The 71707-nt window shown below is 46.6% G+C and overlaps 1 protein-coding gene across 9 annotated transcripts; it reads right to left on the bottom strand.

Annotated features, from left to right (window-relative positions):
* Positions 1–23069: 23069 nt before the first annotated feature.
* On the bottom strand, positions 23070–64681 carry AZIN2 (antizyme inhibitor 2). 9 transcript variants are annotated; one of them, XM_025390977.1, is made up of 12 exons: positions 64500–64681; positions 64286–64406; positions 63962–64174; positions 63450–63626; positions 61669–61842; positions 53564–53736; positions 52296–52430; positions 51007–51172; positions 48417–48579; positions 47113–47225; positions 25489–25703; positions 23070–23555 (listed from the first exon to the last, which is right to left on the bottom strand). In XM_025390977.1, exons 4-12 carry the CDS (start codon positions 63552–63554, stop codon positions 23417–23419), a joined length of 1383 nt encoding a protein of 460 aa, XP_025246762.1. In that variant the 5' UTR covers positions 63555–63626; positions 63962–64174; positions 64286–64406; positions 64500–64681; the 3' UTR covers positions 23070–23416. The 9 variants fall into 9 exon arrangements, with proteins under 9 accessions (XP_025246762.1, XP_025246770.1, XP_025246778.1 ...); XM_025390985.1 differs by lacking the exon at positions 63962–64174 and adding an exon at positions 62658–62783; XM_025390993.1 differs by lacking the exon at positions 63962–64174 and adding an exon at positions 62658–62689.
* Between the last annotated feature and the right edge of the window lie 7026 nt (positions 64682–71707).

Here is a 71707-nt window from a genome sequence, read left to right as displayed (position 1 = left end):
GGGACTGTTTTCCCACATGGAAGATGAGGATAATAACACCGATTTCACATGATTTATTGGTAAGCTATAAAGTGCAGTGCACTTAAGGAGGCCCTACCCTATGCCCCCAGCTGCCTCCCAGAGTCAGTGGCTGGAGCTGTGTGGGTTTCCTGAACCTCTGGACTGACTCTGACCTAAGTAGTCTTTCTCCTTATGGTCTATGATGGGTAAGGGACCGCCTAGGCCAGGACAGTCCTGAGGTCTATCCCACCTGTGACTGATGGGGAAGCATCCTGGCTGGGAGTTAGGACAGGCTCTGCCTGTGGACACATGGGCTGTGCACACTTAAGTGGAAAAGACTGTCGACTAAAGAAGAAGTATCAAGCTTTTAAAGAATTCAGGTTCACTTTACTTAGAAGTCTTACTGAGTACTATAGATAGGCCTAGAGCCCAGCAGCGGCCCTTTAGAGAGGTTCTATCAGTCAGCCTCAGGAGAGTATTTTAGCCCACTGCTTATATACAGGTGGTGGAGGTTTAGTACATGCAAAATCACATCTCGTTTGCTCAGAAGTAACATTAAAGCAGAGTCACATCAACGTTTGCATGTAAGAGTGTGTCTGGGCTATAGATTACAGAGGCATAATCATGAAAACCATCAGACGCTATCTTCTGTACAGGAAAAGGCAAGGACTAGGTTCAATTATCTTTTAAGGAATATAGTGACTCAGGCAAGAGACGTAGGGGGCCATGCCCACTACTCTGTCTTGTCTCCAAAGCATCCCTCCAGAGAGCTGTACATGGTCACAGAGTCAGAGGCTTGTGAAATTATGCTGGCAAGCAGAAATGAGGGAAGCAGCTTCTTCCATTTGCTGCTGTGTCTCCCAGGCCACTGGGCGCTCTCTGCAGTGTGCAGGGAGCCCAGCACCCCTGGGAGCCCTGGACTGGTGTTGGCTTTCTGTTATTTACACCCTAAGACATCCTCGGCTTCCTCACCTGCAGAATCAGGGAGGTTAGACTGCAGACCACAGGTGGATCTTCATCTACAGCCTGGAGCTGGGGCGAGGGGAAAGGGAACCACCTCAGTCATTGACTTGCCTGGGTTTCTAGGAAGAGGGATGAGAACAAGGATGGGGGAGGGGCTGTTGGCACGGGTGGGTGGAGGGGTCTCTGACTGGCTGATGGAGAGCAGCCCAGTTGACAGGGAAGTGACTGGGGTGATTCTGAAACTAGAGTATCCCAAGCCCTCCCCCATCCTCTCAGATCCCTGTGACTGCCCTCAAACCATGCCCTCTCATTTTGGCTCAGTGGATCTGTCTTTGCTCAGCCTTCTCCCTCTGGGGTCGGAGCACCCGCTCCATGGCGCATTCCACCTTCCCCCCACTCAGCCTCAGCAGCAGCTCCAAGAAATGCTGGCCACTTCCCAGGCTTTACTCACAGTTTCCAAGTGTCTGGAAGTAACTCTAGAGGCCTAATTTACATCAGCTGGGGACTCCTGGAAATGAGGGTGTCTCCAAGAGATATATTTGATACACATCCAGAGAATTCCTGAATGAAAGAATCTGGGGTTGTCAGGCTGATATCATGAACCCCACATTTAACACATTAAGAGAGGAGACCAAGGCCAGGCTTGGGAAGGAAGGAGGGATCAACAAAGGCCTTACCCAGGACAGATAAAAACGGTAGAATGGCAGTAACCCCATTCAGCGTCCCCATTTGTAGTCAGCAAGCAAAGTACTGGTACCTTTCACACCTTATCTAACCATCGAGACATGCCCCTGAGGCTGGTATCATTATCTCAGTGTCTGAGCAGGGAAACATCACTTCCCAGAGGACCCACAGCCAGTACTCAGCAGAGCTGGAAATCAGACCAGGTCCATCCAAAGCTAAAGCCAGAAGTCCCTTTACTGAACCTCTCTGGAAATGTTTCTCAACTCTGACGATGGCTTCAGTGACGGGCAGCAGCCACCAGGACTGTGATCCCCCTGGGATTTAAAGTGGGAGGTTAAACCAGGCTCCACGCCACCGTGGAATTGTGCAATTGTAAGTCAAGTCTCAATTGTAAGCCAAGCTTCATGTGTCTCCCAGGGTCAGGAGTGGAGTTAGAAAGGCTCCATGGGACCCTGAGCAAGTCTCTCTCCTTCCCTGGACCTCAGTTTCCCCATCTGTATTGGGGAAGGGTTAGGTATCTATTCTAGTTGATTAATTGCCAGGGCCTGAGCTTTGATGGTCCAGGATTCTGTAAGTCTCATGTGAGGTCCCACGGCTTGCACTGCTCAGCATCTAACAAGGCCATTAGCTCTGGCTCCTTCTCTCTGGGGTGGCAGCAGGAACAGAAAATAACAGAGATAAGTTCTCTTGGCAGCACAGAACTTGGCTCAGGGGCTCTGGGGATGGGGCCTTCCCTCCTGCCAGGGAGGCCATCTCGAGAGGCTGACTGCTGACACCTGGGCAGCACTCTCTGTCTCCTCCCCTCCTGCCTGGGTCCCAGCTCTGTTCACCACCCCCAAGCACAGCACCACAAGGTCAACTGCAAAGGTCCCGTATCACAGGCTTAATTACAGAGGGCTAGGAGGGAGGTGGGAGGTGGGAGAGGAAGGTAGAGTACTAACCAAGGTGCTGAATTATCACTGCCCATCAGGACACGGTTATTTCCCCTTACTCTGGGACACCGAAGATTCTACACAATCTTCCTGTAATCCTGAACCACAAAAGGGAGGCACAGCCTCCAAAAAAAGTAGGAGAGGGGAGGAGGGGGAAGTACTTTTATTTTGAAATGTGTTCATTTTCCTTTGTTTTTATTTTATATCTTAATGAAAAGAATGTATTTTTAACACTAAATTCAAAATAGCAGTTTTCTCTTTTTTTAAGTTCCAGGATACATGTGCAGGACGTGCAGGTTTGTTACATAGGTAAATGTGTGCTATGGCGGTTTGCTGCACCTATCAACCTATCAGAACAAACAGTTTTCTATCTGCTTCCAAAATTTCCACAGTTCTATCATATTTCTATTACAAAATGCTCCCTCCCCCTTGAAATTAGATGAAGTGGGGGAAGGGTTGACACTGCGGACCAGAGACCCAGGGACTTCCTACCCTGATGTCATGACAAGGACTGGGGAAGGGCTTTCAGGAAGCTGGCATCAGAGGCACAAAACCTCAGGTCCTGGTGAGCTTCCCAAAACTGTGGGACTAGATGTGATCAAATCTGAATGCTGGAAGGGTCTGAGTGATCCTCCAGTCCAACCTGAAGCCCAGAGAAGGTTAGTTTCTAGCTCCATATCACACAGCATACGGCAGAGCTGAGATCAGAACTCAGGTGTCCTGGTTCCCAGTCAGCACACAGGGGAGGGAGATTAACCAGCTGAGAGGGCCCGAGCCCAGGCAAAGAAAAGGAACACAGGCCAGGCTGGAAGGGGCAGGGCCAGGGCTTAGGAGGGAGGTGCTCAGAGATGAAGGCCCCACATCTAAGAAGGTCTGTGGGGGTACAAGAGTGCCTATCAGAATTGGGGACTGCAGCTCCTCCAAGAGGAGAAGGAGGGAGCAAAAGGGTGATCAAATCAGGAAGTCCTCCCTGGGGTGAGCATGCCAGTCAGTATCACGGGCCCCAGCATGGCTGAGGAGAGACCCCTTATCTCAACCCTGCCATGTACAGAGAAGAAAACTGGGACATACATGCAAAGCCTGCAGGGCACAGTCAGGGCCAGATCCAGGTCTCCTGACTCCCAGCCATCAACTCTTTTCATGCAAACTTCAGTCTCCCTCTTGGCCAGATCCAGGTCTCCTGACTCCCAGCCATCAACTCTTTTCATGCAAACTTCAGTCTCCCTCTTGTGGATTCTGGTGCCTCCTCCTACCCCCTGGGAACCTGGAACCTAAGCAGAAGGAGAAGGAGAGAGGAGGGTTCCAACAACCCCAGGCACCAGGAGCTGGGTGCTTTCCTCTGTCATCCTCTCCAAGGAGAAGAGACAGCTGGCCTGGACCTCCAGGGCAGAGCCACTTCATACCTGCCCACACCTGGTCCTCCCTTGCTGGCAACAGAGTTCAGAGCTAGCACCAGCCACAGCAAGGACAAAGCCCAGCCCAGGTAGCTGCTGGAGCTGCAGGGAGTCCCAGGTAAGTGAGAGCATTGGGACTGATGGTCCAAGGGGGTTCACTGATTTCATGGCACTAGAGAAAGCCCTGGGATATATCAAGTGGTTTGAATGTTTTTACATCTTTTTCCCCAGAAAAGGGGCTCTTGTCCCCTCACTCCCTGCAGGCTGAGCCCGTGTGCCTGCTTCCTCTGCTTACCGCATACCCCAGGCCAAAGGCCCTCCCTGACCAAGCTGCCAGATCTGCCAACCGGAAGCGAGGTCCTGGGGCCCAGCAGCTCTGTTCTTGTCATTGGGAGAAGGGAGAAGCAGACCCAAGAGGTCACCAACAAAAGCAGACAGGCTGGAGGTGTGTGCCTCTCACCAGGATGGGGCTGTGGGTTGAGACCTGGGTAAACCCCAGCTCTGTCTCTGACTCACTGATGACCCTGGACAGCTCCTTCATCGCCACCTTAAGCATCCCTGTTCCTCATCGGCTCAACAAGAGGGACAAGGCAAAAGTTCTAGCCTGAGGCAGCTTCCTGGAGTTTGTCCAGTGGTACCCCTCTCACCCCCCTTTCCTCTTAGGGACCCCCCTCTGCCACACTCTGGAAAGTCCTTCCCCACTTCTTTCATTCCTCCATCAAAATTTACCCTCCTGTGTTCCTCAGCATAACTGGCTTACTGTTTAAGATGTCTCCCTGGTACGACCTATGCACATTTATAATAGGAACCCTCCCAGCAGAAGAGTAGCTGATGGTGGGATCTCAGACACTCTGACAAGCAGCAGGGGAAAGATTATGGGGAGGACAGAAAGAGATAGGGGACTTCCTATGACACCATATGGCAGCACTACGGCAGCTGCTGGTGGCTCCTGTCTTTCCAGCTGATCTGTCCCACTCCTGCCCCAGTCCTCAGCACTCAGCCCTCCCCACCAGCAGCCCAATACAGGCTAATGGCCATGCACCACAGCCTTTCTGTTTGCAGGGGCTTCCTCTGCAGGAGGAAAACAACCTATGCATATAATGTTAGATAAGCATATTTTTGGCCTTAATGAATCTGCTTTTGGAATCCTCTTCCCCCTGCCTAATGTCCTCCTTTTCCTTACTGTTGAAATCTTACTCATCCTTCATGTCCCACTCAAGGCGGGCTGTGTCAGTCATTCAGGTCCAGGAGATTCACTGATCCTGGGCTTTCCAAGAAGGACTCTGGGTCTCCCACCACCACCAGGCATGAGCATCTCGAAGTGGGGATCCTGTCCTATGGTTCTGCATGCTGAGTGCAGAGAGAATGCCAGAAAATGTTTTCTGGTTGAAACTGCCTAATGTCAAGCTGTAATTGTGAAACTACCCCAACTCCAAGATGGGAGGGAACTTACAGACCAGAGATAACCCCTCCCTGATGATGCTGAGCCCCCAGAGCGACCCTCACTGACCACCCCCTACACCTAGATTTTGTGCAGGGAGAGGCAGGGAAAAGAGGCAGAGACTAGGAAAGTTATTTGTTTGCTTTTTAAACAAATTATAATATAACTTGTGCTCATTTTAAAAATTTAAAATAAACAGAGTAGAAAGTAGAAATTCTCCTCATTCTCCTTCCCCAGTCCCAGAAGTCAGCAGTTATTAACAGTCAGTGCGAGTCCTGCAGGCATTTTTGCTTACATATAAACAAATTCATTTTCTTTTACAAAAAATATGATCATCCTTCACATACTGTTCATCTTTCTATGTATTCTGTGGTGTTAAGTAGAAACCCATCCCTTTCCCCTGCTACCTCCCTGGACCCCAGGCTCCTCAGGCTCCTACAAATGAAATTGTTGGTCAAAAGATTTTCTCATTTAAAATGTGTTGCTGGCTGGGCGCGGTGGCTCAAGCCTGTAATCCCAGCACTTTGGGAGGCCGAGACGGGCGGATCACGAGGTCAGGAGATCGAGACCATCCTGGCTAACACGGTGAAACCCCGTCTCTACTAAAAAATACAAAAAAAAAAAACTAGCCGGGCGAAGTGGCGGGCGCCTGTAGTCCCAGCTACTTGGGAGGCTGAGGCAGGAGAATGGCGTAAATCCGGGAGGCGGAGCTTGCAGTGAGCTGAGATCCGGCCACTGCACTCCAGCCTGGGCGACAGAGCGAGACTCCATCTCAAAATAAATAAATAAATAAATAAAATTAAATAAAATAAAATAAAATAAAATAAAATAAAATGTGTTGCTTTCCTGGGTCGTTTTATTCTCTTGTAACATGCTCATTATAGAAAAGTTGGAAAATACAGTCAAGACACAAAGTAAAAAAAATCATCCATCAGCCACTGTCCAGAGATAACTGCTGCTAGCATTTTGATAAGGTTTACTTTTTTTTTTTTTTAATTGAGACAGGGTCTCACTCTGTCACCCAGATTGGAGTGCAGTGGCACGATCACAGTGCCTCAGCCTCCCAAGTAGCTAGGACTATTATTGGGCATGCTAATTTTAAAACAAATTTTGCACAGACAGGGTCTCGCTATGTTGCCCGGGCTCATCTTGAACTCCTGGTCTCAAGCCACCTCCCCACTTGGCTTCTCAAAGTGTTGGGATTACAGGCATGAACCACTGCACTTAGCCCAGCCTTTTTTCTATGTGAGCATATTCTACATAAATCAAAACACTTTACCTATTGTTCCATAACCTGTTTTTTTCCACTTAATAAAAGATTGTTATTCCATGTTAGTCTACAGCATCAGTTTAGTATGCTGTGTGAACTCAGGGTCCCTTAGAAGCCCACTTTTCCTGACCCCCATTCTGAGTAGGGAACCCACCGTAGCAGATGACCAGAATGCTCTTGCTCCAGGGTGTAACCTGCTGGCTCCCTTTCAGGAATAAAATGCCCTGAGAAGTCTTTGAGCACCTGCCTCCTCCACCTCCCCTGAGCTGAAATCCCAGCACCCCACACCCCACTGATGGTTATGCAGTCCCCCTGCAACTTCTCCAGCACCGCCCATTGGTGCAGTAAGTAGAAGCCCGCCCCTTTCCCCCGCCACCTCCCTGGACCCTGGGCTCCTCAGCTCTGCTGCCAACCCAAGACCCAGAGTGGGGAGGATGGAGGTGGGGGCCTGGGTGGTCCTGACTGTGAGGCAAGGGAAGGCCTCTGGACTCAAGCTGGGCAAGGGACAGTGCCACTTGCCCTTGTTCCGTGGCCAGCTTTCCCTCAGAATGATGGGACTGAGGAAGGGACAGGGGCAGGCAAGATACCAGAGGTGGGCCAAGGAGGGTGCTGAGCCACTTGAAAGTTTTCTGGTTCCCAAAGCAAATACCTAGCTTCCCAGCCCAAGCCCATACTCTGCCCAGGGAATTTACTAGCCAAATAGTGTGGTTAAGTGTGGTGTTGGGCAAGATCCCCACTCTGGGGATCTCAGTCTTCTTGCCAATTATAAAAGGGGAAATATAGCCAGGTGGTTTCTAAGGCACCTTCCCAGCTCTGAAACTCTAAAACCCAATTGGAATCCATGTTTTCAAATGCTCTGTTTTCTCTCAAAGTGCCTGTACACCTTATGATTAGATGAATCCAATTATAGACCAGGTCTGGTTTGAAATATCATTAACATAATAATTATTATGGGCTGTCGTCTCATTTAATCCTCACGACAAGCCTAAGAGGAGATGCCATTTTTATCCCCTTTTTACTGAAGAGAACACAAGGTCCAGAGAGTTAGGATGACTTTCCACTTATGTGGCAGAGCTCAGATTTGAACCCAGGGCTGTGTGACTCCCAAACCCGTGCTCCTTATTATCCTCTAGTCCCCATACTACCCTGCGATGGGTGTAGGGATCATTCTTCCCTTGCTACAGTTGAGGAAACTGAGGCCAGAGAGAGGAGATGTTTTCCTCAGGGTCACACAGCAAGTTCATGGCACAGCTGTGTGAAGCCTGGCTCTGTGCCTCCCTGCCAACCGTCACTCCCCCACTCCCACCAAACCAAGCACAAGCACTGGCTGATTTCTTTTTTTTTTTTTTTTTTTTTTTTTTTTTTGAGACCGAGTCTTGCTCTGTTGCCCAGGCTGGAGTGTAGTGACATGATCTCAGCTCACTGCAACCTCTGCCTCCTGGGTTCAAGCAATTATCCTGCCTCAGCCTCCTAAGCAACTGGGACTACAAGTGTGCACCACCATGCCCAGCTAATTTTTGTATTTGTAGTAAAGACAGGGTTTCACCATATTGGCCAGGCTGGTCTCGAACTCCTGACCTTGTGATCCACCTGCCTTGGCCTCCCAAAGTGTTGGGATTACAGGCGTGAGCCACTGTGCCCGACCTGGCTGACTTTCATAGACAGATGCTGGGGAACCAGAAACAGCCCCTGGGGCCAGGCGCAGTGGCTCTGGCCTGTAATCCCAGCACTTTGGGAGGCCGAAGCAGGCGGATCACTTGGGGCCAGGAGTTCAAGACCAACCTGCCCAACATGGTGAAACCTTGTCTCTACTAAAAATACAAAAAATTAGCTGGGTGTGGTGGCATGCACCTGTAGTCCCAGCTACTCGGTAGGCTGAGGCATGAGAATTGCTTGAGCCTGGGAGGCAGAGATTGCAGTGAGCCAAGATCGTGCCACTGCGCTCCAGCCTGGGTGACAGAGCGAGGCACTGTCTCAAAAAAGAAAGGAAGGAAGGGAGGGAGGGAGGGAGGGAGAGATTGGCACCTGGGCTGGAGTCAAATGCCCAGAACTGAACAGGGATAGGGGCAGCCAGAAAGAGAAGGCTGTGTTTGTTCAGCCTAGCTCAGGTCCACCTTCCCCAGCTCAGTCCAGACAAGTATTGGTTTTGGGCAAGTCCCAAAGAAAGAAACACATTACCTGCAGGGTGGGGAGGAAGGGCTGGGCCTGGGGAGCCTCACTGTGCTCTTCACTCCTTCGTTCAGTCGCTTACCCAGCAATTCCTACAGCTTGCTAGGCACTAAGATAGGCAACAACAGCCGCATCCCAGGTCTATCTCGAAGAACTGATGGTGACCAGGCAAACATAGCACATAGGCTGAGGACTCAGGAGAATAAGAGGGGCTCTCAGGAACTCAGAGAAGAGGTTCCTCCTGGAGGAGGTTCTGCTGAAGCTGAGACGTGCACACCAAGTAAGTGCTGGGCAAAGTGGTCCAGGAAGGAGGAACAGCATGGCTCGTGGTAAGTGTTCACAGCATGCTTGTGGGGAAGCACATGGATAGCATGAAGGCCTGGCAACATGCAGACCTGCGTTCAAATCCTGCCTCTGCCCCTTATAAACATTTTAGCCTCAGAGAAGCCAGCCTCTGCATCACAGTTTCACCAGCTGGTAAGCGGTAGCAGTAGAGGTAGCTTGCCAGGTTGAGTAAGATAAGGCATGTAAAGCATCTGGTGGTATTAGGATCACATTTCTCCCTTTGGGTCCACAAGCAGGTCCCCAGCACTTTCTAAGTGCCAAACACTAGGGGAAGAACAATTGGCCACTTGCTCAAGGTCACTCAATCTTTGCCTCCCAGCCTGCGTTTGCTCTGCACCATGCCTCCTCCATGTCGTGGGAGCCCAATGTTGTGTGGGCCAAGGCTGCTGAGGGCTAGGAGCACAGCCTGCCCTGGGGGAGAAGTCCACTGCCCCTGCCCTGACACCCCATCTCTTTGTCCAGTCGTGGGTGGCTTACAAGCTGCGGTGCCCTGATGCCCCATCCCTTTGGCCAGGTATGGGTGGCTTGCAAGCTGCAGTGATCACCATCCCGGCCCTGCTCTCCTCATCCACTCTGCTGGTTATCAGCTCTATCATATGGAAAACATGCCGCCAGTGGTCCCGGGTCACCTGCCCCAGCCCACCATCCCCAGGAGGGGCCCAGGTAAGCCATTCAAGGTCCACAATGACATGGAAGATCCATTGCTCTTTTACTCTTGATTTTCTTTTGCAAAACATCCAGGAAAGGCCCTATCAGGTCTGTATTGCCCAAAGGGTCTCATTTAAGTGTGACATTAAAAGGAGAAACTCTCCTTCCTCTCTTGAGGCAACAGGGACAATGTGCTTAGCTGGATAAAGCCTTGCAGAGGCCATGAGCACTGTCTTTGGCCTCACAGCCTCTCTTGCCCTTGTCCAGGATCTGTTGGATGTTACTCACCAAGCCCTTGGGTCAAGGAAGGTCCATTCTGCTGCCCTGTAACTGTGACTGTAAGTGACTGTGGGCCAAGGCTGCCCTCAACCCAACACTGTCTCTCTAATGACCCACTGGGCCTGATGGGGCCTCCACAGGGAACCTTACCAAGGAGCACAAAGCCTCCTCCAAGGGGTGCACTCCTGGTTTCACCTCAGCTGAGGTGTGGCTTATCACATTATCCAGGGCTTGCAGCCCTTAGAATTTTCCACTTCTCCTGTCTTAAAACATTCACCCATGCTTTTCTAAAGTATTGGAGTTACAGGAGGTGCCTCTCATGCTGCTAATTTTAAAAGCCCAGAATTCTCACCACTACCCAAGATCTCAAGACATCTAGTCTGACTATGTGTCAACCACAAGGTTCGTGGTTTCTTCCACTCATCCAATGACACTCAAGTGTGTGCCATGTGCCAGGAATGCCAGGTGGTACATTTACAACAAATGAGACCCAGAAATAGTAAGCTAGTGGTTAGAAAAGAACAATGACAAAAGAATATGAGAAGTGCATGCATAGGATACAGGGGTCTGTGGGAGCATAGAGAAGGAGCAACTAACCAGTCAGGAGAGGAAGGTTAGCGGAAACCTCCAAGAAGTGGCATCTGAACTGAGACCAGAAGGATGACTAGGCACTTTCTGGAAGGAAGGAGTGAAAGGACAGTCCAGGCAGAGGGAACAGGAAGTACAGTTTAGGGGTTAAAAAACTATGGCCCACCTCTTGGTTTTGGGAATGAAGTTTCACTGAAACACAGCCATGTCCAATCACTTATGTATTGTCTCTGGCAGCTTTTGCTCTGCAGGGCAAAATGAAGTGGTTGCAAAAGAAAGCCTATGAATTACAAAACGAAAGAAGTATTGACTATCTGGCCTTTGACAGAAAAGGTTTGCTGACCCCTAGAGATTTGAGAGCTCATGCTGCCTTTTAGGGAACATAGTGGCTGGAGGGTAAGGGTGGGAAAAAAGCAGTAGGCAGCTCACAGTGCATTCTTCCCGTAGCCATAGCAGCTGGATCTGGAGTGGATACACCTGATTTAAACTGAGCTGGTCAGAGTCTGTCTTCTCAGAAATTGGAATGTGGGATGTCAAATTCAAAAATGGAGTCCGGTCACATTAACACCTGTGAAGCTCTGCTGCGGAGGCCCCTCAAGCCCGCTCCTTGCCCAGACTGCTCAATCAACCATCCCTTTGATTCAGAAGACGCTTACAATCAATTCCCCTAACTTTTAATTTTCATTTCCCCTCAAAGTTTCTGTTACTTTCAACGAAAAAACCAAAAACCAAAAAAAACCTTTCATTAACTAAAATTAAAGTCACTGAGAGATAAAGCTGGTAGGGAATACAGCTTTAGTCAGTGAGGTCCAACATAAATATAATGTGAGATATATTTAATATATAATTTTAATTTTGAATTTTCTAATAGCCGTATTTTGGCTATTAAATTTTCTAATAGCCAAAATAAGTAAAATATATTATTTAAATTAATTTCACGAATTTAAAAAGAAACATGAAATTAATTTAAATAATATATTTTAATTATTTTATTTATTTTAAACATACAAAATGTTATCCAGTGATAATACTAAAAGCAATACTCAATATTTAAAAATTATTGAAATCATTTACAATCTTTTCTTTTGAACTACATATTTGAAAGCTAGGGTGTATTTTACACTTACAGCACATTCAATTTGGACCAGCCACATTTCAAGTGTCTCATAGCCACAGAAGGCCGGTGGCTATAACAGACAGCACAGATTTAGACCCTCAGAGCCCTGCAGGAGTGGCTAAAAAGTCCTAGCCTCAATCTTACTGTTTCTCTGCAACCAAGTTAGGAACACTATGAAGGCAGGGACTTGTATGTTTACTTGTGTGTCCCCAGTGCCTAGCACAGAGAAAGCACTTAGTAAATATTTGTGGAGAGAATGGCTAGATGAAGAGGAGAATGGCATACCATACACTTTGACAAGTAAATCAAACTAAGGAAAGAGCATTCCCTCCAGCTCTTCCTTGATTCCATTTTTCTGCATTATTTCTTCCCCAGACCACAGTGGCTGTTTTCTTTGACCAGCCTTGAGTCTGCTTTGTTGATCTATCTTGTTGTTGCCAGAAATCTCAAGGAGCCACTTTTAAAACTCATCCCCAGTGACCTGCATGGTGGCAACTCTAGCAAATACCATCCCTCACATTACCAAATACTGGCATTGCTCTCTCCTCTGCCTTCTCCCTCCTTCCCACATCCAACTCCCTTGCCAAATGTCTTCTATTCTTTTTCCAGACATATCTCAAATTCATCTTCTGCTCTTCACCTGCACAGCCACTGCACCATTCAGGTTCTCATTATTAGAGAGATGGGCTACAACCACTACCCCCTCCTAATTTCCCTACTTCTCTGTTTGCTTCTAATCCCTCTGTATTAGTTATCTATTGCTACATAACAAATTACCTTAAAATTAGGTAAAACTTAAAACCACAAATATTAGTTATCTCCCTTTCTGTGGGTCAGGAATCTGGGTATGGCTTAACTGGGTCCTCTGGCTAAGGGCCTCTCACATGGCTGCAATCAGGTATTGGCTGGGGCTGCAGTTGTTCTAAGGCTTGCTTGGGGGAGGATCTACTTTCAAGCTCACTCTCAGCTGTTAGAAGGCCTCAAGTCCTTGCTGGCCATTGATTAGTCATCCACTCTTTGACACATAGACCTATTCACAGGGAAGTTCACAAGATGGCCGCTGTCTTCCCTAAGAGCAAGTGAGCAAGAGAACAAGAGAAGGTGCCCAAAACAGAAGCCACAGGGAGTTTTTTGCAATCAAATCTCAGAAATGACAACCCATCACTTCTAACATATTCTATTCATTAGAATGGAATTAATAAATTCCATCCATACTCAAGGGGAGGAAATTACACCAGGGTGTGAATACTGGGATGTGAAATCATTAAGGACAATTCAGAGACTGCCTATCACATCCTCTTCCTTGCCTCCTAGTATACCATCTAAAGTGCAAAGCTGCAGCCCGGTACAGCAGTTCATACCTGTAATCCCAGCACTTTGGAAGGCCAAGGCAGGTGGATCACCTGAGGTCAGGAGTTTGAGACCAGCCTGACCAACATGGTGAAACCCTGTCTCTACTAAAAATACAAAATTAGCCGGGTGTGATGGCTTACGCCTGTAATCCCAAGTACTCAAGAGGCTGAGGAAGGAGAATCGCTTGAACCCGGGAGGCAGAGGCTGCAGTGAGCTGAGATTGCCCCACTGCACTCCAGCCTGAGCAACAAGAGAGTAACTCCATCTCAAAATAAATAAATAAATAATGTGCAAAGCTGACTTCCTCTCTTCCTTGCTCAGAAATTCTGATGCCTTGCTGATACTTCCAGAACATCACCCTTTATTGTGCAAAAGATCGCCAGAATGGGTAAATAGTAGAAAGGAGAGCTTTATGGGTGTATTAGTTTGCAAACCAGGAGGTGTGGACCAAATGTGTTCTCTCTTCAAGGAAGGAAGGAGCAGGTTGGGTTTTATGCCTCACAGGGTCCATATTACACAACAGAGTCATATATATTCAGCAGATTTTGGGGGAGAGCTATACATATTTATGAGGGGGGTTGAGTGCATGCACAATGGGTAAACATATATGGAACAATCATCTCATGCTCACTTTGGGGCAGAATTTTAGCATTAAAATGAGGTAGAATTTGGCTTTTTATATCAAAAGATGAACCACAGGACACAGTTTGTGTACAGCCTCTATCAGCTGGTGAAACTGGCTTAAGGTCTGCAGTTCTTTATCAGAAAAGAATGTTTGTGGCTGGGCACAGTAGCTCACGCCTGTAATCCCAGCACTTTGGGAGGCCGAGGCAGGTGGATCACGAGGTCAGGAGATCGACACCATCCTAAAACAGTGAAACCTTGTCTCTACTAACAATACAAACAAACAAACAAACAAAAACTAGCCAGGCATGGTGGCGGGCGCCTGCAGTCCCAGCTACTCGGGAGGCTGAAGCAGGGAGAATGGCATGAACCCAGGAGGCGGAGCTTACAGTGAGCCGAGATCGCACCACTGCACTCCAGCCTGGGCGACAGAGTGAGACTCCGTCTCAAAAAAAAATGTTTGTAAGGCCACTCCTCTGTCCAATCAGAGTTGTAGCGGTCTTGGGTTGTAAATCAGAGTTAGGAGGCATATGATGAACCCCCAACCCATAGGTAACTTTTACTTTTGTTTCCTTAATCTTAGAGTCTGTCTTAGTTGATAAGGGGGCTTCTCAGATCACTTCTTCGTAATATGCCCCCAATCTCCATTCCATTTTTACCTTCCATCCTATACTCCAGTTCCCAGAAAGGGCTCTGAATCATCAAACTGCTGTTCTCTTGTACACGCCAGTCCCCTGGTCTGGAATGCTCCCCTCAACTTCCCCAGACTTTTCTACCTGGCCAACTCCTACTCATTCACCAAGACCTGCTGCTTCTGCCATGCCTGTCCTAATCCTGGCCAGCAGTTTTATCTGTCCTTAATCAGACCTCCCTTGGTGCCCTGTGCTTTCCACTAACACAGCACTTACCACATCAAATCACAATTATCTCCACTTGGATATCTGATAAGATCTCAAATTTAACATGTTCGGAAGTTCATTTCTACTGGTTTTTCTATAAGTAGGATTTAGCAGGAGGTAGATCTTGAAGCCATTCATTCTGACTTCTCCCAGAAGCCTTGCCCCTGATCTGAGAGACAAGTTATAGAACCTTACCAACTTCATTAAAATTACAAAATGCCCAGAGAGCAGCCACTTGGTAATAGGGTGCTACCAAATAAATATATGTGATGCTTTAAAGGCAATTAGGATAATCACAGGTTTCCTGTAGACACAGGAAGAGGGTTGGGCGGGTATAGTGATTAAGAAGTCCCCTCAGATTAGGCAGAGACTTTTCCCAACCTGCCTCCACTAGTTGCTATCTGTTCTAGACAAGTTACTTCATATGTAAGCCTCAATTTCCTAATTTGTAAATGAAAATAACTTACCTGGTTACTGTGGTTACCATGTGTCAGGTGCTGTTCCAAGTGCTTTAAATATGTTAAATTTTTTGTTCTTTTGGAGACAGGGTCTCTGTTGCCCAAACTGGAGTGCAGTGCCCCAGTCACGGCTCACTGAAGCCTCGACCTCCCAGACTCAAGCAATGCTCCTCCCACCTCAGCCTCCAGAGTAGCTGGGACCCCAGCTGCTTGCCACCACACCTGGCTAACTTTACTTTTTTTTTTTTTTTTTTTTTGGAGAGGCAGGGAGTCTCACTATTTTACCCAGGCTGGTCTTTAACTCCTGGGCTCAAACAATCCTTCCACCCTCGGCCTCCCAAAGTGCTGGGATTACAGGTGTGAGCTACCATGCCCAGCCTAAATATGTTATTTATCTTTAGAACAATGGTATAAGGTAGGTACTATTATCCCATTTTACAGAGTCAGAAACTGTAGCAGAGAGTAACTTGGGCCAGGATACACAGCTAATAACTGGCAGAACTAGGATTCTAACACAGGCAGTGGAGGGTCAGGGTCATTGTCATAAGACACAATGCACAGGCCTGTGTCGATTAATTGAATAATGCGAGTGAAGGCGAGGGCAGGGCCTGGCAAGCAGTAGGCACGCTTGATTATTTTAAAATGTAAAACTCCTTGACTTAAAGATCAAGAATTATTTCAAAGTCCCTTATATTCTGTGTGAACCCAGCAGGTGTTTTCCCTCACATATGAATGGAGGGTTGAGAAGGACATCAGAGACAAGTCTTAAGTTTCTACAGCCTTTCGGTTCTTTTACCCAGATCCTCCTTTTCAAGTAGAAGAGGAAGTAGCTGATGCGCAAAGGAGTCCACTTCCGGTGTCACGCCGGGCCTTTTTCCAGCTGAGCAGAGACAAGGTCGCCCTCTTCCCACGCCGCCTCCGTCCCGGGTTGACCCCTTTCCCGTGAGAGCCCCGCCCTCGGCGAAGGTTCGGTTTAACATTGGTGGAGGTTGGAAGACGGAGCTGTGCCTCTCCGTTTTTCAACCAATGGACTTCCCTGTTCCTTCTCACTGTTTGGTAAAGTCGTTCCCTCCTCCCAGCCGCCAGAGGGCGAGACATCGCATGGCTCGAAGCCTAGGAGGCTCTTGAATACGGAAGTGACTTTTCGCTACCGGAAGTTCGTGGCCTCAAGGGATGGGGGTGGTGAGATGGGGTTCCGGTGGCTGGAAGCTGAGCAGTCGTGGTTCCGCTAGGCAATCGTTTCCACCTCTGAGGGTTTCATGTGCTCAGATGAGAAAACGGAGGCTTTTGGAGGAAGGAGCTTCTCGTATTTACACAGCGAGAAACTCCTCAGACACGCGCGCTTCCCATACGATTCACCAGGACAAAGGGACGATCCTTGAGGGTATTTGCTCTGCCTGAGGAATCCCTGAGGCAAGTCTCACAGAACTGTGCCCATTCCACAGATGGAGAAAGCGAAACCCAGAGAGGGACATGCAGCATACAGGGACTTGCCACAATAGGGTTACCAGATTTAGCAAATAAAATGCAGGATGCCCAGTTGAAGTTGAATTTCAGGTAAACAACGAGTAATGCTTTAGTATAAGACTATCCCAAATATTGCAATGAGACACGTATGCTAAAAAATTACTCATTGTTTTTCTGAATTCAAATTTATCTGGATGTCCTGTATTTTATCTGATGATCCTACCCCAAGGTCAGCTAACTGAGTGGAAAAGGAGAAAGCGCTACTGGGGGGTCCTACATGCCTCCCTGCCTGGGGCTCACTAGTGTATGGAGCTGGGTTGTTCCCAAGTGTAATCCTGAGGTTATTTTAAAGGCCCACAGCTAATTCCAGTCAATAGTCTTCCCACTGCAGGGTCTAGACCTATTCAGGAACTGACAAGGAGCCACATCCTCCACTCTCATTCAGGGATACCGCACCACCACCACCCAAACTGGTTTATTCAAAAGACACTAAGTATCTACTCTGTGCTAAGCAGTCTTAGGTTCCAGATCGCACTAGAAAGTAGGAGAAACACTCCCTGTCTTTGTGAAATCAACATGATTAGATATGCAAGAGGACAAGTATGTAGAGAGGAAAACTACAGTACGTTGTGATCAGTAGTTCTTTAATAGGGATAAATACAGGATGCATGAAAGCCTAGAGATGGAACCCCTAATCAAGGCACAGGAAGTAAGAGAAAGGAGAGAAACACCCAAGCTGAGGCCTGAAAGATTCATTCCTTCATTCAGTAATTATTTCTTGAACATCTGTATGAACAGCAGTATTCTAGGCACTGTGGACCCAGTGGTGAACAAAATAAACAAACCTTTGCTCTCAGAACTTAATTCTAAGTAAAATGTATAATATGTTAGAGGGTGATCTATGGAGGAAAAAGTAAGGCTGTGAAGGGGATTATAGAATGCTGGGGCGGGAATGGAAATGTTACAGTTTTTTTGTTTGTTTGATTTAAGATGGGGTATCACTATGTTGCCCAGGCTGACCTCAAACTCTTGGGCTCAAGTGATCCTCCTGCCTCAGCCTCCCAACGTGCTGGGATTACAGGCTTGCGCCATCACTCCCAGCCTGAAGTGGGTAGTCAGGAAGGCCTCAATGAGAACATTACATTTGAGCAAAGACCTGAAGGGGTGGGGAAGAGAGATCTATGCAGAGATTTGGGGTTATAAGTGTGTCTGGCATGTTACAAAAAGGAAAGAGGGTGTGATGAACAAGACTCCAATATGATAGTTTTCTAAGGGATTTTCAATGATAAGTTTGACCATATGCTTCTTGCCTTAAATACTGTCTTTAGAACCTAATTCCTGTAAAATATGACTACATAAGTTGGTGGGGGCTACTTTGAACAGGATGTTTAGAAAAGGCCCTCTTGAGATGGCAACATTCAAGCTGAGGCCTTTAAGATGAGAATGAGCCAATGCTGGAGTAGCTAAGGGAACAGCAAAAGCAGACACTTGGAGGCAGGAAAGAAGTCAGTAAATGTGAGAAACTGAAATGTGAGAAAAGAGTGGCATGAGATGAAGTGGGAGAGATGGGCAGTGGTCTCAGGCAAATTAGCTTTTATTGGCATTGCAGTGGGAATCAACTGAAGGACTTTCAGCAGAGGACTGACAATCAGATCATTTTACTGATTGAATTTACCCAGGCTTATCTGTTTATCCGAAGGGTACCAGGAAGAGGGTTTAAAATGGAGCAAAGGGATGAGTGGAACCCCCGTCCTCTTGCCTCCCCTTTGTTCCCCTTACAGCTTGAATGAGATGGCTTGGGCAGGTGGGTTTCCTAGGTGAGGGATGACTCCCACCCAGAGAGCCACCATCTCCCTCTGAGCCGGTGTGAATAGAGTTGACAACTTGTGTCTCTGACCTCCTCAAAGTTTCCTGGCTGGATCCCATTACTGGGTATATACCCAAAGGATTATAAATCATGCTGCTATAAAGACACACGCACACGTATGTTTATTGCGGCACTATTCACAATAGCAAAGACTTGGAACCAACCCAAATGTCCATCAGTGATAGACTGGATTAAGAAAATGTGGCACATATACACCATGGAATACTATGCAGCCATAAAAAAGGATGAGTTCATGTCCTTTGTAGGGACATGGATGAAGCTGGAAACCATCATTCTCAGCAAAATATCACAAGGACAGAAAACCAAACACCGCATGTTCTCACTCATAGGTGGGAACTGAACCATGAGAACACTTGGACACAGGGTGGGGAACACCACACACCAGGGCCTGTCGTGGGGTCAGGGGAGAGGGAAGGGATAGCATTAGGAGATATACCTAATGTAAATGATGAGTTAATGGGTGCAGCACACCAACATGGCACATGTACACATAGGTAACAAACCTGCATGTTGTGCACATGTACCCTAGAACTTAAAGTATAATAAAAATAAATAAATACAAAAGTTTCCTGGCTGTGTCTGCCTTTCAGACTGTGGGCAGAGGTGAAGGAAGCACATGCCACTACCAGCCCTGAAGGTCTCCTTCCTCCACCCCTTTTGAATATACTTTTTTTTTCCTTTTGTTTTTTATTTTGAATACACTTTCAATTAATCTTCCCGAAGATCCTGACGTGCTGCTTCTGCTCCAGAAGCATAGAGGGCTCCCTACTGCCTACAGAATTAAGTTCGGACTTCTGGCTCTGTAATTCAAGGTCCTCTGTGACCACGCTGCACTGTGAGCTCCCTGAGAACTCAGAGGGACTCACCTCTGCATCACCAACATCTACCATGGGCTATAGCCACAGTAAGTGCTCACTAAATGCTCAGGAATTACCATTCAACCTCACTTATTGAGCACCTCATGACGTGCAAAGTTCTGGACTAAGTACTTTATACCCATTTTCTTTTCTTTCTTTTTTTTTTTTAGATGGAGTCTTGCCCTGTCGCCTAGGCCAGAGTGCAGTGGCATGATCTCGGCTCACTGCAACCTCCATCTCCCAGGTTCAAGCAATTCTCCTGTCTCGGCCTCCCAAATAGCTGGGATTACAGGTGCGTGCCACCATGCCCAGCTAATTTTTTGTATCTTTCTTTTTTTTTTTTTTTTTTTTTTTTGAGATGGAGTCTCGCACTGTCATCCAGACTGGAGTGCAGTAGTGTGATCTCAGCTCACTGCAACCTCTGCCTCCCAGTTCAAGTGATCCTCCTGCCTCAGCCTCCCAAGTAGCTGGGATTATAGGCGCCCGCCCACCACCACACCCAGCTAATTTTTTGTATTTTTAGTAGAGACAGGGTTTCGCTATTTTGGCCAGGCTGGTCTCAAACTCCTGACCTCATGATCTGCTCACATTGGCCTCCCAAAGTTCTAGGATTACAGGCGTAAGCCACCACACCCGGCCTTATACCCATTTTCTTATTTAATCTTCACCATAACCTTCTGAGGGAAATATAGTTATCAGCCACATTGTGCAAATGAGTAAACAGATTCAGACAAGTTAAGAGCATGTTTATTCAGACAGATTCAGACATGTTTATTCATTTGCCCATCCGGCATATGCTTTTTGAACACCTACTCCGTTCTAGGTGATAAGGACACAGCAGTGAAAAAATAAATCAGCTTTATTCCAAGAGCCTAGAGCTCACATTCTAGAAGGGCTGACAGTTGCCCTTGTGTTATGGAACACATTATGGAGTTATAGAGTATGTTGAGTGGTGGTAGGTGCTACGAAGAAAAAGAAAACCAGTTAAGAGAAAACAGAGAGACTGGGACATGCTGTTTTCTAAAGGGTGATCCAGAAGGCTTCACCTAAAGAAAACATTGGCACAGAACCTGAATGAAGTGAGTGAGGCCCACAGATAACCCAGGAAGATCATTCTAGAGAGGGGACAGTAAATGCATGCCCAGCAGTGGAGTGCTTGAGGAACAGGGAGGAAGCCAGTGTGGCCAGGACTCAGTGTGTGAGAGGGAAGTGTGGGAGGTGGAGAGCCAGTTGGCCAAGGACTTTAAATTTCATTCTTGGTGACATGGAATCCCAGGAGGTACGGCATCTGGCTGCTAAGTGGAGGATGGACTGTGGAGGGGAAAGGGGAAGAAGGGGCCAGGCTCGAGTATGAGAAGATGGAAGCTCAGGTCTGTTAACTCCTTGAGGGAGAGCATGAGAGAGAGTGAGCACGAGCAGAGGGGGGGCTTCAGGGAGGCACAGGTGGGTTGTAGGGAGGCATTGGGAAGAGAATGTTCCTCAGGTGAGGCTCCGGGGAAGGATGGATCTGTGAGAGGCCAACAGGAACATCTGGCTTCCAAGGCAGCCAGGAGGCATGAGGAGCCACTGCCAGTGGGTTGCTTAGCAGGGAGCTTAGAGGAGGCAGTGCCCATGCAGCCAGGGGGCCGGGAGACCCCTGCTTAGATTCACCTGCACAAGCCTGAAGCCCCTTACCATTCTCCACGTTTCAGGCTTTTTTCTTCTCTTTAGAAAAAGATTGAAACAAGAAATAAAAACAACTGGGAAAAAAATGACTATTAACTATTATCCTCAAGCCACATCAAATTCTGTGCATATCTTTCTTGGAAAAGTAAATTTCACATCCTCGCTGCAAATGGAACAGGAAACACTAGAAAGGCTCCAGTGAGAAATCTGTTCAAACTCCACGATGGCCACTGTCATTTCAAAAGCCACAGAACGTCCCCTCAGTGGACCTGCTCAGAAGAGGGAATCAGCTACACCTGGGTCTCACTGCAGCCAGCCATGAGATCTCCCCAGGATTCCTGTGCTTTTCACAGCAGATACTTGGTTGCAGCAGAAAAACCTATGTCCCTCCCCTGAAAAGAAGTGTGAGTGCTTGGAATCTGAGATGGAAGAAGTCTCAGAAAGAGTCTAATAGACGATTACAGGCATGGGAACACCTGTAAATCATGGCTTTGGTGGATCATGGGGTAGTAGAGTAACCCTTTCTGATTGCCCAGAGTCTCTTGATATCCCAAGCTTTCAGCCTATTTATTGTCAAGATACCAAAAACTAGATCCCTGGAAAGGGAGACACCCCTGCTTTGAGAAAGCACCTTGTTTACTCCAAACCATGCCACATTGCCTCATGAGATGACCTCAAAGCCACGTGCAGTTCCCAGGACTGGCTGAGATACTGAAGCAGGATGGCCAGGCTTACCCAGAGAGAAGGTCAAGTGAAGATAGAAAATCCATCACAATACAATGTCCAGAGTAAGCAAATCCATAGAGATGGAAGGTAGATTTGTGTCATCAGGGACTTGGGAATGGGGAAAATGGAGAGTGACTGCTAATGGGTATGGGATTTCTTTCTAGGGTGATAAATACATTCTAGAATTAATAGTGGTGATGGTTACACAACTCTGAATACACTAAAAACCACTGACTTCTCCACTTTATTTATTTCTTTCTTTATTTGAGATAGAGTCTCGCTCAGTCGCCCAGGCTAGAGTGCAGTGGTATGATCTCGGCTCACTGCAACCTCAGCTCACTGCAACCTTCCCCTCCCTATTAAGCGATTCTCCTGCCACAGCCTCCTGAGTAGCTGGGATTACAGGCACATACCACCACAGCCGGCTAATTTTTGTATTTTTAATAGAGATGGGGTTTTGCCATGTTGGCCAGGCTGGTCTCAAACTCCTGACCTCAGGTGATCACCCACCTCAGCCTCCCAAAGTGCTGGGATTACAAGTGTGAGCCACCGTGCCAAGGCTTCTGCACTTTAAAAGGGTGAATTTGATTGCATGTTAATTATATCTCAAATCTTTTAATTGCAGCAGAAAAATATTTAGATTCCCCTGCAGCCACTGTGCGGGATCTGAACTCCTTTGCTCAACAGCTCACACACCCCAGGTGCATAATTTGGGAACCCGGTGGTGTGAAGAAGCCTTTGTCCTGATAAGCACTGCCAGTCTCAGGGGATGCCAGGGCTGTCGGCACTGGACACAGCAATACTCCGTGGCCAGCCCTGTTCTAACAGGCACTGCCCAAAGAAGCAAAACCGACCACCAGGTGTTTGCTTTACTCTGACTGCCTTGCCAACCTGCAGGGAGAGCAAAGGTGCAGGGTGCACTCAAAACCTCCCGCACACCCATTTCTTGGCTCTGTATCTTCGGTATGAATTTCCACAGCTGTGTTACATACTCCATTGCCCCTACTCTGGGTCAGGCCTTAGGCTGGGTGTTGGGCTAACACAAAGGCCATTCACCAGTTATGAGCTACGTAACTGCCCATCTCAGTCCCTGACAGCAGCCCCTTCTTTATGGCACCAGGACTGGAGGCCCATGAGGTTGAGAGAGATGAGTCAGAGACGGTGAGTGCCAGTGCAGGAGGCGCATGCTGCAGCCAGGGCTCAGGACTGAGGCAGAGGGTGTGGGCTCATCAGTGCGTGGTGGGGAAATCCTGCACCAGGCCTAGCCCAGGCTGCTTTGTGAATCGAATGGCCAGATTCTGCTGCAGTTTTAAAAAACCTAAATATTTATTTATTGCATTATATTTACAACGGTGGAAGGAGACCAGAGGAGACCCCAAGAAAACCCCCACACCTGGCTGACCAGGCCCCTTGCGCTGCAGAGGAGGCAGACACAGCTGGAAGGGACAGGATTTATGTTGCATACTTGAACTACAGCGAGTGTAAGACTGGTCCTATTTACAGGGCAGAAACACTACAGGTGGAGCACGGGGGCGGCAGGGTGGGCACCAGAGTCCTGGTCAAGGGTACCCTTGCCTGCCATCTTCCCCACCTCTCCCAGAGGCATCTCTGAGGCCCCGCTGGGGTTCTCCAGGGGGAACGAGGCCCGCTCACATGATGCTTGCCGGGGTGAAGACAGGGCCCACGCACAGGGTGTCTGTGATCTCCCAGCCGCAGGACAGAGGCTTGCACACACCCTCCGCGTCATCCTCCTGTTCGGCAGCCATCAGCTGCCTTCGCAGCGCTTCCCTAGGGGTGAAAAAGGGGTGCTGCAAGTAGCCAGCATGGGGCTGGCAGGCCCCTGTACCTGGAGACGCAGCCCGATTGGGCAGAGGGCTCTCACCTGAGCCCGAGCTCAGCTGAGGGCAGGGGCAAGGACAGGCTGCTGACCCCTCCCCAACTGCTTCCTACTCCCATGTGGTCCCCACCCCCAACAAGGGAAAGAAATTCACATGTATCGAGCATTTCCTATGTGCCAGACATCATGCCAGGCACTTATATTATCTATTTGTATCTTCCCAAAAACCCCATGAGGGAGGCATTACCATCCCCATTGCATTGATGGTGTAATCAGTCAGTTCCCCAGAGAGAGAAGTGACCTACCTAAGATCACATCCCTAGTAGGTGGTAGAACTAGGACTGAACCCAACTCTCACTCCAAAGCCCACATTCATCATACCCCAGGCTTAGGACTTCAAACACAACAAAATCATATCCCATTCTCTCAAAAAATCCCACAAACTGCTTCTCCTCCTACATACCCATGTTAATAAATGGCTCCACCATCAGAGCTGGAAACAGTTGGCAATCTTGTTCCCACACCCAGTCGAGCCCTGCTGAGCCCAGCTTCTGAACATCCTCTTGTGCCCAGTGGTCTCCATCCCCACAGGTAACACCACTTCAGTCTCCCTGATCAGCTCGTGCCCTCTCCAGACAGTTCTCAGCCAGGGCCCAGACTCATCTTTTCTGAAAGTAAATCCTTGCCCTTGAGCTGCCAGCAGTTTCCTTCTGCTCTCAGGCCCTGCAAGATCCAGCCCTACCCGCCTCTCCCGCCACACTCCCAGCCACACCGGCCCACACACCTGGGCCATCCACTATGGCCATCTTTTGGGCTCTTACACATGTCCTCTCCCTCACCTGGACCCATGCTTGTCTCTCTCCCTGCATCATCAACCCTCACCTAATTCCTCCTTAGCCTTCAGGTCTCAGCTTTGGTGACAGTCCTGAGACTGGACACAGCAGAGGAATTGAATGTGCCTGGGCAAACTGCTCCTGCTTTCTGTAGCCCTCTCCCTACCCCCAAAGAGAGACTTCACCACTGACTAGCCGTGTGACCTCAGAAGAATGACCCCTCTGTGATAACGCTGACCCCCACACAGTTTTGTGTGGGTGAAATAGTCATACGACGCCTAACGTACGACCTCAGTCAGGGTTCACTGGATGTGACTCCCCCATCTTGCATGCCTCTTGCATGCCTCACTGGATCCCAGGACTAGCCTGGTGGGGCAGGCAGGACTACTGTTTTGCCTATTTTGTAGATGGAAAGACCTAGGCTCAGCAAGCAGGCAGACCAAGTCTTTCCTGTGTCACACAGCAGCCACCCAACTGGTCAGCTCTTTCTGCATCTGCCCTTGTCTTCAGTCTGCACAGGAACTAGGGTGGTCTTTCCAAAGTGCAAATCAGACCATGTTATGCCCCTGCTTCAAACTGGTCCATGCCTCCCGCTGCTCTCAAAGCATGTCACTCGGCCTTCAAGCCCTTCCCAGATCTAGCCCTGCCTCCCTCTCCAGTCACAGCCACCCTCCATGACAGCCTTGAATGCACCACACTTGCTTTCTGTTCCTTTCTTCAGGGAAGCCCTACCACCCCCTCCTGTAGTTGACTCCCACTTCCTCAGGGAGGCCCGGGCCTCAGGGAGGCCTCTGTGCTTCCACCGGGCACAGTATTATCACGAGGGCCTGTCTGCTTCTCTGTGTCTCCCTCAGAGCTATGAGCTCCTCTAGGAAAGCCCAGCCTCACTCACGGCCACAGCCAGGTGCCAAGCACAGGCCTCACGTGGGATCAGCAGCCAACAGCTATTTGTCAAATTGGATTACACAGAAGCAGAATCTCAAATCCCAGGTTTCCCTCATTTCTGCCCAGTTCCTCCCCATACCCCCATTTTTCAGCAGGGCCCTCTTACCAGGCCACCCGGGACATGGCATAGGTGATGTGGCAGGCCTGGGTCCCCCCAAAAGGGGAACCCATGCCTACAGTGTAGGCACCCATGTTGTCAAAGACCAGCCAGTCCCCTACATGTAGTTGCGGCAGCCACAGGCCCTCAGCCACGCAGTCACAGCCATCAACCGCCGGGCCCCACAGGCTGCTGCTGTACAGGGGTTGCTCCGTGGATGGTTTCTGTAGGAAGAAGGGATGGCCATGCCAGCTCTCCTGGGCATACAACAGCCTTGCCACTCCCTCCCTCTAAAGCCTTCTACGGCTCCCATAGCCAACAGGATAAAGTCTAGATGGGCCTCCTAACTTAGCATTTAAGGCCCTTCCCACTTCTCTGCATTCGTTGCCTCTTACACTCTGAAGTCACAAATGCCTGGTCTTAAATCCAGGTTCCAGCAGTTGTTAGCTGTGTGACCTTGGGCAAAATGCTTAATCTCTCCATGTCTCGTTTGCTCATTTGTAAAATGGGAATAACAACAGTACTTACCTCATAAGGTTCCTGCAAGGATAAATGAGTTAGTGTATGGAGAGCATGTAGAACAGTGGCCGGCACACGGCGAGGGTGCACAGAAGGTCAGCACAATTGTAACTGTTACTGTTGTGATTGTTGTTGTTACCGTCTCTGCACTTCGGTCTTCACTGGCCTCTTTCCAGATGTCGGTATGTCCACACCTCTACAGCCCTTCCCCGACCCTTAAATCTAGCCTGTCCTCTGAGCCCAGCCCTGGGGCTCCCTTGTCTATGAAGCCCTCCCAGATGTCCTCACTCCATGCCAGGCCCAGCAACAGGAGCCAGCAGTACACTGGTGGGCTAGACTCACCCTCCCTCAGGCCCTCAGTCTAATGAGCAAGATGGACTTCCAACAACAATCACAGGGGGACCTGGCAGAGGTCACGGACCCCATGGAGTAGACACAATTACTCTCATTTCAGAAAAACTGAGGCTCTGAGAGCTTAAATGACTTGCCCAAAGACACAACTACCAATGACATAAGATTTTTTCTTAAATGATTTCCAAATCCAGAAATTTGTAACAGACTGTGGACAACCAAGGTATCAATGCCATTTGCCACAGTGTCGGCAGGGATCCTGCCAGGCAGGTCCTAGAGTCACCGCTAAAATGTGGATGGTGATGACTGTGCCCTCTGAGGGGCCTCTTCTCCCATCACTGCACTTGCTGTGCTCCAGTTACTCCAGTTGCTCTGGGCTCCCCAGGTAAACCCTACTTCCCTTCCCATACCTCCTACCTGCCTCCTTGCTATTCCCTGAGGCCCCAAACCTACAAATTCCTATTTCTCCTTTAGATCCCAGCTAAAATGGCTTCAGGGAAGCCTTTCCTAAAGCTCCATGCTCCCTCAGGCTTTGCTTTCATAGTATTTACCATAACTTATAAATATTTGTGAAATATCTGCTCAGGCCTGTCTTCCCTGAAGACTATAGATTCCATGAGCCCAGGAGACATGTAGGTCTTGTCATCCCCATCTCCTCCATGCCTAGCAGGCTGGCATCCATTAGGTGCTTATTCGAATAATATTTTGTAAATAAATGAATTAAAGAACGTGGAATACATGAGTGATGAGAAAGAAAAAGAGTGAGAAAGGGGAGAAAAAGGATATGAATAGAAGTCATCCAAAGGGCATAGACAGAAGCAACAGAGAAAACCAGCAGAGAAAAAGGAAAGGCATTTCAATACCTTAGTCAGAGCAGGAATGAGGAAAATTGAGAAAGAAAAGTCACAGTTTCCATAAGCAGAAATAATGTTCATATATTTGACAAAAAGTTAATTAATAATCTATTAGTCCCATTAATAAAGAAAAATATGTACATTATGTAAGTTAAGAATGATAGCTATCCAATCTTCAGGAATTCATTCATTCAACAAGTGCTTATTGAGCACCTACTAATTGCCAGGCTGTGATCTAGGAGCTGGAAATGCAGCAGTAAACACACACACAAAATAAACTTCCTGTGGTCATGAAGTTCACATTCTAAGAAGGGGAGACAAAGGAATACTGTATCCTTGTTCATATAACTGAACATTCTTGTTTATAAACTTTTCGTTAATGAATAAAATTAACTTCAATTTCTCTGAATTATTTCCCTTAGCCCCACTCATTGAAAAACGTTAAGCTAATGTTTAAAGATGAGTGGAGGGGATGCTCTATAAATGAATCTACAAGGATCTTTGAGAAAATCAATTTTAAAGATTCTTCTATGGTAAAGAGAAAAGGCACCCTTGGATTATAAGAAGTTAGCATTCCTGGCCGGGCGCGGTGGCTCACGCATGTAATCCCAGCACTTTGGGAGGCCGAGGCGGGCGGATCATGAGGTCAGGAGATCGCGACCATCCTGGCTAACACGGTGAAACCCCGTCTCTACTAAAAAAATGCAAAAAAATTAGCTGGGCATGGTGGCGGGCGCCTGTAGTCCCAGCTACTCGGGAGGCTGAGGCAGGAGAATGGCGTGAACCCAGGAGGCAGAGCTTGCAGTGAGCAGAGATCGAGCCACAGCACTCCAGCCTGGGCGACTGAGTGAGACTCTGTCTCAAAAAAAAAAAAAAAAAGAAGTTAGCACTCCCTCACTTGTTATTAGTGGTGTAAATTTAAAAAAAAAAAAGTGAAAAAAGAGATTTTAAAACTTTACATGAAATAATGCGAAGCTATGCTTTTACTATTTATGTATCTATTTATAAATTTTTTTTGAGACAGAGTCTCACTGTCATCCAGGCTGGAGTGCAGTGGTGCGATCTCAGCCCACTGCAACCTCTGCCTCCTGGGTTCAAGCCATCCTCCTGTCTCAGCCTCCTGAGTAGCTGAGATTACAGGTACCCGCCACCACACCCAGCTAAATTTTGTATTTTTAGTAGATACAGGATTTTGCCATGTTGGCCAGGCTGGTCTCAAACTCCTGACTTCAGGTGATCCCCCACCTCAGCCTCCCAAAGTACTGAGATTGCAGTTGTGAGCCATTGCGCCCAGCCTATTAAAAAAAAAAAAGAAAAAAAAAAGGAATCTGTGAAATAAATATTCTAAAAGCTGTGGCAACAAGCTTATAAATCTCAGCTATTTTTACAAGTCTGATAATTGAGTGGAAATGGACAAGCATCTGCAAAAATCCAAGATGCCCAGTCTCCCAGCCACTAGGCCCCTCTGTGAGAGGGGGCAGGGGGTCCCTCATTTACAAAGCATACCACCACCATTTCATACCTTATATGGGAGGCAGGTGGCATGATTGCATTCCCATTTTACAGATGAGAAAACTCAGAGAGGGAAGGTGACCTGCCCCAGGCTCTACTGGGAGTTAGTAGAATTCCAGGCAGTCCCAGACAAGGAGTCTCCTGGCTGCACCTAGCTGCCTCCTTCAAAGGCACATATGTCTGACAGAGCCACAGAAAAAACAAGGTCAAACATTGAAAAAGGTGCATGGCCTTGATGGAATCCCTAAATAATTCTTCAACTTTTAAAGAATAAATCAATGGGCCAAGCATGGTGGCTCATGCCTGTAATCCCAGCACTTTAGGAGGCGGAGGTGGGTGCATCACCTGAGGTGAGGAGTTTGAGACCAGCCTGGCCAACATGGCAAAACCCTGTCTCTACTAAAAATACAAAAATTAGCTGGGCGTGGTGGTGGGCGCCTGTAATCCCAGCTACTCAGGAGGCTGAGGTGGGAGAACCACTTGAACCCAGGAGGCGGAGGTTGCAGTGAGCCAAGATCGTGCCACTGCACTCCAGCCTGGGTGACAAGAGCAAAACTCCATCTTGAAAACCAAAGAAGGCCGGGCACGGTGGCTCACACCTGTAATCCCAGCACTTTAGGAGGCCGAGGCAGGCGGATCACGAGGTCAGGAGATCGAGGCCATCCTGGCTAACACGGTGAAACCCCGTCTCTACTAAAAATACAAAAAATTAGCCAGGCGTCGTGGCGGGAGCTTGTAGTCCCGGGAAGTGGAGCTTGCAGTGAGCCGAGATGGCACCACTGCACTCCAGCCTGGGTGAGAGCGAGACGCCGTCTCAAAAAAAAAAAAAAAAAAAAAAACCAGAAAAGAAAAAAAAATCATCCAGCCTGACCAACACGGTGAAGCTCTGTCTCTACTAAAAATACAAAAAAATTAGCCAGGCATGGTGTCAGGCGCCTGTAATCTCAGCTACTTGGGAGGCTGAGACCGGTGAATCATTTGAACCCAGAGGCAGAGGTTTTAGTGAGCTGAGATTGCACCACTGCATTCCAGCCTGGGTGACAGAGCAGGACTCCATCTCAAAAAAATGAATAAATAAATAATAGTAAATCAATAATTCATACAAAAATATTTTAAAAGACAACAATGAGATAAACAAGGGCAACACACACACACACACACACACACACACACACACACAAAACACCTATGGCCAAAATCTCATTTGTGAATATATAAATATATAGGCAAAAACCTGACACGAAATCTTAGCTAACCAAATTCACAGTCATATTCAAAGAGTCATCTTCAACAGTTAAATAATTTATCTTTAAAATGAAAGGTGCAAACAATAGGAGAGAAGTCGGTCACTGGCTTCATAACATGGAAAATATAGATCTACAGTTCAAGTTTAATTTTCCCAATACATGTCAACATACCATTCAGTAGCCTGTAGCATCTATTCTTTATTACAACTACAGACAAAACAAAACCCCACAATGAAGAGAGGCTATTTTAAATAAGGATCCAACTCTGACTTCATTGAGACACACTAAAGTTCAGCCCCGTCATTTTCCAAATGGAGAAACTAGAGAAATAAGGCTCAGAGAGATTAAGTAGCTTGTTTTGACTAAGGTTACTCAGTTGGTCTATGGCAGAGCCAGGTCTCGAACCCATGTCTTCTGATCCAAGTCTGAAGCTTTATGTCATCATTCCTGTTTTATATATCATGAGAAATGCCACCAATAGCTATCAGAATAAAAGAAACAAAAAAGCATAATACATAGAAGATGAAGAAATAAAATATTACACTGCAGATAACGTATTTGCCCACCTGGAAAATCCTAAGGGGGTGGGTATGGTTACTAAAGGAATCGATGAATTTTTGAATGCAAGCCAGCATCTCAGCTCAAAAACACAGGGAAAAGTTTTCGCTCACAATAGTAGTGAAAGCATTAAGCTATTACATTATTGGATGTTCTTGGGCCACAGTAATACTTACTCAAATAAAATAATAAAACCAGCTGGGCACGGTGGCTCACACCTGTAATCCTAACACTTTGGGAGGCAGGTGGATCACGAGGTCAGGAGATCGAGACCATCCTGGCGAACATGGTGAAACCCCATCTCTACTAAAAATACAAAAAATTAGTCAGGTGTGGTGGCATGCACCTGTAGTCCCAGCTACTTGGGAGGCTGAGGCCTCTGAAGAGAACCGCTTGAGCCCGGGAGGTGGAGGTTGCAGTGAGCCGATAGTGCACCACTGCACTCCAGCCTGGGCGACAGAGCCAGACCCCGTCTCAAAAAAATAATAATAACAAAACCTTCGTGGAAGAAATAAAAGATACAAAGTTTACACTATCCTAGCTAGAAAAACTTAGTAAAGCAAAAAAGAGAATTCTCCCTAATTTAAAACTAGATTAAATAAACTATTACTAATTGAAATCTCCAGAATGTTTTTTTAAACATTAGAAATAATATGATAAAAGAATAAATGTGAGCCTATCAAAGAATAATAATAAAGCAAATGACAAACTCAGTTTTTGTTAAATAATTTATACAAAAGAACATTTGTATCATGTCTAAGATATAACAAATGACAATAAAATGAATATCTGTATACTTACCACCCAGCTGAAGAAAGATAAAATTTCCAATATCTTTGAAACTCCCTATGTGCCCACTCCAATGACGTCCCCTCTTTCCTAACCTCTTCAGAGGTAGCCACCATCCTCACTTTCATGTTCATCATTTCCTTACTTTGTTTTCCATGAGTGTACCTAACCCTAAACAATGTATTGTTTAGTTTTGCACACTTTTAAAATTTATATAAATGAAATTATAGTGTGTAATCTCTACAAGTTCACAATACACTGCATAGAATTCACTGTACAGAATACACCATAATTTATGTATCTGCTACCCTGCCAACAAACATTAAGGTCGTTTCCAATGTTTTATATTATAAAGATATATACGTTCTGATATAGCGCCTCAAACACACATGCCAAGAGTCTCTTTGCAATATAGGCCTAGGAACTTGCTGTAATGTAGGGCATATGTATGTTTAAATTTATCTGAATAATGCCTACTTCTTTCCCAAAGTAGTGATACACCAGCTCCCACCTAGCAGTGCCTAAGGACCCAACTACGCCATATCCTCACCAACAGTTGGCATTATCATGCTTTTAATGTTTTTCTAATCTAGTTGGTATAAAATGGTATCTCATTTTCACTTTTATTTGCATTTCCTTGATTACCACTGAGCACCTTTTCATTTTATCTTCTGTGAATTGCCTGGCAAAGTATCTTGCCTGTATTTCTATTGAGTTGCTTTTTTCCTTATTTTCTTGAGATTCTTGTTTGTCTCTATTTCTTACTTAAGAATTCTTCAGGCCGGGCACGGTGGTTCACGCCTGTAATCCCAGCACTTTAGGAGGCTGAGGCAGGTGGATCACAAGGTCAGGAATTCAAGACCAGCCTGGCCAACATGGTGAAACCCTGTCTCTACTGAAAATACAAAAATTAGCTGGGCATGGTGGCGTGTGCCTGTAATCCCAGCTACTTGGGAGGCTCAGGTGGGAGAATTGCTTGGACCTGGGAGGCAGAGTTTGCAGTGAGCCAAGCCACTGCACTCCAGCCTGGGCTACAGAACAAGACACCATCTCAGGAAGAAAAAAAAGAATTCTTCATATATTTTGTCTACTAATCTCTTATCAATTATATGTGTGTTTCAATGTTCCTCCCAGTTTGCCTTAGCTGGTCTACTTCTTATGCTGGTATCAGAACTAAACTATTTTAATTACCCTCTGTGTTAGAAGTTATATTATCTTATTTCTATTCTTATAGTGGTTACTCTAGACATTTACATTTTACCATCTCAATGTGGCATTCAATAGCTGTACCATCTATTCTTGATCAAAACTACAGAAAAATCAAAACAAAACCCCACAATGAAGACAGATCGTCTCAATAAGGAACCAACTCTAACTTCGTGGAGATACACTGGAATGGCCTCACTTCAAAACAAGAAGCAACATTAGTAATTAAAGTTCAGCCCCCTCAGTTTCCAACTGGAGAAGCTAGAGAAATAAGACTCAGAAAGATTAAGTAACTTGCCTAAGGTTACCCAGCAAGTACATGGTAGCATTCACCTTAGTGGCCTTCACAGTTCAGCCCTGGCCTGCACCTTCCAGCAAGATTCTCCCCCACTCAGCAGCAGGCTGCTTCTGTGCTGCATGGATTGTTGAGGTAGTCACCCTCTGACAAGTTTGCCACTGGTAGACTGCTGTTTCTGTGACACTACAGTCTCTCCTCAAAGATTTCATTATCAGCCTTGGAGGGAGGAGCCCTCGTCCTCTGTGTTTCTAAGTTCCTCCCTTGTTCATTCTCCCCCAGGACCAGCAGTGGTAGCTGATTTTACTCCTTTTAGTAATTGTAATTAACCACCTTTAGAATTAACTATTCTTTATGTTAAAATGTCCCTGTTCAAATTACTAGTGTGGCATCTGTATCCTGATACAGTCTCTTCCTGAAACTATGATTGGACATTACGCCTTCTCACTCTATGCACCATTTCCTTAGCCTTTCCTGTATCTTTTTGTCTCTGTGCTACATTTGGATACTTTCTTCAACTCTATCCATTCTCTCAGTCTGTCTTCTGTTGTCTTTAATATGCTGCTTACCCTGGCCATAATTTCAATTTTCATATTTTTCATTTCTAGAAGTTCTATTTAATCCTTTTTAAAATCTGCTGCAACATTTTTATATTCACTTATTCTTTGGTCATATTTTCAATTTATTTCTTCAAACGTTGTAAAAGAATGTTAGCACCTGATAATTCCAATATATGAAGTAAATGCAGGTCTGATCTGCTACCTATTGCTTTTGTGGTTCTTCCTCACGGTGACTTGTTTCTTTTTTTTTTTTTTTTTTTTTTTTTTTTTTTGAGACAGAGTCTTGCTCTGTCGCCCAGGCTGGAGTGCAGTGGCACAATCTTGGCTCACTGCAAGCTCCGCCTCCCAGGTTCATGCCATTCTCCTGCCTCAGCCTCCCAAGTAGCTGGGACTACAGGTGCCCACCACCATGCCCGCCTATTTTTTTTTTTTTTTAATTTTTAGAAGAAACAGGGTTTCACGTGTTAGCCAGAATGGTCTTGATCGCCTGACCTCGTGATCTGCCCGCCTCGGCCTCGCAAAGTGCTGGGATTACAGGCGTGAGCCACTGCGCCCAGCCTGTTTCTTTGTATGTTGTGATTTTTGACTGTGAGCTCATGTACTTTGAAATCTTATCTGTGAGCATTCTTATCTTTGAAACCTTATCTCTGAGAAGCCTAAACTGAAGATTCCTCCTCCAGAGAGAATTTGTTTGCTTCTGCCAGATGAGATTATTTTGAGGCTTAAGGTTTTTCAGACCATAGTTAATGGTCTGGCCACAAGCCCAAGAGAAGGCTGGCTTGTGGTTGCAAAATCTCAATTTTTTTGCACTCTTCTAATCACTACAAAGATCAAAACAGGGAAGTTTTCTTGCTGTCCTTCTCTGTAGAATGGGCTCTTTTCTCTAGTTGACCCTTACACTAAGGATGTACTTCTTTTGGGTTCTCAGCTCTGTGTAAGGGTATCCTATTGGATTCTCCATCTTGACTAGGCCCTAGGAACCCACACAGATATCAAAATTGAAGGCCAATGCTACCATGATTCAGCATACACTCCAAAACAAAAATCCAGTTTCAGAATTAGGTTGCCATTTAGCACATATTTAGATAATCACTGTTTTGTATGCTTGGGAAACACTAATGAACAAAATACACAAAGGTCCTTGTCCTCATGGGGTTTACAGTCTAGCAGGGGAAGGTAAACAAGTAAATTATACAGTATGTTAGGGCTAGGAGCGGTGGCTCACGCCTGTAATCCCAGCACTTTGGGAGGCTGTGGTGGGCGGATCACAAGGTCAGGAGATCGAGACCATCCTGGCTAACACGTGAAACCCTGTCTCTACTAAAAATTCACACACAAAAAAAATAGCCGAGCGTGGTGGTGGGTGCCTGTAGTCCCAGCTACTCGGGAGACTGAGGCAGGAGAATGGCATGAACCTGGGAGGCAGAGCTTGCAGTGAGCCGAGATCGTGCCACTACACTCCAGCCTGGGTGACAGAGCAAGACTCTGTCTCAAAAAAAAAAAAAAAAAAAAAAAAAAAAAAAAAAAAAAAAAAAAAAAATTATATAGTATGTTAGAAGGTAACAAGCACTACTGAAAAAAAAAAAGAAAAGAAAAGAACACACAACACCAAAGACACAATCCATAAAAGAAAGAATTGATAAACTGGACTTCATTAAAATTAAACATTTCCACACTTCAAAAGACAGTATCACCAGGTGTGGTGGCTCACACCTGTAATCCCAGCACTTTGGAAGGTCGAGGCAGGCAGATCACTTGAGGCCAGGAGTTCGAGACCAGCCTGGACAACATGGTGAAATCCCATCTCTACTAAAAATACAAAAATTAGCCAGGCTTGGTAGTGCACGCCTGTAATCCCAGCCACTCAGGAGGCTGCAGCAGGAGAATCGCTTGAGCCTGGGAGGTGAAGGTTGCAGTGAGCCAAGATCTCATCACTGCACTTCAGCCTGGGTGACAGAGCAAGACTCTATCTAAAAAAAAACAAAAACAAAAACAAACAACGACAACAAAAAATGTTAAGAGAAGACAAGCCACAGACTGGGAGAAAATAGTTGCAAAACACACATCTGATAAAGGACTGTTATCCAAAATATCTGAAGAACTCTTAAAACTCAAAAATTAGAAAACAAACAACTAAAACTCTGTTTATAATGGTTAAAGGAATTTAACAGATATTTCGCCAGAGAATATACACAGATGGCAAATAAACATATGTCATCAGGGAAATATAAATTAAAACAACAAACACCACTGCACCCTTATTAGAATGGCCAAAATTCAGAACACTGGCAACACCAAATGCTGGTGTGGATGTGGAGCAACAAGAACTCCCATTCATTGCTGGTGGGAATGCAAAATGGTGCAGCCACTTGAAATACCGTTTGGCAATTTTCTGCAAAACTAAACATATTCTTACCATATGATCCAGCAATTCTACTCCTTAGCATTTACCCAAAGGAGTTAAAAATGCATGTCACACAAAAACTTACACATAGGTGTTTATAATAGCTTTATTCATAATTGCCAAAACTTGGAAGCAACCAAGATGTCCTTCAGTAGGTGAATGGATAAACTGCTCTACACCCAGACAATGGAATATTCAGTGCTAAAAAGAAATCAGCTATCAAGCCATGAAAGGACATGAAGGAAACTTAAGTGCATATTGCTAAGTGAAAGAAGTCAATCTAGGCCATGGTGGTTCATGCCTGTAATCCCAGCACTTTGGGAGGCCGAGGTGGGCGAATCACTTGAGTTCAGGTGTTCGAGACCAGCTTGGCCAACATGGTGAAACCCCATCTCTACTAAAAATACAAAAAGTATCTGGGCATGGTGGCACATGTCTGTAATCCCAACTACTCGGGAGGCTGAGGCAGCAGAATCACTTGAACCCAGGAGGCAGAGGCTGCAGTGAGCCAAGATCATACCACTGCACTCCAGCCTGGGCAATAGAGTGAGACTGTCTCAAAAAAAAAAGAAAAAAGTCAATCTGAAAGTCTTTAATTCATTTTGTATATGGTGTGAGATAGGGTCCAATTTTATTTTTCTGTATGTGGATATCTAGTTTTTCTAACACCATTTATGGAAGAGACTGTCCTTTCCCATTGTGTGTCCTTGGCACGTTTGTTAAAGATCAATTGACCGTAAATACATGGATTTATTTCTGGGCTATCTGTTCTATTCCACTGGTCTGTATGTTCGTTTTTATGCCAGTACCATGCCGTTTTGCTTACTATAGCTTTCTAGTATATATTTTGAAATCAGATAATGTGATGCCTCCAGCTTTCTTCTTTTTGCCCAAGATACTTTGGCTATTTAGGATCTTTTGTGGTTTTATACAAATCTTAGGATTTTTTATACTTCTGGGGAAAAGATCATTGGAATTTTTATAGGGACTGTATTGAATCTATGGATCACTTTGGGTAGTATGAACATTTTAACAGTATTAATTCTTCCAATTCACAAACACGGGATATCTTTCCATTCATTTATGTCCTTTTTTATTTCCTTCATCAATGTTTTCTAGTTTTCAGTGTACAGATCTCTTACCTCCTTAAATTTCCTAAGTAATTTGTTGATGCAATTGTAAATGGGATAGTTTTCTTGATTTCTTTTTCAGATAGTTAGCATATAGAAACATCACATGTTAATTTTGTATCTTCTAACTTTACTGAACTTATTAAGTCTAATAGTTTTTTGGTGATGTCTTTAGAGGTTTTTGTTTGTGTGTGTGTGTGTGTGTGGTTCTTTTTTTTTTTTTTTTTTTTTTGAGATGGAGTCTGGCTCTGTCGCCAGGCTGGAGTGCAGTGGCGCCACCTCGGTTCACTGCAGCCTCCACCTCCCGGGCTCAAGCGATTCTTATGCCTCAGCCTCCTGAATAGCTGGAATTATAGGCACATACCACCATGCCTGGCTACTTTTTGCATTTTTAGTAGAGACAGGGTTTCACCATGTTGGCTAGGCTGGTCTTGAACTCCTGACCTAAAGTGATCTGCCTGCCTTAGCCTCCCAAAGTGCTGGGATTACAGGTGTGAGCTACTGTGCCAGCCTTTGTGTGTGTGAGATGGAGTCTCACTCTGTTGTCCAGGCTGGAGTGCAGTGGCATGATCTTGACTCACTGCAACTTCCGCCTCCCAGGTTCAAGCAATTCTCGTGCCTCAGCCTCCTGAGTAGCTAGGATTACAGGCACACAAAGCCTTCATGCTTGGCTAATTTTGTATTTTTAGTAGAGAGAGTTTCACCTCATTAGCCAGGGTGGTCTTGAACTCCTGACCTCAAGTGATCCACCAGCCTTGGCCTTCTAAAGTGCTTGGATTACAGGCATGAGCCACCACGTCCAGCCTTAGAGTTTTCTGTATATAAGGTAATGTCATCTGCAAACAGAGACAATTTTACATCTCCCTTTCCCATTTGGGTGCCTTTTATTTCTTCCTCTTGCCTAATTGCTCTGGCTAGGACTTCTAGTACTACACTAAATAGAAGTGGTGAGAGTGAGCATCCTGGTCCTGCTCCTGACCTTAGGATCTTTGCTGAGTATAACATTAGCTGTGAGCTTGTCATATATAGCCCTTATCATATTGAGGTACATTCCTTCCGTACCTAATTTGTTGAGAGTTTTTATCATGAAAGGATGCTGAATTTTGTCAAATGCTTGTCTCCATCTGCTGAGATGATCATATGATTTTTATACTTCTTTGTGGTATTATAGTATATCACATTTATAAATTTAGATACGTTAAAATATCTTTGCATCCCAGAGATAAATTCCACTTGATCATGGTGTGTGATCATTAAATGTGCTATTTAATTTGGATTGCTAGTATTTTGTTGAGAATTTTTGCATCTATGTGAACATGGCCTGTAATTTTCTTTTCTTATGGTATATTTGTCTGGCTTTGGTGTTAAGGTAATTGTGGCCTTGTAAAATGAGTTTGGAAGTGTTCCCTCTGCTTCAGTATTGTGGAAGAGTTTGAGAAGGATTGGTATTAATTCTTTTTTACATGTTTGGTAGAATTCACCAGTAAAGCCATTCAGGTCCTGGGCTTTTCTTTGTTGGGAGGTTTTTGATTACTGATTCAATCTCCTAACTCATTATTGGTCTATTCAGATTTTCTCTTTCTTCATGATTGAGTCTTTGTAGGTAATATGTATCTAGGAATTTATCCATTTTGCCTAGGTTATCCATTTGTTGGTGTATAATTATTCATGCTGGTAGTGGTCTCTTATGATCCTTTGAATTTCTGTGGTATCTTGTAATGTCTCCTCTTTCATTTATAATTTTGAGTCTTCTCTCTTCTTAGTCTAGGTACACTCTTGGTAAGTGCTATTGCAATACATTCCAGACAGATTCACACTTTTGAAAGCATAAAAAACTAGAAAATGGAATGGCAAGTAAGAAAGCCCCATCCTAGAAATAAAAGGAGGATCTCTCTGCATGGACTGGGGTAACTGTCCTGAATTTTGCCCCCCACGATTCTCATAAAACTCCCACGATACTTGCCTCCTCTCAATTCCACCCTATACTCAATCATATCTTGCATTTGTGAAGTGCTGATACACATTTTTTTAACTGCATCTTTACACACTTATATGGTTGGGCTTTATGTCCCCACCCAAATCTCATCTTGAATTGTAATCCCCAGATATTGAGGGAGGGACCTGTTGGGAGGTGATTGGATCATGGGAGGCAGTTTCATCCATGCTGTTCTTATGATAGTGAGGGAGTTCTCATGAGAGCTGATGGTTTTAAAAGTGTTTGGAAGTTCCCCCTTCACACCTCTCTCTCCTGTGGCCATGTAAGATGTGCCTGCTTCCCCTTCTGCCATGATTGTAGGTTTCCTGAGGCCTCCCTAGCCATGCAGAACTGTGTCAATTAAACCTCTTTCCTTTATAAATTACCCACTCTCAGGTATTCCTTTATGGCAGTGTGAGAACAAACTAATACACACACTAAATATGTATCATTTTAGAGCACTCAATGAACATTTAAAATGTTTATATATTAAAAAGTCCACCTAACACCTCAGTATTTAAAGAAAACCATATGCTCACAATATTTAAAATTTTAAAGTGAAAAACAAAGTGCACTATGACACTTCTTTTAAAAGTAGAAATCAAAAACAAGATTGGTCTTTCAAAATGTTACAGCATTGTAAATTAGAGCTTTTGGGCTTAGTTCTCTCCCCACACTCAGCTCTGATTTTTTCCAATATTTTAGAAGTATATTAAGGAAAACACCTTTTAACATCAGAGCAGCTAAAATTGGTTAAATCATGACATTAGTAAACAAAAAGTTTTGCTTATCCTTAGCAAAAGACTAGACAACTTTTTAAAAAAATTATCAGGTCAGGCGTGGTGGCTCATGCCTGTAATCTCAAGGTGGAAGGATTGCTTGAACAAAACAAGGAGTGTGAGACCAGCCTGGGCGACATGGCAAAACCCCATCCCTACAAAAAGTACAAAAATTAGCCAGGCATAGTGGCATGTGCCTGTAGTCCCAGCTATTCAGAAGCTGGAGTGGGAAGGATGGCTTGAGCCTCGGAGGTGGAGGCTACAGTGAGTGTGATTGTGCCACTGCACTCTGGCCAGGGTGACACAGTGTGACCCTGTCTTAAATAAAATAAAATTGTCATTAAACCCAAAAAAAGTAGAAATCAAAGTACATTTAACAACAGTCATCTCTGAATGGTGGGATTAGTGAATCATTTTATTTTACTATTTGTGTTAAATTTCTTCTAATAAACATTCTATTTCTATAAGACAAAAAAAAAATATATATATATATAAAATAAAGATAATCTATAACAGCAGAGCACAAAAGAAAGTAACAGATTTCCTTACAATTAATTACAGCAGGCTGGGCGCGGTGGCTCACACCTGTAATTCCAGCCCTTCGGGAGGCTGATGCAGGTGGATCACGAGGTCGAGAGATCAAGATCATCCTGGCCAACATGGTGAAACCCCATCTCTACTGAAAATTCAAAAAATTAGCTGAGTGTGGTGGCGGGCACCTGTAGTCCCAGCTACTCAGGAGGCTGAGGCAGGAGAATCACTTGAACCCAGGAGGTGGAGGTTGCAGTGAGCCAAGATTGTGCCACTGCACTCCAGCCTAGTGACAGAGTGAGACTCCGTCTCAAAAAAAAAAATTACAGCAAACTTAGTTAAAACACAATAGTGTGTCAAAATTTCTATGAAAGAATAACAAAGAATTACAAAACTAAAATAATAAACCAATAGAGTTCAAAATATTTGTATCAAATATCATATTAAATACATGCACACATGCATATGCAAGCTCATCTCTATGTGCAAGAAAAAACTTCAAGACCTCCCAAATTAAGTGAACAGAGGATATAAAAAGGCATTGACACCAAAATAAATAAAACAATAAACAAAAACACAATGCTTTATCCTTGTCAAAGACATAGAAATGAAAGAAACAATGGCTGGGTACGGTGGCTCATGCCTGTAATCCCAGCACTTTGGGAGGCCAAGGCAGGAGGATCACTTGAGGTCAGAGTTCAAGACCAACCTGACCAACATGGGGAAATGCTATCTGTACTAAAAATACAGAAATTAGCCAGGCATAGTGGCGGGCGCCTGTAATCCCAGCTACTCGGGAAGCTGAGGCAGCAGAATCACTTGAACCCGGGAGGCAGAGGTTGCAGTGAGCCAAGATTGCAGCACTGCACTCCAGCCTGGGTGACAGAGTGAGATTCCATCTCAAAAAAAAAAAAAATCTATTCAATTCCAACATATACTAAACCTACTGTGTGCCAACTTCTGTACTAGGGAAATAGATATGAACAGATATGAGACCCTCAAGGGTCTCACAGTTTATTGAATGATTGATTCATTCATTCACAATTCATTCAACAGATATTTAGTGAGCACCTACTATGTGCCAGGCACTGTGTCTAGTGCTGGGAACTCAGAGGAAACTAATTGGACAAGGTGGCTGCCCTCATAGAGCCTACCTGCTAATGGAGAAGACAGACTATAGGCAAGTAAACAAAAACATGATAATTAACAGATTATGATGGGTTGTGAAGAATATAAGCAGGGTATCAAAATTATCTGATTGAGGGAGGTGAGCCTACTTTAGAGAGGGCAGTCAGGAAAGGCCTCCCTGACGAGGTGACATCTGAGCTGAGACATAAGAAAGAGAATACAGCAGCTGTCTCAGGGGCAAGTGAAAGAGCACTCTGGGCAGAGCGAATGCAAAGGCCCTGAGAGCAGAAACAACTTAGGTGTTACAAAAACAGAAAGGAGGGGAGTGGGGCTGAAGCTGGTAAGTGGAGCTGAAAACAGGGACAGGAGTGAGGCAAGAGGTGGCTGAGGTGGCTGAGAAGATGGCGGGAGCCTTGCTGGTTGTGGTAAAGAGTCTAGGTTTTATTCTGAGAGCAGTGGGAAGGTGTTAAGCAGAGGAGGGGCATAATCTTTGGGATTTTAAAAGATCATTCTGTCTGCAGCATGGAAAATGGGTGGTAAGCAGGTAGGAGTAGGGGGCGGAAAACCAGTTAATGGTTACTGCAGTAGCTCAAGCAGGAGACAATGGTGGCTTGCATTAGGGTGGTGACAGAGAAAGAATTCACTGAATTCAAAATGTATTTTGGAACTACACTCAAGAATCGCAGGTGGACTGCATGTGGAAGGAGAGGGAAAGCAAGAATCAAGAATAATGCCAACTTTTTTAGCTTCAGCAGTTGGCTAGTGGCAGGGCTATTTACCGAGAGAAGTTTGGGGTTGGAAATCAAGAGTTCAGTTCTGAACAAGTGAATTGAGATGTCTGTGAAATCCCAGTAGGAATGTCAAGTGGGTAGCTGGATGTAGAAGTCTGGAGCTCAGGGGTGCGATCCAGGGTAGAGATAGAAATGTGGCAGTGATGATAGTATGGAAGATACTAAGAGCCTCAGTCTGGAAGCATTTACTTAGGAAGTGCACATAGACAGAGAAGATCAAGGACTGAGGCCCGAGACAGTCAACACTTAAAGGGTGAGCAGGAGAAGTGCCAAGGAGACAAGGTGAGAACAGCAGAAGAGTAGCCAAGGCCCAGGATGTTGCCACAGAAGCCAGGAGAGGTGAGCATGAAAACAGAGGAGGACCAGCTGCTGGGACAGAAGAGCCACATGGAAGAGCTAGCAGCATGGAAGTGACTTTCAAGAGCATCTTCCATGGCATCATGGAACAGGTACCTGACTGGAGAGGTTGGAAGGGCTAAGGGAGCTGAGTGAGCAGGGGCAGTGGGTACAGACCACTCAGTGGGGAAATTCAGACATGAAGGGCAATGCCAACTTACAAAGTCCCTGGAAGAAGTTGCTGGAAACACGTTTGGCCAGTAAATATACAAAGAGATGTCCAGCTTTGCTAGTGATGAGGGAAATGCAAATCAAGACACAGTGAGATACCATTTTACATCCATTCCACTGAGAAAGTGTTTTCAGTCTGGCAATACCCGGTGCTGGGGAAAACACAGAGCCACTGAGTCTCTTACACACTGCTGGTGGGATTATCAGTCAACACTTCAGAAAACTGGCACTGTCTCTTGAAGCCAAACATTCACATGCCCTGTGCCCAACCATTCCACTCCTTGCTCACTCATCAGAGAGAGAGGAACAAGAATTCACAGTGGCAGTATTCACAGTAGCAAAAACCCAAAGACAGTCCAAATGCCCTGAGAGGAGAATGGACAAATAAACTGCAGCATACTCACCAAAAGAGCGCTACACAGCAGTGAAATGAATGAACTCTAGAGACATGCACAAGGTGGGTGGCTCTTAGACTGTGATATGAAGGGAGAAAAAGCCCAAACAGGTTACATGCATCAAAATACCTTTTTATAAAGCAAAAAAACAAATACAATAAATTATAAATACACTCGAGGAATAGATTTAGATGTGATAAACCTATACTGAAAAAGAAAGCCAGAGAATGATAATGCATGAGTCAAGATAGTGACGACTGCATGGAAGGCAACATAGGTTAAATGATAATAACGCTTATTATGCTAAAAAGAAAACAAAGACAAGATCTTCCATGGAGCATTTTTATTCCAAAGCTGATTGAGATGCTATTCGAACCACTAAATCTACCTAATTTCAAAAAACAAACAAAAAAAATACCAGGCAGAGAAACATGTTCAAAAGCACCAAGGGGAAATTCAGGAAATTCACCGATCAGGAAAATCAAGAATGCAGGAAACGCCACAGGAAAAACAACTCAGTTAAAAAATACCAAAAAAAAAAAAAAAAACAGATTTAAAAAGAAGGTGGGGGCCAGGAACAGTGGTTTAACACCTGTAATCCCAGCACTTTGGGAGGGTGAGGCTGGACAATCACTCGGGGCCAGGAGTTCTCAACCCGCCTAGACAACACAGGGAGATTGCATCTATACAAAAAAGAAAAAGAAAAAAAGAGCATGGGGAAACCAATGGGTTAAGAGAGAGATATGGCGCCGCCCAGTGGCTCATGCCTGTAATCCCAGCACTTTGGGAGGCCAAGGCAGGTGGATCATTTGAGGTCAGGAGTTCGAGACAAGCCTGGCCAACATGGCGAAACCCCATCTCTACTAAAAATACAAAAATTAGCCAGGCATAGTGGCACACACCAGTAATCCCAGCTACTCAGAAGGTTGAGGCAGGAGAAAAGCTTGAACCTAGGAGGCAGAGGTTGCAGTGAGCTGAGATCGCGCCACTGAAATCTAGCCTAGGTGACACAGCGAGACTGTCTCAAAAAAAAAAAAGAGAGAGAGAGAGCAACATGGCAACCAAATGCACCATGCAGACTTTCTTTGCCTCCTGATTTCAGCAAATCAATATAAAAACCATTATTAGACAGTTGAGGATAGCTCAACACCGATGATGGGGGACAGTATGGAACTGTTCATTTTTTAATTTCATAATGGAATTGTGATTTTTTAAGTTCCTTATTTTTTAGAAACATGTACAGTACTAAAATATTTTTTAAAAGCTCCAATAATATTTGTTCTGTACTTTTCTCATACATGGTTGTAGCTTGTATACTAATCACACACACACACACACACACACACACATTTCTATCCAACAGGACTGTACTTCCAAAGCACAGACAATTCCTCTGCAGACCTCAGCACAGTGCTTTGAATACTGAGAGTAGTACTTTGAGAGTACTGAATTATTTGCTGAATTTATAAAAATAAAAAAAAAGAAACATGTATGGTGCAATGATAAGAAGTATACCCTGAGCCAAAGATTATGTTTCATATAACTTTTTTCTTTTTTTTTTTTTTTTTTTTTTGAGACAGAGTCTTACTCTGTCGCCCAGGCTGGAGTGCAATGGTGCAATCTCAGCTCACTGCAACCTCTGCCTCAGCCTCCCAAGTAGCTGGGATCACAGGCATGTGCCATCATGCCTGGCTAATTTTTGTATTTTTAGTTGAGACAGGGTTTCACCATGTTGGCTAGACTGGTCTCATAACTCCTGACCTCAGGTCATCCAACCGCCTCTGCCTCCCAAAGTGCTGAGATTACAGGCTTGAGCCACCATGCCCGGCCTCATACAACTTTTTATACCGAGATGTAAACACAAAGTCCCTGCAAAGGAAGAGCAGGTATGCAAAGAAAGATGCCAAAACTATTATACTTGTAAGGGGACCTTCTTTGGGAAAGAAGGTGCAGATACCCCCAACCAGGCTGAATCCCTCTTACACACGCTCCCAGCACCACAGGAGTGAACTTATCATGTGTATTGTCGTCTATTCAATGTCTGACTCCACCGCCAGGCTGTGGGCCCCACTCTGGAGGCGCTCATGTGGCCAGACTTGGAAAGCAGTTAAGAGCCTAAAGGAAGAAACCGCAGCATCGTCCAGAGGAGAAACAGCACAGACCACAAAGAGAGTCAAACATCCCAGTGCCCAAGTCAGGAATGCCAACTAGAGATCAGCCAAAGCAAAGATCCTGGTGGGGGACGTGGCAGTGGGCTGGGACCACCATCTCCTCTTCTGAGGAGCCGATGAAGGGAGTGGAGTGGGTGAGAGCCAGCATGCCACAGGAAGACAGGGACTGGAGAGCCAGAGTAACAGGGACGCAGCGGCTGCCCGCTTTGTAACCTGGCCGGCCTGGTCCCTTCTCAATGCAGTAGGATGTGGGCTGCCACAAGAATGCAGGCAATGCTAGTGCATCAGAGTAGAGAGCTCAGCATTCCTCAGGACCTTGGGGAGGCCTACTCCGACCAGCAGATGTAACCACATTTAACCATGGAGTGAGGTTCCATCAAGCACATCCAGGGTGCCTGGGCACCTGGAGGAGGGAGGGAGGGAGGGAGAGAGGGGTTCCCTAGGCCAGCACAGGGATAAGGGGCAGGAAGAGTCACAAAGTGGAGTTGATTTTCAAGACCCCTCTGATTGACTCTTGAAAAACTGGATAGGAGCTGGTGACGGTGGCTCACGCCTGTAATCCCAGCACTTTGGGAGGCCGAGGCGAGTGGATCACAAGGTCAGGAGTTCAAGACCAGCCTGGCCAACATGGTGAAACCCCGTCTCTACTGAAAATACAAAAATTAGCTGGGTATGGTGGCATGTGCCTGTAATCCCAGCTACTCGGAGGCTGAGGCAGGAGAATTGCTTGAACCGGGACCCAGGAGGCAGAGGCAGCAGTGAGCCAAGATTGCACCACTGCACTCCAGCCTGGGCTACAGAGCAACACTCTGTCTCAAAAAAAAAAGAAAAAGAAAAAGAAAAACTGGATAGGATGGGAAGGGAAGGAAAAACATATTGAGTGCTAGTTAGGCATTTCAAGGCATACAAGGAAAGTTTCTTTCCAGGAAGAGGGGCTGCACAAAGATCAAGAGATGAGAAGAGTCCGGGCGCGGTGGTTCGTGCCTGAAATCCCAGCACTTTGGGAGACCAAGGTGGGTGGATGATTTGAGGTCAAGAGTTCGAGACCAACCTGGACAACATGGTTGAAACCCCGCCTCTACTAAAAATACAAAAATTAGCCGGGAGTGGTGGCAGGTGCCTGTAGTCCCACCTACTTGGGAGGCTGAGGCAGGAGAATCACTTGAACCCAGGAGGCGGAGGTTGCAGTGAGCTGAGATCGCACCACTGCACTCCAGCCTGGGTGACAAAGTAAGACTCCATTTCCAAAAAAAAAAAAAGAGAGACAGAGATGGGAAGACACAATGGAGAGGGGAAGATACAATGATGTCTGGTTTTCTTTCTTTTCTCAAAGATGCCCATTAAAGGTGCTGGAGGCCCTGGGCTGGGTTCCACAGGCTAGGAGGAAGGTTTTATGTATTCCTGTTCCCCTGTTATTACAGAAAAACCCACTGTATATGAAGTGTTTCTACTTCCAGGAATTTACCACAGAGCTGTAACCTCAACATATATTCACAATGCTCAAAAAGAGAAAACCAAATGGGCAACCACTAGAGTTAGATTGGTTAAAATACTATATAGTCATCAAAAATCATGTTGTCAAAGATCAGTTAATGGCATGGAAAGAGCTGCACCCCATATAAATGGAAAAAGCAGGTTACAAAACAACATGATTCCAATGTCATGAAAAAAGTATAAGGCATTTTTTAAAGTATGTAATGCTCAGAGTCTTTCTCTGTGTGGTAGGATTATGTGGGATAACCTTCGTCATCCTTGTTGTCTATTATGGACAATAAATATGTTTGACTTTTTAAAAATTAGATAAAAACACAACAAATGTTATTGAAATACACACACACAATTGAAAACAGGCCCACATGAGGTAAGCTCACCTTCTGCAGGATGGGGGTAGGGCAGATGTTGTCAAACAGGACTGAGTTGAAGATCCCATACACGCCCTCATCAAGGTGGTACACAACGGTCTTGGTGGTGGAACCACTTTCCTCTGCAGGAGAGGAGGGGTCAGGGCAGCACAAATAGCAATGTGAGGGGGTGGTAGTGGGGCTGGCACAACAGTGGGCTCAGCAAGAAAGCAAAATGACTGCCCATTCCTCAACCATGAGGTGGGGCCTACAACAAAAGCCATCAGCGGTCATCCTCCCAATGACATGGGTTCACTGCCATGTTGGGAACACTCACCCTTGCAGCCAAGCAACCTTGCCCAGGACGCACTCCCCTGCCTGCATCTGAGCCCCTAGATGCCCCAGCAAAGGCAGAAGTGCAGCCCACCCAAACTCAAGATCCCAAAAGGTTAAGCTACTTGCTCAGAGGCACGTGATAGGGCAGTGGATGAGCCAGAATGAGAAGCCAGGTCTCTTGGTTGGATCAGATGGGACAATCCCCCAGGTCTATAAAGGAAGCCAAAAGAATGCCACACACGAACACAGGACATTCTGCCTGGAGCCCACCGCCCTTCACATGAATTCTCTCTGGGGAGGAGCGCACGGTCCTGAGGCTCCCAGGGTCCCAGAGCAGAGGGCAAAGCCTCAAGATCAGAGTCCCTGACACCTGTCACTCACAGGCTGCTGTCCCTGACCTATCTGGAAGGGCAGGGAAGAGCACTGATGTTGGTGATGTGGGCCCAGAAGCTCTGAGTCAGCCTAACCTGAACTTGAATCCCAGCACTGCCCCTTATCAGCCATGTGACCTTGGGCTAATGACTCAGCCTTCCCCTGCCTATGTTGTCATCTGTAAAGTGGACTCAAACAAATGTAAGCTGTCACTAATTATTTTCATTATATTATGAGAAGCAGTAGGATGAGTAGGAGTCTGTACTTTGGAGAGGAGACAGACATGGGGTCAAATGCAGGCTCTTACTAGCTATTAAGCTGTTCACTTGTATTCTCTTTGGCTCTCAGTTTCCTCATCTGTAAAATGGGGTCAATAGAGTATCTATTCTCTCTAAGGTTGTTTTGCTCTCAATCTTCACAAAATATGAACACGCCTAGGAAAAAAGATACTAAATAAACGTCTTGGGGTGGGGTGACTTGATTGTAAGTTTCCCTAAAGCAAGAACCCATTCATTCTCCAGATTCCCCCATCCTCTGCCACTGGGTCTAAAACCAGACCCTGCTCAGCCAACCACTGTCTCCAGCTTCAGGGGAGAACAGGGCTCCACTGCCCACCTGGCACCTACCCTCTCTGCCAGGTTGATCCAGCAGAACCTCCTTCTTGGCAATGATGCTGACTGCCACAGTGAAGGCCGAGGTCACGTAGTAGCGCCCCAGCTCAGCAAGGATGTCCACACCACAGCCCTCTGGGAAGTACAGGTCCAAGGCTGAGTTGATCACAGAAGCAATCTGGTAGGAGGAGAATGGGGAGACAATTATGTGTTTGAAATGTGGGCTTTATGGCCAGGCGCAGTGGCTCATGCCTGTAATCCCTGCATTTTGGGAGGCCGAGGTAGGCAGATCAAGAGATCAGGAGATCGAGATCATCCTGGCTAATACAGTGAAACCCCAAACCCCGTCTCTACTAAAAAAAAATTAGCTGGGCGTGTTGGCGCATGCCTGTAGTCCCAGTTACTCGGGTGGCTGAGGCAGGAGAATCGCTTGAACCCGGGAGGTGGAGGTTACAGCCACCATACTCCAGCCTGGGTGACACAGACTCCATCTCAAAAAAAAAAAAAGAAATGTGGGCTTTATGCTGAAGACTTGCTACAGATCCAAGTCTATTTCTTGAAAGCTGCTTTGATTTCCGGAAGAAGGATTTGGCACTGCTAAGGCTCCAGCTGGTAACTGTGGACAGCTGGCCAAGAAGGTAGGAGGGGGACAGAGCTGGGAAGAGAGCCTCATGCTTGTGTAAATCACCCTCCGGTAGACAGCCTCATGCTTGTGTAAATCACCCTCCTTCATGGCCCCACGATGGGAAGGGGCACTCTTCATATCACAGTTGGTACTCAGATTCCAGAAGCCCTGATGTGGATCTTTCTTTCATAAATAACCAGTTTGTTAAATACAGCTGATCCTTGAACAACACAGGTTTGAACTGTGTGGGTCCACTTATGCATGGATTTTCTTCTGACTCTGCCACCCTGAGGCAGCAAGACCAAGCCCTCCTCTTCCTCCTCCTCCTCCTCAGCTTACTTAACTTGAAGACAATGAGGACAAAGACCTTTATGATGATCCACTTCCACTTAATAAATAGTAAATACATTTTCCATTCCTTATGATTTTCTTAATAATATTTTATTTCTGGTCAGGCATGGTGGCTCATGCCTATAATCTCCCTCCCTTTGGGAGGCTGAGGTGGGCAGATCACTTGAGGTCAGTTCGAGATCAGCCTGGCCAACATGGTGAAACCCTGTCTCTACTAAAAATACAAAAAATAGCTGACATGGTGGCTTGCACCTGTAATCCCAGCTACTTGGGAGGCTGAGACACAAGAATCCCTTGAACCCGGGAGGCGGAGGTTGCAGTGAGCCGAGATCATGCCACTGCACTCCTGCCTGGGTGATAGATAGAGTGAGACCCTGTCTCAAAAAATATATATATATATACACATATTTTTTTTCCTGTAGCTTACTTTATTGTAAGAATACAGTATGTAATACATATCACATAAAATATCTGTTAATTGGTTGTTTATGTTATCATTAAGGCTTCTTGTCAACAGCAGGCGATAGTAGCTAAGTTTTGGGGGAATCAAAAATTATATGCAGATTTTTGAGTGTGTAGGGGTCGCTGCTCCTAAGCTCTACGTTGTTCAAAGGTCAACTGTAATACACTTGATTACAGAAAATTCAGAAAATACAGAAGAGGAAAAAGATAAAAATCACTCCTAATTCTATCACCTAGATGAATCTAATTATTGTTAACCTTTTGGAGTAGTGTCTTTAATTACTTTTTATACGAACACTATTTTTTATTATAACCATGATAGGTCTCTGTATATGTTTTTAGAACCTGTTTTACTTAATAGACTGTGAATGACCTCCCTACATTAAGTAAATGTTTTCATCAAAAGAATGTACCATAATTTAACCAATCCTGAGCATTAGATGGACCAGGGAAGTCCATTGGACTTCTGTTATGAACAAAGCTAGAACTGTCATCTTTGAGGCAAATTCTTTGAGACTATCCCAAATTATTTCTGTAAAGTCAATTCCTAGATGTTGGTATTCCTGAACGAGGCGCCTTCCAAGAAGAGGCGACCTCTAGTGGTTGCAGTGGGAACTGCTAGGACACATTTTTCTTGGCTTCACCTCACAGTGGGTAAGGAAAAGGGAATGGAGGAGAATGGACAGGGAGCAGACCAAAGGTTGGTTTTCCTTTCCCTGCCTTCCCACCTGATTTCTCATCAGCCCACCTGAGGGTGAAGAGGCCTATCCCGCCCCTTAAAGAACCTTATGACTTATGTAAATGTGTCCTGGTTATGCCTCCAATTGGCTGGTGAAGTGCATGGCAGGCAGAACCAGGTTCTGCTTTGGGCTCGGAAAGTGATGCAACTTCTGTGAGCCTCAGCTTGTTCAGCTGTAGCACAGAGTTAATAAGTAGTGAGATCGACCAGGTGGCTTTGGGTTTAGAAAGCGATGTAAGCTCTGTGAGCCTCGGCTTGCTCAGCTGTAGCACAGGGTTAATAAGCAGTGAGATCACCCAGGTAAGCACCAAGCACGGCATGCAGTGCATAGGACCCACGCACAGTGGTCTCCCTCCGATCATCTAATCCCTCCATATCCCCCTCCCCCATCATAGAGCCCAGCACGACACTCCCAGCTCCAGGGTTACCTCCTCAAATCTCACTTTGGCCCCTTCTGTGCCAGGGAAGCCGCCACCAAGGTCCAGAACGTGCATCTTGTGACCCAGCTCGGTGCCCATTTCAAACACGAGCCGGACATCTGCGATGGACTGAGCATAGGCCTGAGGGTCAGGACAGCCACTGCCAATGTGAAAACTGGGAAGAAAGGAAGAGCCTCGGCTGACATGCAGGGCTCCAAGTGCCACCACCTGAGCCCCAGCCAAGAGTGACATTGGGCAGGCACATGAGACAGTATGCCCATTTTACAGATGCAGTGACTGAGGGCCTGAAATGTTAAATGGGTTGCCAAGGGCCATATGGCAAGGGAGGAGTGGACAGGAGGCTCGATCCAAGGTCTCCTGGCACTTGGTGCTCCTCCCATCCCTCCTTCTGGGATGAGAGCCAGGACCCCCAAGTCAACCAGATCTGGCTGTGCCTCCCAGTCAGCAGGGTGGCCTTGGCAGCTTACTCAGCTTTGTTTTAGTTTCCCCACCTATAATGCGGGGACAAGACCCACACCACACAAAGCTGAGAGATAATGTGCATGAAGCACTTAGCACAGCAGCTGGCACATCCTAAGTACAGAATAAACAAAGTCCTATATTAGGTAGTTCATTGTTCATTAGGTAGTTCATTATTACCCCTTCCATATCCCTGTAAGAAAAGAGGCACACAGCTGGGTGCAGTGGCTCACACCTGTAATCCCAGAACTTTTGGAGGCCAAGGCAAGAGGATTGCTTGAGCCCAGGAGTTTGAGACCAGCCTGAGCAATAGAGTGAGCCCCCATCTCTACAACAAATAAAAATTAGTCAGGTGTGGTAATGCATGCCTGTGGTCACAGCTAATTGGGAGGCTGAGGTGGGAGAGAGAATTGCTTGAGCCTAGGAGGTCAAGGCTGCAGAAACCCATGATCATGCCACTGCACTCCAGCCTGCCTAGGTGACAGAGTGAGACCCTATCTCAAAAAAAAAAGAAAAGAAAACGAGCCCCTCAAGAGTGCAGCTGCAAAACCTTTGTCCTACAGGCTGGTAAAACTCCCTCAAAGCCAGGTCCCTGGATGGAACTTCCTAGGACAAGACCTTCTGGGGACCCTGGGGCTGGGGAAGGGACCATTCCAAACTTCCTTTTCAAACAGAGGAAATTCTCAAATGGCAGAATTCCAGGCCCAGGGACAGGCCCTGCTGGGAGGCTCTGGGGAAGGTCTCTTACAGAATTAATTCCTGGGAAAGAGGCAGGGAGCCTGGTGTGGCAGGGGATGGCAGGGGTTCCCAGTGCTCACCTCACACCCACCACCTCCACATGGCTCTTCTTCGCATTTTCAAGCAGGTGTCTGCAGGATTTCAGTGACACTCCAAACTTCAGGCTCAGGCGGCTCAGGGAGTGGGAGTCATCAGTAGCAATGCACAGAACCATCCTGATGAGACACGCAGTGCCCCTCTGCTGGACAAACCCTGTCACCCCGCCCCAGCCATATCTCTCAATCAAGGGCTATGAGCTACATGGCTCAGAGCCACCCAACCCCACAGGCTCCCTGACCCCTCCCTCTCCCTACACAGCCAATCAACCTTCAAGTCCTATCCAATCCATTCCTTAAATGTCCCTGGACCCATTCCTGTAGCCCCTGCCCTTGTCCAGACCTCACCAACTCTCCTGGGGCAGCTCCAGTCCCTCCAAATCAGTCTCCACACCAGTCAGAGCTTTCAAACTTGTCATGTATGAGAGGAACCATTTTTAAACAAAGCCTTAAGAAGGACCCATTAACACGATGGAAGCTGCTTTGGACTAGAGTGGCCCATCACCTGCCCCCCAACCCTTCACCGGAAGGCCCCTCCTGGGAAGTCCAAGGGTGTCCAGTAATCGTGTAAAAGGCACAGTCAGAGCAAAACATCCAGCCCTGACCCCTTCGAAAGTCCATTTGCATCGGGTCCACACCCCTGACCAGGATCTCCTTCACCCCCTGCACATAGCATGCTGCAGTCACACTAAGTTTCTGCTTACTCTTAAATGCCCCATGCTGTTTCCAACCTTAGTGCGTTTGCTTATGCAGTTCACTTTTATGCCCTCTCCAAATTCTATTCATTCCTCAAGGCCCACTTCAAATGCCACTTGCTTCTTGAAGCTTTCCTGACCACTCCCTCAACTCTCTCAAGCCTGTGACTTTGGCTTCCATAACACATGGGTCTCACTCTGCCTGGGGCTTTAACCAGTTATTTCTGCCTTTGTTCCAGCTAAACCCTAGCATCCTGGGTTCAGTCTAGGAGAACCTACCCCAACCTCCTGCAACTGTGACTGGGTCCAGGACAGGGTGACCTGCCCCAGCTCCACCCCCTCACCCCACCCCCACCCTCACTCCACAGCCCAGCCTTCCCACAGCCCAGTCTCCCCTCAGCCCAGCCTCGCCAGCCCAGCCTCCCCACAGCCCAGGCTCTCCACAGCCCAGCCTCCCCTCAGCCCAGCCTCCCCATAGCCCAGCCTCCCCACAGCCCAGCCTCACCACAGCCCAGCCTCCCCACAGCCCAGCCTCCCCATGAGTGGTTCTCAGCTTACTTGGCACTGGGGTGGCTCTTTACCACCTTTGCCAGCTCCATCTCATTGTCAAAGCTCAGCAGCTGGATCCCATGCTTGGCAGCATATTTGATCTGTGCAATTTGCTTACAGGGGTTGGCGTAGATGATCTTACTGGCAGGGACTCCAATATGCTGGACCAACTCCATCTCTGCCTATTGGGCCCCAAAGGTGGTGGTAAGGAGGCACCAGAGCCTGCTGGCCCATGGAACCCAAGGAAGCACAGATGAGGGCAAAGTCATAGCTATGCATAGGGAGGCCCGTAACAGGTGGGCCTTGCTCTAAGACAACAGATACATAGAAATCAGGAGTTACAAGGATTCACCATTTTTGATAAGCAGGGCTGCCATGTACAGCCATGCAGGTGGTGCACTGCACAATCCTGGGGGATGGGGGGTCCCATTCAGAATGAACACAGAGTAGATTTGTATATTTATTACAACTTCCTGGCAGTAAAGCATCTCATTCTAAGAAAATCAGTATATTTATTATAACGATTAAGTGTCTTAAGGGTACATTTTCTAATTTTCACAAAGGCATTATATGGACTCATGGTAGCCCTGACAACAGGCTTCTGACACATTTTTCTGGCAAATTTAAATGTTTAAATATTACTGGAAAACAGTATGGCGGTTCCTCAAAAAAACCTAAAAATAGGACAGGGCACAGTGGCTCACGCCTGTAACCCCAACACTTTGAGAGGCCGAGGCGGGCAGATCACTAGAGGCCAGGAGCTTGAGACCAGTCTGGGAAACATGGTGAAACCCCATCTCTACTAAAAATACAAAAAATCAGCCAGGCATGGTAGTGCATGCCTGTAGTTCCAGCTACTCAGGAGGCTGAGGCAGGAGAATCACTTGAACCCAGCAGGTGGAGGCTGGAGTGAGCCGAGATTGCGCCACTGCACTCTAGCCTGGGTGACAGAGCCAGACTCCATCTCAAAAAATAGAACTACCAACTACTGTATGATCCAGCAATCCAGTACTGGTTATACATCCAAAGGAAAGGAAATCAATGTGTAGAGGAGATATCTGCACTCCCATGTTCAGTGCAGCATTATCCAAAATCGCCAAGATATGCAAGCCACCTAAGTGTCCATCACAGATGAACAGATAAAGAAAATGTGATCCACATACACAATGGAATATTATTAAACCTTAAAAACGCAGGAAATCCTGTCATTCACAGCAATATGGATGAGCCTGAAGGACATCATGTTAAGTGAAATAAGCCAGGCACAGAAAGACAAACATGCATGACCTCACTTATATGTGGAATCTAAAAATGTCAAACTCAGAGAAGCAGCCTAGAATGGTAGTTGGGGTCGATGGCGAAGGGGCAGTGGGAAGAAGTTGTTCAAAGGATACAAAGTTTTAGTCAGGAAAATTAAGCTCAAGAGATCTAATGTGCATCGTGGTGACTATAGTTAATAACAACATATGGTACACTTGGAAATTGCTAAGAGAATAGACCTTAGGGGTTCTCCCCACAAAAAAAAGGTAAGTATGTGAGTGAATGCCTAATTAGCTTGTTAACCATTCCACAACACGTACATATATCAAAACATCATGTTGTACACCATAAATATGTACAATTTTTATTTTTTGTCAACTTAATAAATAATAAATATGTTGCTGGTGTATTAGAAAGTCCACCAGACCAAGGGTCTTTTGGACAGAGATCACCCCACTCCAAAGGCCTACTCTGTGCACAGCCCTGTGCTGAGTGTGCAGGGTGTGCTGGCTCAGCCCTGCTCCTCTTGGGGCCTCCTCCTCATCCCCTTTGCAGAACATGGGTGCAACTGATTGCTGCATTAATGATACGAACAAATGATGATGATGACGATGATGAAGATCATGATGATGATGACAGCAACTGTGTTCATTCAGCACCTGCCACAAGCAGGCCCTGAATTAGATGTTTTACATCAGGTGTTAGCATACTTTTTCTATAAAGAACCAGAGTAAATATTTTAGGCTTCGCGAGCCACACAGTCTCTGTCACAACTTCTCAACTGCCTTTGTAGCACCAGAACAGCCACAGCCAAAGCATAATTGAATGAATGTGGCTGTGAGCCAGTAAAACTTCATAAAATCAGGTGGGGGGCTGGATTTGGCCCTCTGTCCATAGTTTGCCAACCCCTACTTTGGATTCACCCTTTTAGTCCGTCCTTGGAAAGAACCCATTCAAATGGGTATTAGCTCCAATCTAGAGAGAAGGAAACTGATGCTCAGAAAGGCTATGCAGCAAATAGGTGGCAGAATGAATTTTCGAATTCAAGTCTGACTCTCCATGAATAAACAAGAGAAGAGAGAGCCAGTTCTGAAACATGGTGAGAGGCATAAGAGTCATTTTTAGCCATTCTCATTTTGTAATAAGAGTCTAATGTTAATTTAGCAACTTTTCAGCACTAGATATTTATAAGCACTATTTCATTTAATCCCAACGACTATGCTATGAAATATTTACTGGCTACATTTCATGGAGGACGAAATTGAGTTCAGCTAGGTCCACCTGTCTGTGGTGACACAGTCAATCAGTAGCAGAGTGGCACACAAAGGTCAAGCTCCAGAGCTGGGCTTGCTGCCACCACAGCTTGCTTCCCAGGGGCAGATGTGGCCCACCCCGAATCTGAGTGGATGTGGACCTGCGTTTTTGTTCCCTGCCTCACCACATGATGTGAGAGGAAGAAGCAGTGTTAGCACTTTGGGGACCTGTGATTGAGCTTTGATTATAATTCTTTAAATTTTTAAAAATATATATATGTTTTAAATAGAGACAGGGTCTCACTACGTCGCCCAGGCTGGGCAACTCCTGGGCTCAAGCAGTCCTCCTGCCTTGGCCTCCCAAAGTGCTGGGATTACAGGTGTGAGCCACGGCACTCAGCCTAATTATAAATATTTAAATAAGTGTTGTCATTCACTGTAGGCATATCCTGTGCCAGTCACTGCATTAAGTATTTTATATACATTCTCATTTAACCTTACTAATAATCTTATAAGGTAGGGAACAGAGGTTCAGGGAGGTTAAGTGATTTGTCCAAAGTCACACAGCTTTTAAGTGGCACAGATGGGATTCTAACTGTCAGCCCTTAGCACACCAGCTCTTAACTTCACTGCTAGAACAGGAAATGCAACCTCAATGCTGCACTGACGGGTATCTTTTGAGCATCTGTTGAGTTGCCAGGCTCTGTGATAGGTGTTAATAAAACAAGTGGTGACTAAAGCACAGAGGCTTTCTGAGACCATGGAGCTTTCAGGCTGGTGGGGAAGACAGGCATGGCAGTCCCAAATGAGCACCAAATAATGATGGAATTACAAGTGGTTAAGAGCTGGGAAGAAAAAGTACGTGCTGCAAGAGACCTGGGTGTGAGGGGCAAAGGACAACCTCAGGCTCAGATATTTAAACTGAGCCCTGCAGGAGGCCTCAGCCAAGCCAAGAGGGAAGGAAAGAATCTAAGAATATTTCCAGTAGAGGAAGTGGCCTGTGCAGAGGTTCTGAGGCAAGCGGTGCTGAGCACTTCAGCCTGATCAAGGAACAGAGAATGCTGGAGTGGCTCGAGCAGAGCAAGTTAGCACAGTGAGGACAATGAGGTCAGAGAGAGGGGGGCAGAGCTGCCAAGGAAACATGTTTTACCCTGTATATGATGGGAAAGAGTCTAAAGGGTTAGGAAGGGAAATAACATGGTCAGATTTGCATTTTAAATACAACATCTACAATGCCTATCTGGCTACCTGAGGGAGGGCCCAAGAGGATTCTGGAGGAATAGACTGTGATAGTCAGTGGCTATCACCATCGCCCTGGGGGAGATGACAGAGCCAGCTCCAGAAAAGTGGGGAGATGTGTTCTGGAGGCAGGGCTGGCAAGCTGGGTGACAGATTGCACGTGGTGATGAGGAGGAGGACGTCAGAGGGAACTCCCACACCCAGCAGACTGAGGGGGCCCTTCATGAGGGGGAAGGGGGACATCAGGAGCGCATTTGAACATGCCAGGTTCCAGGCATCTCCTCGTATCAAGTCAACTGGATATATAGGTCTGAGCTGGAGATTAAAATGTGGGAAGCAGTGGCATATTGATGGTATTTAAAGCCATGGGAGGAGATAACCCTTCTTCTTCTGAGGAGAAGGAGGGTTTACAAGACAGGGAGGTCTAAGAATTCAGAAGAATGCTACCATTTAGAGAGTGGCAGAAGACGAGGAGAGATGGTTCCCAGGACCTGCAGAGGTGAGGATGGAGAACGTTTCCAGGGGATGAAGAACAATATGCAGATTAGAAAGCTATTCCTGTAAATGCAAATCTTGTCTCACAGCTTGTGTCTGGATGGGAAGGAGCTGTCTCAGCTGTAAGAAGTGCCTGATGAGGTGGGGTCGAAGCCGTGTTCTCTTTCATCTTATACACTTCTGAAGCCTTTAAAAGTAGGACCATATGTTACTGTTGAGTCTTTTTTTTTTTTAAAGAACACCTTGCTGGCCAGGTGCGGTGGCTCACGCCTGTAGTCCCAGCACTTTGGGAGGCCGAGGCAGGTAGATCATGAGGTCAGGAGTTCAAGACCAGCCTAGCCAACATGGTAAAACCCCGTCTCTACTAAAGAAACAAAAAAGTAGCTGGGCGTGGTGGCAGGCACCTGTAATCCCAGCTGCTCGGGAGGCTGAGGCAGGAGAATTGCTTGAACCTGGGAGGCAGAGGTTGCAGTGAGCAAAGATCATGCCACTGCACTCCAGCCTGAGAGACAGAGCAAGACTCCATCTCAAAAAAAAAAAAAAAAAATACTACACATCCACCAAAACCATGCTGGTGATTATCTATGGAGACATAAAGCTAATGTCCTAGTTTATTTTGGGGTGAATGAATCAATGTGTTATTTGATATGTATTATTAGTTGACAATCCATGTTTAAAGTAAAGTGCTCACTGGATCCTGCGGATCACTGGGGATGTTGGTAAGAGAAAATTCTTTGGAGTAGTGAAAGTGGAGGCTGAGAACCAATGGCTTAAGGAAGGAGTGCTGAAGGAAAGAAAAAATGGGGGCGGACAGGTGACTGCAGACAACTCGGTCGAGTTTGGTCACAAAAAGAGAGCAACGGATTGGGCTGGAAGAGGATGTGGTGTCCAGCAAAGCCTTTTTAAGATGGGAAGATACTGAGGGAGACAGAAAGAGAGGGCAAGGGATGGGGGCAGGGAAGATGACACAGTGGTCCTCGGGCAGGTGGCATAGGTAGACCAGAGTCCCTGAGCAAGCCATGGCCCCGGCACCTGTCCAATGCGTGCCTGTCTGCACATCCAGCCCTAGCTCATGCCAGGCCCTTGGTCAGTGTCCACTAAGGCACAACGCTGTTAAGCATGGCCACCTGCTATGGCCGACCAGAAGAGGGCAGCCTTGGCCTTCCAAGAAAAGCTGTTAAGTCCAGGAGCCACCTCTCCAGAAGTGCACCAAAAGGTCTGCGTGATCCCATCGCAGGGAGGGGGCTTAGGTCTCTCCTTGCCCCTGCAGTTGGCTGAGGGCATCCATCGCTGGCTGAATCTCAGCTCAACTATCCTCTCCTTAGCGACCTTGGAAAAGACAGAGTCCAAGGCAACTCAGCAGGACTCAAGCTGCCACCACCCTGGTACGGAACCTCCATCTCTTATTTCCTTATACGTTAAATGTGTCCTCACCAGGCTATGGTCAGAATCCCCATTAAAAAAATAATAATTACCTCACAGGGCTGTTGCAAGAGTAAAATGAGATCATGTACAGAAAACAGTTGGCAAAGTGCCTGACACAACAGACGCACTCAGCAAAGGGCACATACTTCTCCAGTCCCTGTTGTCATCAAGGTCTCCCTGAGCCTTAACACTCCACTCTGCCCTTTCTTCTAGAGAACTGAGCCCCTCCCCCTGGGGTTCCTGAAGCAGAAAACTCTAGGCAGTGGGGTTTGGTCCTGTTGTTCACCCTAGACCTCGGGAACTGAAAGGATCCTGCTCCTTCTCATCCCACGTGGAGGCCCAGGGCACTGTAGGAAGAAATGGGAAGTGTGGACATCCTGGCTGTGCTACCCACAGACGGCTGACCCCACAGTTTCCTCAACTGTAGAGCAGCCGTCTCTCCTGCTGTGTGCCTCACAGAGCTTCATGGAAGACATGCACAAAACGAGGTGTGCAGAGCTTGAACTAAACCAAAGACAAGGCCAGGCGCGGTGGCTCAAGCCTGTAATCCCAGCACTTTGGGAGGCCGAGACGGGCAGATCACGAGGTCAGGAGATCAAGACCATCCTGGCTAACACAATGAAACCCCGTCTCTACTAAAAAATACAAAAAACTAGCCGGGCGAGGTGGCGGGCGCCTGTAGTCCCAGCTACTCGGGAGGCTGAGGCAGGAGAATGGTGTAAACCCGGGAGGCGGAGCTTGCAGTGAGCTGAGATCCAGCCACTGCACTCCAGCCTGGGCGACAGAGCGAGACTCCGTCTCAAAAAAAAAAAAAAAAACTAAACCAAAGACAAGGGGAAGCACTTCATCTACCATGAAAGGCGTTAACATTCGGTCCCTGATACAGGTTAACCTGCTCGTTCTAACCATCCCAGCCAAATGCACACCTCTCCCCAACCTGGAGTCGCTCCAGCCCTGTCATCCTGCCCAGGACTCCAGGAGTCCTTTCTAGAACTCTCCTCACAACATCCAGCCATATTAAGCAACCATTACTAACCACCAAGAAAATGGTGCTAAGGACACTATCACAAACCAGTGCCCACTGGACTTGCTCCCACCTCAGGGCCTCTGCGCTTGCTGTTCCTGCTGCCTGAAATGCCCTTTCCCTGGTTATCCACCTGGCTTGATCCGTTGGCTCTTTTGGGTCTGTATTCAAGTCTCAGTGAACCCTTCCCTGGTCAAACTATCTAAAAGTACAATCCTCTCTCCCAATATTCCTTACTTCCCTTTCCTGCTTTCTCTCTACAGCATTTTCCATCTAAAATACTACATATTTTCATTATTTAATGTGTTTTTTTTTGTAAACAAGCTCCATGAAGGAAGGGCTTTTGTTGTTTTATTTTGCTCACTGCCAAATCCCCACCTAGAATAGCACTTGGCCTCAGAGGAAATGCCCAACTAATATTTGCTGAATTAATAAATGAGATACTTTCAAAGCTCTACTTAGTTGAAACTTTATAGCTTAAAGGCTTTTATCTAGCAAGGACAGAATGGAAATAAACTAAGCATTCAACTCAAGGACAGCAGTCTATCAATTCTGTATTGCTAGCCCTGCCTAGCACAGTGACTACCACATTATAGGAGTTCAGTGGATACTGAACGACAGTAGATAAGCAAAGTTAATCTAAAGTGGCCATGCGCGGTGGCTCACGCTTGTAAACCCAGCACTTTGGGAGGCCGAGGCAGGTGGATCACCTGAGGTCAGGAGTTTGAGATCAGCCTGGCCAACATGCCTGTCTCTACTGAAAATATCAAAAAATTAGCCGTGTGTGGTGGTGCATGCCTGTAATCCCAGCTACTTGGGAGGCTGAGGGCAGGAGAATTGCTTGAACTCGGGAGGTGAAGGTTGCAGTGAGCCAAGATGGCACCACTGCACTCCAGCCTGGGTGACAGCAAGACTCCGTCTCAAAAAATGAAAAAAATAAATCTAAAGAGAGCAGGAGGGAATGAAGACAACGGCAGAAATCAAATTAGAAAGACAGAATTGGTGGCAACAACAAAACTACAAGGACTAGTTAAGAAAATGCACCATCACACATTATTATGATTATAAAAGGAAAAAGAAAAGAAACCAACAATATGGAGATATGTTGGTTTTGTTTTAATTAGAAGAACATCATGTATAGCTCTGTGCCAAACAAATTTGCAAATCTCCATTAAAAAGATGAGCTTTCTACCAGGGACGCAGAAGATTCCAATCTGGAACTTCAAGGCTGACAAATTCCATGCTCGTTTCTCCCTCCCTCATCTCTTGAGACCCCTCCTGAGTGGGTGGTCTTCCCAGAGGGCAAGGACCAACTGCAGGTACCTCTTGCTCCCCAGAGCCCACCTACCTGCACTAGCCTGGCCATGTGTGTGTTGAGTGGGCATGGAGGGTCAGTGCACCGTGGGGGCGGGGCTCACCTTGTTGGCACAGCTGAAGCCCAGCCCCAGCTGGGCCAGAACCTTCAGCACACCTGGGCTGCTGTTGCACTTGACAGCGTAAAAGGGCCGGACTCGTGGCAGGCACTTCAGAAAGCAAAAGTGCTTCCTCACTATGGCACCCAGGTCAGCCACGAAGAAGGCAGCGACCTCGTCCTGAATGACAAGAAGTGGATGAATATGAGACCCCATCCAGCTCCCACCCTGTGCATGCCATCCATGATCCTTCCAAGTACCTGACCCAGGTTCAGTTCTGGCCACAGAGCTACCCTGCTGTAAAGTGTTCTGGGCCTCCCCAAGCCTACACGACAGAAGGCAAACTCCTCAGTCTGGCATTCAAGGCTCTGTGATCTAGCCCCAACCCCTCCCCTCAATGCGGCTAAAACTCCAGCTGTAGGTTGGATCATTTTCCCACGTTCAAACCTTTGTTCCCACCATGAGCTCTGCAGAATACCATTCCCACTCCTGTGTCTGGCAAAATCCTTAAAGTTTCACTCAAATGCCACCTTCCCCAAACCAATAAGGCAACTCTGCTTTTAGATGCTCCCACAGCATTTGCACGTGCTTCCAAGGTATCAGAACTGCATATGCATCCGTCCATTCTAGAAAAGGGTAAATTCCCTAAAGGCAGAAGCTGTGACCTACAGCTCATTGCCTTCCAAACACAGGTGTTCGATGAAGCCTTAAGCTCATCCCACTGACACTGCAACCGATGCCTATGGACAACTGTTCATTGCAGATGTGCTAAAGGCCAAACATGTATGAGGCTGTGGGTGAGACCACATTACTTAAATGTGGAAGGGACCCTTCCAGAGTTCCTTCCCTGAGACTCAGTTTCCCTTTCATGCAACACTTTTTTACTCATGCCCAGTTGGTGCCAAACATTATGCTAAGAGACAGAGATGACCAAACAGTACTGTTGCTCTGAAGGAGCTTGAGTCTGGAAGAAAAGGAACCCCTTAAGTACTTACGAGTCCACTCAGTAGATGTTAGATGGCAGTTTCTACAAGGTGCAGTGCGGGGGCATGGAGAAAGAAAATACAAAATCTGCCTGGGGCGATCAGGAAAAGGCAACACTGATGAGAAGCAAGGAATGACTAGAAAGGGCTAAAGAGGGGAAAGGCTGAGAGAAGGATGCTACAGGCAGAAGGAATAGCCTGGGCAAAGGCATGGTAATAGGGCACACGGCATCATTGGGAAACGCAAAATTAGTCATTCAGCTCGAAGGAGCATAATATATACTGTGGGGAAAACTGGGAGTGGGGAAAACTGGGAATGGGGCTATGGAGGCAGGGAAGCTCTGACTTGATCCTGTAGGCAGTGGGGAAATGCCAAATTCTGATATTGAACAGGACTATGATACATTTGGAGGGGGTGGCATGAGACAGGGAGGAGATCAGGGGGCCTTTGGAGAGAGGAAGACTAAGCTAGAAAATGAGGTTCCACATAAGCACATTGGAGGGTTATTTAAGGAGGCAGAATTCACAGGGCTTGGTAATGCCTAGATGTGGGCGGTGAGGGAGAGGGGGCAGCAGGACAGGAATCGCCGGTTTCTGACCTTGGAGGACTGGGTAGAAAGGCAACATAGGAGGGGAGGTTTGGGGGCAAGGACCAAGAATTGGGGATAAATTGAGCCCCTCTCTTGCAAATAGCAAGGATTGCGTACCAAATAAGTGAAAGGATGAGGGCCCTAGGGACCCTTCCTGAGAAGGCAGCTGATCTGTACAGGGGACGGGGACCCACCCCCATTCCCAGCCCCTCACCGTGGTGGCCTCTGAGGCCCCCAGAGTGAGTTCCTTCAGCAGGTCTCGGGTACTGAAGCCCTCCTCCACCATCACAAAGTCCGATTCACTCAGGTAGCCAGCCATGCCTTGCAGGAGGAGCTGACGGGCTGGATGGAGCCGCTGCTGCAGCCGCCGCCTTAGAAAGTATGCAACACACTGCGGGGCGGGGGGAGATGAAGGGAACGGCTGGGGGGCCAGCTCCGCTGCCCCACTCGCCTCCCCAGGCCAGGGAACCCAATCCCGTCACAACCCACCCCCAGCACAAGCCCGGGGTTCATTAGGCAAGGGTGGAGAAAATAAAGAATCCCGGATTTCAAACGGAGACAAGGCACTGTATGTCCCCACCAGTAAAATGGATGAATTGTTTTGGAGAGCCTTCTCAGTTCTGAAATTCTGGATTTCAGGAAACAGTGAAAGAGAGATGGAACAGAAAATCTGAGAAACTTGGGTGGGGAAGTTTCCAGGGCGCCCCCAGTCTTGACCACGCCCACCCAGAGGGTAGCCGGTGGCCACGCCAAGGAGTCTCAGCCTGAGAGTAAGAGTTTAAGTTCGAGTCCGCTCTCTACTGCTTGACCTCGGATACTCTCTGACCCTCTTCGGAGCCTCACTTTCCCCAACTGTAAATGGGGGCTGGACTGATCCTGACATGCTAGAATTCTAGGCGTGCCTGGGGGCGCCACGTGGTGGGTGGGGGCCGCAAGCTCCTGGGACTGAACGGAAGGCCAAGGATTTTTCCGTCCGAGTGACTCCTACCGCGTGCAGTGACTCCTACCGAGTGCAGGGCTGAGGTCCCCCCATCCCCCAGGGCCCCTTACCAAGCTCCGTCCTCCTTCGCGGGGGCCAGAGCCAGGCGCGCTGCTAGGGGGGGTCGCCGGTGACCTCGGAACTTGTGCAACACCCCGAGGAGGAGTGGCAGTTGCGGAGCCGAGGCCCCTGCTGACAGGAGGCAGAAGGGGCCGGGGGGCAGGTCAGCACCAGAGCGGAGGGCGTCCGCTCCCCGAGGCTCCCCAGGCCACTTTCCGCACTCGCCTTAAAACGCATTTACACGGCTTCGGCCCATAAGTCTCCCCAGCGAGTGAATCGACTCCTCGGCGCCTCCGCTCTCTCGCTCCCCCGGGATCGGGTCCCGCGGCCTGCGCCCTGCCCTCCCAGCAGCCACCGACCCCCACGCCCACCCTTCCGCCTGCAGCACGCTTATATAACCCCAGCCAGGCCCCGCCCATGGCGCCGAGGCCCTGCCTCCGCTTGGCCGTAGCCCTGGCAACCGGGTGCCGCCATCCCATTGGTCGATTCCGACATAAAGCACTCAGCTCTGCCCGCCCGTGCCGCAGTCTTCTCCCTCGGAGACTTGGCGGTGACTAACCCAAGCTGGGAAATCGGAACTACAGGGCGCAGCCACACGGGTGGGACACTTAGACCCTGCATCTTAGGTCTTAAAGAGTGAGCGGGACCGGGAAGCCTTTTCTGCGTCTGCCTCAACTTACTTCGTGGTACCGCTCTTGTCTGCCGCAGGAACTGCTCACTCATCTCTCGAAACCCAGTTCAGATGACATGTCCTTGTATTACTTTTGTAATAAAATTCTTTTTATTTAATTGTCTCTTCCAGGCATCTTCCCGACTCCAACTCAAAAGGCATCTAAAATGTCTTCAGAGAACCTTTTTGTGACTTTCCCAGTTCAAGGCAATCCCTCCCTTTATCACATCCTCTGAACCCGGCAAACTCTTACTCGCCTCTCAAGAGAAATGTGTCTCCTTCTTCAAGAAGCTTTCCCGGACTTCCTCAACTCAAAGCATTTATTTTATACCGACAAGTTGGTGCTCACCCATCAAAGTCCTGTATAATGTCACCTCTGTTGAACCTTCCATGACCTGCCTGGCCCCAAGGAACACAGCACTTAGTCTGTCTGGACCCCTCACTCATTTAGTTCTTGTTACCCATAGTGTGAGGTTCGTATTGCTATTTTACACTTCTTGGTTGGTTACACTTTGCACCTAGTTTGTGATTTCCCAAGGGCAAGGACTGAATACCCTACTCAAGTGCCTGGAGCATGGCATAGACAAGAGTGCTGAAGAAGATTCAATAGCTGTGTTACTCAAAAGCTGACTCAAAAGTTCATCTGGAAAAGTAAGCATACAAGAAGAGTCAAGACATTCTTGGAAAATTAAAAAAAGGGCTTCCTTTATCATACCAAAAATTTTTAAATAATGCTGTAGTCCTTTTTTTTTTTTTTTTTTTTTTGAGATGGAGTTTCACTCTTTTTGCCCAGGCTGGAGTGCAATGGTGCGATCTCAGCTCACTGCAAACTCTGCCTCCTGGGTTCGACCGATTCTCCTGCCTCAGCCTCCCAAGTAACTGGGATTATAGGCGCATGCCACCAAACCCAGCTAATTTTGTATTTTTAATAGAGACGGGGTTTCACCATGTTGGCCAGGATGGTCTTGAACTCCTGACCTCCAGTAATCTACCCGTCTCGGCCTCCCAAAGTGCTGGGATTATAGGCGTGAGCCACCGCGCCTGGCCAAAACTACAGTCTTTAAAACAGTATGGTGCTGGAGCAGGAAGAGAGAGTGGTAAAACAACAGAGTCTACAGCAGTCCCGTATACATTGGAGATTGGTACACAATGAAGGCAGCATTTCAAATCAATGAAGCCAAAGGGGTTTTGGTCTACCGTGTCTTCATGTCCCCTGCTAGGCTATGGGCTTTTTTTTTTTTCTCTTTTGAGACAAGGTTTGGCTGTGTCACCCAGGCTGGAGTGCAGTTATATGACCTCAGCTCACTGAAACCTCCACCTCTCAGGCTCAAGTGATCCTCCAACCTCAGCCTCCCAAGTAGCTGGGACTACAGGTGCATGCCACCATGCCATGCTGATTTTTGTATTTTTTGTAGAGACAGGGTTTCGCCATGTTGCCCAGGTTGGTTTCAAACTCCTGAGCTCTAGCAATCTGCCTGCCTCAGCCTCCCAAAGTGCTGGGATTACAGGCGTGAGCCACTGTGCCCAGTGAGCTGTAGACTTTCTTTTTAATCAGTGGCACTTCTTGTCCTGCCTTAGTGTCTCCCTAGGACACTGCACAACCTAGTTAGAACATGCTCAGTACACCGATGGTGCAGGGCAGGGACCAGAGGCAGGGAGAGCCATTTTCTGCTGCCTACCCAGCTGGGACATATAATGGCTGGGTGTCCTTGGCTGAGTCACCCTAATTGGATCTGGGTCACTTCTGCCTGGCTTGATTTCCCCCTGTGAACTGAGAGGTTTCAGACTGATTTCTCTGGGCCCTTCTGCCTGGAACCTTCTTGTTTTCTATGCATAGGAGCAGCATTTCAGGAGGCAGCTTTATAGGACAGTCATTTGTAGGCCCTTTCTTTGAGATTAGTAGTCATTTGCAACACAGTATGAGAACAAGTATCTACCAATCAGGAAGGGTAGATTAGGATGGCCATGGCAGAAACCTTTAAAGATTAGACTGAGAGGAGAGGAGCACCCAAATAACTTTGGCTCTACTTTTAGTTTAATCATTCTTTGAGCTGGCTGCATTTGAATGTCATGGTCTGGGTCTGCCCTACCGGCTTTTTTCATCACCTAGTAGGCACATAATAGGTACATGCAATATGTTTACTGAATGAATCAATAGAGGTAAGAAGAAACGAACCAGAATCCAGTCTGTCCATTTGGAGTCTATCAAGGGTAAGTAATCAGAGCAGAAAAATCTGCACCCTGGACTGAGTACAGATAGGCTGTGGCTTTTTCTTTTTTCCCTGATTGTTATGTGATGTCACTGAAACTCCATGACAACCCTATGTCATAGGAGCCACATTTGTTCTCATTTTACAAATGAGGAATATAAAGCTCAGAAAAGTTCAGTAACTTGCTCAGGATCACACAGCAAGTAAGGGTAAAGACTAGATTTAAATACAAGCCAATCCTGACCTTTAACCTTTATGCTTGACTGCCAGTCAGTGGCTGAGAATTCTGGCCCCAGCTCAGCAAAAGTTACACACTCATCCTGCCAACTTCCAACCCAAAGGCCAGTAGCTTCTCTTCTGCTTGTCTCTCATGCTACCTCTGTCTTAGCATCTATGATTGCTGTGCTGAGCCTTCAAGAACATGGAGCAGAAGCAGGATAAAAATCTTCTGATCTCTAGTCAGAATCATGTTAGCCAAGTCAATCTATCCTTCATAAACCAAGAGTAATCATAGTCACAAACGTTGCAATAATAAAAATGCCTTATTAGTACATAAAACTGGAGAGTTTGAAAAATACTTTCCTGTTCATCATTTTATTCAGGCTTCCCAAAATTCCACCAGTATTAATTTCTTAGGGATGCCATAACAAAGTACCAAAAACGAGTAGCTTAAAATAACAGAAATGTACTGTCTCCAGTTATGGAAGCTAGGAGTCTGGAGTCAGGGAGTTGGCAGGGCCATGCTCTCTCTGATGGCTCTAGGAGAGAATCTTTCCTTGCTTCGTCTAGCCTGTGGTGTTAGCTGGCAATCCTTGGCATTCCTTGGCTCGTAATGCATCACTCCAGTCACATGGCCGTCTTCTCCCTGTGTGTCTTCATATGATCTTCCCTCTATATGTGTTTGTCTCTGGGTCCAAATTTCCCCTTTTAATAAGGATGCTTATCATATGGGATTAGGGTCCACCGTAATGACCCCATTTTAATTTGATTACCTCTGCAAAGTCCTGTTTCCAAATAAGGTCACAATCTGTGGCACTGGGGGTTAGGACTTAAAAATAACTTTTTACAAGGATGCAATTCAACCTATAACACCACCAAACACTTCTTTTTATACAGTTGACCAAAATATAGATCCATGATGACACCTAGTTGCAAGGGAGGTGGGAAGACATAGTCTTTAGTTGGGTACATTGCTGTTCCTCCTACCCCACCAATAAAATCAAAATACTAATGAAGACAAGGAGAGTAGATATTTTGTGATAACTAGTAGGGAAGATTATTTCTCCCTTTTAAAGATCAGCATATCACAGGGTGCGGCAGCTCATGCCTATAATTCCAGCACTTTGGGGGGCTGAGGCAGGTGGATCACTTGAGGTCAGGAGTTCGAGACCAGCCTGGCCAACATAGTGAAACCCCATCTCTACTAAAAATACAAAAAATTAGCCGGGCATGGTGGTGGGCACCTGTAATCCCAGGTAGTGGGGAGGCTGAGGTGGGAGAATCACTTGAACCCAGGAGGTGGAGGTTGCAGGGAGCCAAGATTGCACCACTGCACTCCAGTCTGGGCAACAGAGCAAGACTCCATCTCTAAAAAAATAAATAAATAAATAAATAAATAAAGATCAGTGTATCAGTTGCGATGGTTTTAATGTGTCTCTCAGAAAGCTTGGGTTGTAATTTAACACCCAACGCAACAGTGTTGGGAGGTGGGGCCTAATGGGAGATGTTTAGGTCATGAGGGCTCCACCACCATAAATGGATTAATGCCAATTATAAAAGGGCTCAAGGCTGTGAGTTCAACCTCTTGCTCTCTCTTGCCCTCTCCACCACCTTCCACCATGAAATTATGCAGCAAGAAGACCTCCACTAGTTGCAGCTCCTCAGTCTTGGACTTCCCAGCCTCTAGAACTATCAGCCAATTTTCTGTTCATTATAACTTATGCAGACTCAGGTATTCTGTTTCAGCAGCACAAAATGGACTAAGACACCAGTTCAGAGTGATTATGGAATTTATTCCACAGGGAGAAGTAGACAGAGAAGTAAACAAACATTATTTGAACACCTATTGTGTGACAGACATCATACTGAATGTGTACGAACACATAACTGCATTTAATCTTTAGATAAGCCTTTAAGACAGGCACTATTAGCCCCATTTTACAGGTGATAAAATTGGGATCAAATCCTTTGTCTAAGGTTACCCAGCTAGTGAGTATCAGAGTGGAAAGTTCACTCTGGTCTATCTGACTATGCCAGTGAGATGGGCTCTGAGAATAAGGCATGAAGCTCAGAACAAGGAATGCCAACACCAGGCCAAGAGCAAACAGCAGAAGACCTGAGCAGTGGCTGGAACCCAGGTTCAGACACCAGATAAATTGGCAGAACAGGCACCAACCCAAAGTCACCACTGCAAACTCTTTGAAGGCACCAGTGAAATGGAAATCCTGAAGTAACTAGAAACCTGAAATAGGAAAGCAGCCTTTGCAAGGTCAGAGCTACTTGCAAATTAAGGATAGAAATGAATCATAACAGTGGCCACCATCTATTGTGCATCTACTATGCTCTAGGCACTAACAGCTAAGAACCCTAGAGAGGTTACTATCATGCAGCCTTGTATTAAGATTTATATAACTCTGGGCCGGGCACAGTGGCTCATGTCTGTAATCCCAGCACTTTGGGAGGCCGAGGCAGGCGGAGCACCTGAAGTCAGGAGGTTGAGACCATCCTGGTCGACATGGTGAAACCCTGTCTCTACTAAAATACAAAAAATTAGCTGGGCATGATGGCGGGTGCCTGTAATCCCAGCTAGTGGGGAGGCTGAGGCAGGGGAATCACTTGAACGCAGGAGGCAGAGGTTGCAGTGAGCCGAGATTGCGCCACCGCACTCCAGCCTGGGTCACAGAGTGATACATCTCCAAAAAAAAAAAAAAGATTTATATAATTTTTAACTCAATAACCCTAAGAGGTATGTGCTGTTTAGTAACCCTGTGTTGCAAGGGAGGAAACACACATAGAGAGGCTAACTAACTTGCTCAAGGTCACACAGAAAATAAGGGGCACCACTGCACTATATACACTTTCCCCATCTTCACAACAAGCCTGCAAGGTGGGAACTATTATCTCATTCCACAATGGAGGAATCTGAGGCCAGAGAGGTCAACTGATTTGACTAAGATCACACAGCAGGTAAGTGGCAGAGCCTGGAGTCAAACTCAGGGCTGTGCACTGGTGAGAAATTTGAAATGGAGAGGCCCAGGATCATGTTAGAGCAAACCCTGGGGCCCCAGCTCTTCGAACCCTGAATTCTAACTGTTAGAGCTGTCTGTGTCCCCTTGATGCAGGAACAGGCAGGCAGAGGCCCTGCCTGTACCTTAGAACCCAGCCTAGGACCCAGCACTGAGAAGACAAAGCTCAAGTGTGTTGACTGAATTGGGGATTATACTCACAACCCTTCCCTAGACAGACAAGATGCTAAGAGGCTGAATGTGGTATTTGGATTTATTTGTGTTTATTTGCATTCTCTTTTAGGCTACACACAAATGTAAACAAAATAATAATAGTGTGTAACAATTAAGGAATGCATACAGTTTCTCTGAAGCCAGACCTGAGTCATTTCTAACAAATGTGATGAGAAAACAACTATTTAAAAAAAATTACTCAGCTGAAAATTCTCACTTTCTCCAGCTGCTGTCTTCAGAGCCACCTGGGAGGGGAATAAACAAGGCTGTTGACTGCAGCTCTGTTCCACATTCTCTGATGGTTCTCAGGCTTGGGCCTGCATCAGAATCACCTGGAGGGTTTGTGAAAACACACATTGCCAGGCCCTTTTCCAGAGTTTCCGATTCAATAGGTTTGGGGTGGCCCTGAGAATATGTATTTCTTTTTTTTTTTTTTTTTTTTTTTGAGACAAAGTTTTTGTTCTTGTTGCCTAGGTTGGAGTGCAATGGCGTGGTCTTGGTTCACCGCAACCTCCACCTCCCAGGTTGAAGCAATTCTTCTGCCTCAGCCTCCCAAGTAGCTGGATTACAGGCATGCACCACCACGCCTGGCTAATTTTTGTATTTTTAGTTGAGACGGGGTTTCACCATCTCGGCCAGGCTGGTCTTGAACTCCTGACCTCAGGTGACCCACCAGCCTCAGCCTCCCAAAGTGCTGGGATTACAGGTGTGAGCCACCACGCCCAGCCAAGAATACATAGTTCTGACAAGTTCCCAGGATGCTGATACTACCAGTCCAGGAGCCACACTTTGAGAGCCCTAACCTAAATAGACCTGAAGCACATCAGGCAAAGAGATCAAAGCTGTGTACCTTTGAATGAAGGCATCAAGCCCTTGCCCCAGCCCCTCTCTGGCAAGGAGGTCTGGTGGGCCAAAAACCAACCTGGGCTGGAAGGCTATACTATCTCTAGACAATAGGAGCACATCCATAAAGATATACATCTACTACGTACCCACAGGAATTTAAAACAAAAAAATTGTTTTAAATAGGAATACACACTTCAGGGGTCTATAAGCTTGAATCCATCTCTTGGGGCAACCTCATTTACTGTGTGA

The sequence above is a fragment of the Theropithecus gelada genome, chromosome 1, assembly GCF_003255815.1.
Source record: "Theropithecus gelada isolate Dixy chromosome 1, Tgel_1.0, whole genome shotgun sequence".
Classification (NCBI taxonomy): Eukaryota; Metazoa; Chordata; class Mammalia; order Primates; family Cercopithecidae; genus Theropithecus; species Theropithecus gelada.
Note: the sequence above shows the minus strand (reverse complement) of the source record. Positions and strands in the feature narration are given on the sequence as shown.

Excerpts from the sequence above, each read along its gene's own strand:
- AZIN2 (XM_025390977.1), bottom strand. The coding sequence starts at position 63,554 with ATGGCTGGCTACCTGAGTGAATCGGACTTTGTGATGGTGGAGGAGGGC. Across the intron at positions 61,843-63,449 it reads GGGCCTCAGAGGCCACCACG|GACGAGGTCGCTGCCTTCTT; the intron begins GTGAGGGGCTGG and ends CTTGTCATTCAG. Across the intron at positions 52,431-53,563 it reads AAGAGCCACCCCAGTGCCAA|GATGGTTCTGTGCATTGCTA; the intron begins GTAAGCTGAGAA and ends GTGTCTCATCAG.